Below are 72,089 nucleotides of genomic sequence, written 5' to 3'. Positions count from 1 at the left end.
AATCATTTTCATTATTTTTCCTATTTCACGCAACTTTTCACTGTCATAATCCTTCTCTATCCAAAAGATTGTGCACTAACATACAAAGAAGCAAATTAATTATGAAAACATAGAAAAGCAACAAGTAAACTCAGAAGCGTGAAGAACAATAATTTGAACATTTAAATTGGATTAATTTTATTCCATAGTTCATATGAATTTTTTATATCATGCTTCATCTTAAGTATTTGAAATTAAAGTATTTGGTATACCTATTATTGAAATTTATATCAAGAAAATTCCTTTTGTAATTCTTCTATTTTGACCCTCTTTTAATGTGCACTAGCTCATCTTCAGTATGATTAAAATCTGGTCAAATGCAAGGCATAATCTGCGATTTGATAAATGGGTAATTAAAAGTCACCAAGGCAATTTATTATGAATTTCTACATCAAAGTTTCTTCCTACCACATTGAAATTAAGGAAATTTCTCTACCATAAACAAAAGGTATAATTTTTCATCAAATCCTTTTATAGGTCCTCCATATTAGCATATTTGTTTGTGTTCTAACTAAGCTTCACTAACATTAAAAACACACAAATACCACCAACTTTCCTAAAAAAATTTCTTTTAAGTTCCTCAGCCAAAAGCAAACACATACCATTGCACAATGCAATTTAATGAACTTGACTCTCTCTAGACCTAGAATGGAACATAAGGATCAAGGATTCCACCATAGATAAACTAAGAAAAGCCACTTAAAAATTATTAAAAACAGTGCAATGAGACTTTGTTAGAATTTAGCCAAAGGTTTATGCAATTTTTGAATGCTAACTAATTCGTTTGAGATATGTAATTTTAGAGGGTTTTGTTATTTGAATTGTATTTCATAGATTCAGGTCAATTTAAAATTTTGTGAACCTTTACAATTGCAGGTTATAAATGAATGAAATAAGTTACAATTTCATATTTGTTTCAATATTCTAGCCAAACTCTGGATTTAGATTAACTATAGCTCACAAAATTACTGCATTCCCAAAGGCTAACTCTTTAAAATATCTTTCTCGTCATCCTCTATGCAACAACCACCCTATTTATGGAAAAATCCCTTCTCAATGAAGGATCTCAAGTAAGGTGAATATATGTATGTCTTATTTTAAGGATGTATAACTTATTTTAATGATTAACACTTATGTGTGTTAGAAATCTTTTAGTTTATTTTTTAGTTAAATTTGTACAAAATTTAAGAAGGCTTTGTTACAAAATTTAAGAGAATTTTGTTAGAATTTTAAATTTGATTGATCAATTCCCTCACAATCTTCATGTATAAAACTTTTTTACTAATTTAGTTAAACCCATTTAAATATTAAAAAAAAAATAACAAAAATCATTGTCTAACCTAAAAGTAGTTGTACCAAATTCCAACCCAAAACTACATAAATAGAAAATCCAGTGCTTTGTGTGACATTTTTCTGAGAGCTACAGACATGTTGAAGAGCATGAAATGATCATAAAGATGGAGAGAATGGTATAGTGTTGTCCCTATAGGTAATACATAGAATAATATGTTCATAATTAATGGTCTTATGTATTTTGAAACGTTTGTTTATGATGTTGAACTGTGAATACTTACTCATTAAAATTTTGCCTTTGTTTATTTAATTTGTTTTGTAATTTTGTTCTTTGTTGTAAATCTATTTCCCAATGGCTACCAATGCCCGTGCAGATAATTGAATTTCAGTATGGATTTATTTTCGTCCAGAGCAAAAAGAAATGGTAGAAGAGGCTATCTTTTAATGTTTCTCGTTTTAAATCAAATAAACAAAATAGAAATTAAAAAGATGTCCAATGGGGAGAAATACCTATGAACCTATGATCATTAGAATTTGCAATTCTGAATCCTGACCAAGGTCGAGCTACATAATGAAAAAATGGCTCTTTTGTAGTTTTCCGACTCTCTTTTTCAGTTCTTTTGTTAAATGGGATGAAAAAACTGGTACGCCTACTAGACCTGCCTTCTTTCACTCATCCTCAAATTTGATAAAGACATCATCTCCTAGCTATATTATGGTCCCTCTATCAAATGGACTTATGGCCGAGGAATTAAACTCAATCTAATACCATGGAACTTCTTTCCTACCCATGTTTACTACCTTGGATACCCAGACCAACCTCACCTAGATTAATCACTAAGATCGTGATCACTCAAGGCAAGGAAAGGAAAAGGATCTCAAGGCCTTCTTGGTAGGGAAAAACATATCAGTGTGGCGGCCCGCCATTATGACTGCTAGACACCCTTACATTTTATTTATTCCTTCAACAACCTCATGCCGCCTTCTTAGTAGCGTACTCTATACTTTAGCATCTGAGTCAGGTTGTCAGGTTGTGAGAGAACAAGGCAGACCCCTACTACTGTCTGGCGCCCTTTTCTAATTTAAATTTTTAGAAATGTCTAATATCCCTTTACAGGGAATTTTAAAATATTATTAATTTTTTTTTTTTTATGTGTAAAAATCCTTGTTCAATTTTGAACACTGATACCAACACTCTATACCTAATATCTGTTTTAGCATTTTCCATTGATACCACAATATCCAATTAGGTGCAGTTTACAACTTGGGCTTTGGGTAAAGGATTGCCGCATGCTATTTGAGTAAACTTAAATTGAACAACTTAGGTGCAATTTACAACTTGGCCATCGGGTAAAGGATTACCGCATGTTATTTGAGTAAATTTAAACTGAACAAAAATGGTCCAAAACAAATCAATAACTTTACCTGCTAATAAACCAATCATAAAATATTCATAATCATAACTTCAACGATCTTTGCGTTGCCCTTTTTTAAATGGTTTAAAAAAATAGTGTAGAGTTTTTTGTATTGGTGGGAGATGATCAATGAAATAGCAAAAACAAAGCCACATAGTTAGTGTTCCATGGTGCTTAGTTTAATTATTAAATAGATTTTTTATTAAAACTAAAAATAAGTTTATGGAAATAATTGACACTAGTTTTCCCATACAATTAATTAATTAAAAACATTTATTAACTAATTAAACATATATTGTAAATTCTATGTAATTTGAGGTATTTTGTTATTTATAACTCTGCACTGTGAGAGTGGAAAATCGAATCTTATAGAACCTTTTCTTTTATGTCTAGTTCAAAAAATTTCACTACATGTAAAGATTGTGAATCAATAGAGTTTTACCCAATAATTTAATTGCATAATTAAGAAACTAATTTGTTAATTAAAATTAGTGTAATTATAAAAATAATAAATTAAAAAATAAAAAGAAATTTTTATTCACAGTTAATTGTTTTAAATAGAACAATTTCATTATTATTTTACAATATTTTTATTTTTATTATTTTAAAATATATCATTTACGTATTTAATTTAATGTTTATCTTGGAGATGTCATTGAACATAATAAAGCATGGACCATGAATGCATCTGACTCTTGACATCTATATCTGTATTTATATTTTTTTAAACTAATAGTTTTAAGTTACATTAGATAGAGATTAAACGACATTTTTAATCTCATATAATTAGAAATTGCACCTACTTTTCTCATCTAACTAGAAATTGTACATGTTTTTGTTATGCCTATGCAACCATTATCCATATGATAAGCACGATGTTTTTTCTATGTAACTATTATCCCTCTGATAAGCACGTTTTTCTAGACAAAATATATACACGTTGGGCTATTCCATTCAGGCGAGCTTGGAATTTGTATTATGTTTAAAATTTTATGTTTGTTGGAATTTCTGATAATTCCAAACAAAAACTGAACAGAGAATGATGCTCTGTTTTTAACACAGGAACAAAAATTTGTTTTTGGGAAGACAGAGTTTTCACACACATAAAAGCTTTGCATTCATTTACAAGACTGATTGTTACAAAAAAAATTCTTCCTCACACAGAGGGATTCTACCAAGAGAACTGCTTCAGATGCAATAAAAAAAATTTACTTTGTCTCTACAATAGAGATCAATACTCTGTTTCTTCTCACACACACTTAATCAATTTCAGGATCAAAAAATTATGAGCACACTATCATTGCACTGCTATGCATTTACAAAGAAAAATACTCTATGATTCTACTTGCAAATTTTCTTACACTGCTGTGTAAAAAATATCTTTACATTCACACTGCTATGTGTGTAATTTTCTTTTACACCTATTTTGCGCTACTGCATATTGCATTACATAGTCAATGAACAACATATGATATTACATGTTAGTTGTGCCGTAACAAAACTCCTGTAAAAAATAATAAAATTAAAATCTTTTACCTACATTTACTGAGCACAGTAAATATTCATTAATTACATCTCATGGCGGTAAATTAATTTCTCATACAGCCTTGTCAATCATATGGAGGTCCTTCCGAAAACAACAAAAAAATGTGTCGCCGTTGCCATAACCGTTGATCTGCCCCAAATTAATCGGACGGCTGACAGTCAATCCCGCGCGGACCTTTCTGCTGAACTTTACGTGCCAGGGAATGGTGGTTTTTGCAAGGACTCCTCAGACACGTGTCCATCATTGTACATGCTCGTTGCCCCCTCAAAAAATACCACTATTGCGTGAAAGCGGTGATGGGAAGGAACTGGCGGTTTTGCTGCACGGCAGTTGAAAGTACAATTTCAACACTCCCCTTTAATTTCAATTGCTGGGTTATTAGTCATACCTAGACATTTCCTCAAAAACTCAAAACTTTTCTGCCCCAATGGCTTGGTCAGAATGTCTGCAACTTGATCCTGAGTTCTGCAGTGTTTTAAAACATTTTCTCCATTGTTTACCAATTCCCTGATGTAATGAAACTTTGTGTCAATGTGTTCCGTTCTCTTATGAAACACAACATTCTTGGATAATGCAATAGCTGAACTATTGTCACAAAAAATCACAGTTCCTTTTACTTTCTCTTGGTATAAACTCCGTAACATCCTTCTCATCCAAATTGCTTGACATGTTGCTGCTGTAGCTGCCACATATTCTACTTCTGTTGTAGACAATGCTACAATAGGTTGTTTTTTAGAAGCCCATGAAATGACTCCTTAACCCATGTGGAAAACATAACCGGATGTGCTTTTCCGATCATCTACACTTCCAACCCAATCACTATCAGTGTATCCAATTAAATCTGAACATTCTAAAATAGTATATAAAATGCCAAACCTTTTAGTACCTTTAACATACCTCAGAATCCTTTTTGCTCCCTGCCAATGTGCTTCTTTTGGCCTCTCCATGAATCTGGAAATTAAACTAACAACATACATTATATCTGGCCTAGTTGCAATCAAATACATGAGGCTACTAACTATGCTCTTGTACAAACTAGGATCAAAATCCTTGATGTTGTCCTCTTTGTTGAGTTTTAATCCCATCACTATGGGAGTGATTGCTACTTTGCTCTCCTGCATATTAAATCTTTCCAACACTTCATTAACATATTTCACCTGTGAGATAAAGATTCCATTTCCATTTTGTTCTACTTCTATTCCTAAGAAGTATCTCAACAAACCCATGTCAGTCATTTCAAATTCTTCTTTCATGACTGTTTTGAAATTTTCAATAAGATAATCATCATTACCTGTGAAAATAACATCATCAACATATAACAAAACAATTAGTAATTTACTATCCTTTTCTTTGATGTAGAGAGTGGGTTCTCCCTCACACTTTTCAAATCCATTTTCCAGTAGATAGGAATTTATCCTACTGTACCACGCTCTTGGTGCTTGCGTCAGCCCATAAAGAGCTTTCTTCAATCTACACACTTCGTTCTCTTGGCCTTTCTTTTCATAGCCTAGAGGTTGTTCAATGTAAACCTCTTTCATTAACACTCCATTTAGGAATGCTGACTTCAAGTCCATTTGGTAAACTTTCCACTTGTTTTGTGCTGCTATGGACAACACTGCTCTCACGATTTCCATTCTAGCAACCGGTACAAAAGTTTCCTCATAGTCTCTGCCATACTGCTGCTTATATCTTTTGACAACCAGTCTTGCCTTGTGTCTTTCTATTTTTCCTTCAGAATTACTCTTGGTCTTGTAGACCCATTTAACTCCAATGACTTCTTTTCCTTTTGGTAGTTCAACTAAATCCCATGTCTTGTTTCTTTCTATAGCATTGATTTCCTCATCCATAGCTTCTATTCATTTCCTATCCTTAATTGCTTCTTCGAAATGAATAGGGTCATCAACATGACAATATAAAGAAAACAAAGAGTTCATACCTTCATTTGCTGCCTCTTGTTCATAAATGTCACTTAAATTTCTAAACTTCTTACCTCTTTCATTTGGTGTACAAGTGCTTGAAGAAGCACTTGAATTTCCTCCTTGTGGTGTGCTTGGAGAAGCACTTTCATTTCTCCTCAAGGGTGTCTTTTGCTACCGTTGTGTTGTTTCTACTATTTGGGGATGTACTTCAACCATCTCCTCATCACCTTCATCATGTGACAAAGAGTTTTTAACATTCATTGTTTTCTCTATGCTTCCATCCCAAGCTTCCTCCTCAATGAATTGAACATCTCTACTCAGAATAAGCTTCTTGGTGGATGGGTTATACAACCTGTAATCTTTGGATTCCTCACTGTATCCAATGAAAATACATTTCTCCCCTTTGTTGTCCAACTTATTCCTTAGTTGATCTGGAATGTGTGCATAAGCCACACATCCAAAAACTTTCATGTGGGTGACTCCTTGCTTTGTCCCACTCCATGCTTCTTCTGACACTCTGTTCATGACTGCTTTTGTAGGGCATCTATTCAAAATGTACACTGCACAATGTACAGCTTCAGCCCAATAATCATTTGGCAAATGCTTTGCCTTTAACATACTCCTCGCCATATCCACGATTGTCCTATTCTTCCTTTCGGCAACTCCATTTTGTTGCGGAGTGTACCTAGTGGTAAATTGCTTATGAATTCCATTTTCTCTACAAAAACGTAGAAATTCCTTGGAGATATATTCACCTCCTCTATCAGTTCTTAGAACTTTGATATGCAGCCCACTTTGGTTTTCTACAAGTACTTTGAAATTGCAAAATCTTTCAAACACTTCACTTTTGTTCTTAAGGAAATAAACCCAAGTTTTTCTAGTTAAATCATCAATAAATGTTAGTATATAGTGGTTGCCTGCAAGTGATGGAGTTTGCATCGGTCCACATAAATCTGAGTGGACAATATCTAAGGGTGCTTTTGCCCTTATCATTTTCCCAGATGGAAAATTTTTTCTGTGTTGTTTCCCCAAGATACAACCTTCACAAAGGTTGTTTGGTTTCTCTATCAATGGTAATCCTCTTACCATTCCTTTTCTATTCAACAAGTTAAGACCTCCAAAGTTGAGATGTCCAAATCTCAAGTCCCACAACCAATTTTCATCCTTTGGTTCGCTTTGGAAAGCCTCTTGTGTCACTGCTGCTATTTCTTCTCCATTTTTTAAATCTGCTTTCATTCTAAGAGGGAACATCCTGTTCCTTGTCATCTTCACTTCAGCAATACATTGTTTGCTGGGTGTTTTATCCATGATGGTGCATACATCATCCACAAAGAAAACATTGTATGCCTTTTGAGTAAGTTGTCAAATACTTAAGAGGTTATATTTTATTCCACAAACATAATAAACATCTGCTATGGTTTTCTTTTCACCTTTCTTTGTTAAGACATTTACTTCTCCTTTTCCCATAACAGAAACTTTATTATCGGTCCCTAGTGTGACTTGTGACTTCACACTCTGATCTAACATAGAAAACAGGGCTATGTTTCTTGTCATATAGTTACTGCAACCGGAGTCTAGAAACCATATATCTTCACTCTTTTCTTCAGCCATATTACAAGCTAAAAACAAATTATCTTGGCTAATATTTTCTCTAGTGAAATTTGAACTAGTTCTATTACTCATATCATGTTGCTTCTTCCTACATTCATTTGCATAATGCTCATATTTTTTACAATAGTGACATTGGACATTGGATTTATCATACCTTTGTCTTTGAGCATGATGTTGTCCACTTTCTTGGCTACTGTTTTGGCCTTGGTTTTGATTTGGATTGCTGCATCTTCTTTGAGCATTTGTTGGACTGTTTCTTCCACCTCTGTTTTGGCTTCTGCCTCTTCCTCTCTTAATTCCTCTATGTTGACCTCTTCCTTTTCCAAAGAACATCTGGGTCTTAAAGGCATGCTCTAGAGATGAATTTTCATTTCTACTCAATCTTTGCTCATGTGTTATCAGTGATTCATGTAGTTCATCAAGTGAGAAGTTTGTGAGATCCTTTGTCTCTTCTATGGTGGTGACAATCACATCGAACCTTGAGGGTAGGATCATCAATAGTTTCTCCATAATCCTCCTTTCTTCAAGAATCTCTCCATGAGACCTTATCTGTGTGACGAAACCAATTACATGTGTGAAGAATGAGTTAATATTATCTAACTCCATGCAGAGAGTCTCAAAATATCTCCTCAGCAACTGTAGTTTTGTTGTCTTCACTTTCTCCATGCCTTGATAGGCTATCTTGAGAGTTTCCCATGCTTCTTTGGATCTCTTGGCTGCTACTATCCTTGGAAACACATTCTCATGCATAACTTGATACAAAAAGTAGAGGGCTTTAGAATCCTTCTTCTTATTGCTCTTCAATAGATCTTTCTCTGCCTGAGTCAAATTATTAAACTCATTTTCATCTGCTGGTTCTTCAAAACCATCCTCAACAAATTCCCATAAGTCTTGGGAAGCAAGCAAAGCTTTCATAATTCTTGCCCAATAGTAATAGTTTTTTCCATTAAATTGTGGGAGCTGAGTATCACAAATACGCATGCTGGTGCTAGCTTCAGCCATACCTTCTCTTAACTATGCTTCAAAATACTTGACTGTGTATTTAAAATCACTGACTGTATTCAACAATAACACAAAAACTAACTTGAGAAATACCTTGGATTCTTTCTTGACTGAGTCTTCACTCTACTGGAGAAGTTGCTGCAACAAGAAATCCTTCCTTCAGCTTCTTTGACACCTTCAAAGAGCCTGGAAAAGCTCTGATACCATGTTGGGAATTTATGATAATTCCAAACAAAAACTGAACAGAGAATGATGCTCTGTTTTTAACATAGGAACAAAAATTTGTTTATGGGAAGATAGAATTTTCACACACATAAAAACTTTGCATTCAGTTACAAGACTGACTGTTACAAAATAAATTCTTCCTCACACAGAGGGATTCTACCAAGAGAACTGCTTCAGATGCAGTAAAAAAAAAATTACTCTATCTTTGCAACAGAGAGTAATACTCTGTTTCTTCTCACACACACTTAATCAGTTCAGGATCAAAAAATGATGAGCACACTATCCTTGCACTGTTGTGCATTTACAAAGAAAATACTCTGTGATTCTGCTTGCAAATTTTCTTACACTACTGTGTAAAAAAATCTTTACATTCACACTGCTATGTGTGTAATTTTCTTTTACACCTATTTCGCGCTACTGCATATTGCATTACATAGTCAACGAACAACATATGATATTACATGTTACTTGTGCCGTAACAAAACTCCCATAAAAAATAATAAAATTAAAATCTTTTACCTACATTTATTGAGCACAGTAAATATTCATTAATTACACCTCATGGCGGTAAATTAATTTCTCATACGGCCTTGTCAATCATATGGAGGTCCTTTCGAAAACAACAAAAAAATGTGCCGCCGCTGCCATAACCATTGATCTGCCCCAAATTAATCGGATGGCTGACGGTCAATCCCGCATGGACCTTTCTGCTAAATTTTATGCGCCGGGGAATGGTGGTTTTGGCAAGGACTGCTCAGAAACATGTCGATCGTTTTACATGCTCGTTGCCCCCTCGAAAGATACCACAGTTGCATGAAAGCGGTGCGGGGAAGGAACTTACGGTTTTGCTGCACAGTTGTTGAAAGTACCATTTCAACAATTTTTCAATAGTGATACAATGATAATAAATCTCTTCACCAATAAAATTTGATTAAAATATTACTTTTCAATAACACAATTATGTTAAAAAAATTAACATATTTGTCATATTTATCATTAGATATGATTCCTTTTGTTATTATTTGTCATATTTTTCATTAGATATGATTACTTTTGTTATTATTGCCTTACACAGAAATAAAGTGGAAATCCTTGGTGTATTTAAGTGCATCTTTCGAAGGAAACAAATGGTTTTTATGCTAATGGCATTTAGGAATTCTATGAAATTTTCAATTTTTATATACAAATTATCTCCCTAAGAAATCTTAGTCATAAATAACAATGAAATTACTTTACTTTTGCCTCACTAATTTTATAGAAGTCCTTGTAGATTGTGACTAAGTGCTACAAGGACCCAGCTGATGGAAGTGGGCATCGATGAAGGAGAAGGCTAATTCATGAGAACAAAACTATGCCCATACAGTTATTCAATTGTGCTTTAGATATTATATCTTAGCATAAATTCAATGCAATGGAAAACTATAACACCCTTTACTTAAGATTGGACATTGAAGGAATAGTATATTGATGCAATCTGTAAAAACAATTGGATTAGACCCGAGATCAATTATTGCAAGGGAAAATGCTATAGTAAATAAGGTGTAAATCCTTGAAGGTTATTATCAAAACTGAAACAAACTGAAACATTATTGCCTATTGTCTAAATTTTGGAAGCTTATTACTAACACTGAAACATTATTGTGTATAGTCTAAATTTTGGAAGGTTATTACTAACACGGAAAAATTAATGTCTATTGTCTAACTCCTTGCCTCAAAACATTAGCAGATTTAACAACTTCATTATTTCTCATTTATTCATAAATTGTTCCATAAGCCTATGCTTATTGATAGATTTGCTATGGCATATTTAACAACTTTATCATTTACCTCATTCATTCCTACACTACTCCATAAGAAAATGCATATCAATAAATATGTTGTAGCACCGATTCAAGTTTAGTGCCATTATTTTAATGTCAAAACCTTTTATATGTACAATGAATATTGCATGTGTTAAGGGTTGTGACCTTGATACTCATGGATGCCTCGTTTCCCATTTTCATAGCATGGGCTCCTTCGGGCCCTGCAAGTAACATATTATCATGCCGACGATGTCCAGATTTTATGTACTCCACAGACTTCTGGTTCGCCAGTTCGATAAGGAGTTTCGTTATATAAGGACCTGTTGGGAATTTTTCTGGTAAAATTCCAAAAACAAAATCACAGAACAGAGAACAATGCTATGTTTTCTCCACAGGATCTTAGCACAGGGAAGCTTTAAAATTTCTTAGCAGACAAAGATTTACACACATGAAAACGAACTTTGCATTCACCAATAAAATAACTGTTGTTACAGACTTCTTCCTCTCTCAGAGGGATTACACAGGAACATTTGAGTTCAACCCAAAAAATACTCTGTCCCTCCTTTTAAAAGAATTTACATTGCATTAAAAAAAACTTATGTCTCTGCGAAAGAGATCAACGCACTGCTGTGTGGAAATTTCACATCAATTTTTCTCACGCTATTGCGTTCTATTTTTACTTCGCACTGCTGTGCATTACAATTCATTGTCAATACAAAAAAAAACATTACATATATATGACAACACAAATTTACATCCGTTTTCACTTGCCATCCTGCTGTAAAATAAAAACAATAAAATTAAATGGTTTTACCAACCTTTTCTTGTGCCCATACTCCCGCTGAAATAAAATTAAAATCTTTACCAAAACTTACCAACCCACAGTAAACTACATTTACTGTTTTACTGACAAAACTGGCAGTAAAGAAACTTTTACTTCATGTCAAATTCATTTGTTGTTGCCTTGTACTTCAACCATTGACTTTAATTAGATCGCATCCCCGAATCACAAACTCCGGAAGGAAAAATGGAACCTTATTATGTTGGTGCGATTTGCGATTTGCGATCGAATCGCATCGCAGAATCGCAATTGGCAGTCATCGAAGCAAAACCTTAAAACACATATAGTGCGATATGCGATTTGCGATTAAGTCGCATCGCACCATTGCAATCGCAGAAAAACATAGGTTGTAACTAAAGGCAATCAGGCTGAGGATGCGATTTGCGATCTGCGATCTCATCACATCGCAAAGGTAAGGAAAAACAGTTTGCTGCAGTTGAAATTATATTTCAACACTCCCCTTTAATTTCATTTTCTAGGTTATCAATCATACCCAGACACTTCCTTAAAAACTCAAAACTTCTCTGGTCTAATGGCTTGGTCAGAATATCTGCAACCTGTTCCTGAGTCTTGCAATGCTGTAAAACGATTTCTCCATTTTTCACCAATTCTTTGATGTAATGGAACCTTGTATCAATGTGTTTCGTTCGCTTGTGAAATACATAATTCTTGGACAACACAATAGCAGAACTATTGTCTCAGAAAATCACTGTTGTTGTTGCCTGCTCTTGGCATATACTTTTTAACAGTCTCCTCATCCAAACCGCTTGACATGCTGCTATTGTAGCTGCCACGTATTTTGCTTCTGCTATAGACAATGCCACGATTGGCTGTTTCTTGGAAGCCCATGAAATTGCTCCTGAACCCATGTGAAAAACGTAACCGGATGTGCTTTTCCGATCATCCACACTTTTAGCCCAATCACTATCAGTGTATCCAACCAAATTTGAACATTCTGAGATTGTATATAAAATGCCAAACCTTTTAGTACCTTTAACATACCTCAGAATTCTTTTTGCTGCCTGCCAATGTGCTTCCTTTGGCCTCTCCATGAATCTGGAAATTAAACTAACAACAAACATTATGTCAAGCCCAGTTCTAGTCAAATACATTAGGCTGCCAACTATGCTCTTGTACAAACTAGGATCAAAGTCCTTGCTGCTGTCCTCTTTGCTGAGTTTTAATCCCATTATTGTGGGAGTGATTGTTGCCTTGCACTCTTGCATATGGAATCTTTCCAACACTTCATTTACATATTTTGCTTGTGAGATGAAAATTTCATTTTCATTTTGATCTACTTCTATTCCTAAGAAGTATCTCAGCAAACCCATGTCAGTCATCTCAAATTCTTCTTTCATGACTGATTTGAAGTTTTCAATGAGGTAGTCATCATTACCTATAAAAATCACATCATCAACATACAAGACAACAATCAAAATATTACCATCCTTTTCTTTGATGTAGACAGTGGGTTCTCCCTCACATTTGTCAAATTCATTTTCCAATAGATAGGAATCTATTCTACTGTACCATGCTCTTGGCGCTTGCTTCAGCCCATAAAGAGCTTTCTTCAATCTGCAAACTTTGTGTTCTTGGCCTTTCTTCTCATAGCCTAGAGGCTGTTCAATGTAAACCTCCTCCTTTAATACTCCATTTAGGAATGCTGACTTCACATCCATTTGGTAAACCTTCCACTTGTTTTGTGCTGCTATGGACAGCACTGCTCTCACGGTTTCCATTCTTGCAACTGGTGCGAAAGTCTCCTCATAATCTCTCTCATATTGCTGCTTGTATCCCTTGACAACCAGCCTTGCCTTGTGTCTTTCAATTTTTCCTTCAGCATTGCACTTGGTCTTATAGACCCATTTAACTCCAATAATTTCTTTACCTTTTGGTAGCTCAACCAAATCCCATGTCTTGTTTCTTTCTATAGCTTTCATCTCCTCATCCATAGCTTCTATCCATCTCTTATCTTTAATAGCATCTTCGAAATGAATAGGGTCATCAACATGACAATATAATGCAAACAAAGAATTCATTCCTTCATTATAAATGTCACTCAAGTTTCTGAACTTCTTACCTCTTTCACTTTGTGTGCAAGTGCTTGAAGATGCACTTGAATTTCCTCCTTGTGGTGTGCTTGGAGAAGCACTCTCATTTCTCCTAAAAGGTGTTCCTTGATGTCCTTGTGTTGGCACTACTGCTTGGGGATGTATTTCTACCATTTCCTCATCATCTTCATCATGAGACAAACAGTTTTTAACATTAACTGTTTTCTCTATGCTTCCATCCCAAGCCTCCTCCTCAATATATTGAACATCTCTGCTCACAAAAAACATCTTGGTAGATGGGATATACAACCTGTAAGCTTTGGATTCCTCATTGTATCCAATGAAGATACATTTCTCCCCTTTGCTGTCCAACTTCCTCCTTAGCTGATCAGGAATGTGTGCATAGGCCACACATCCAAAAATTTTCATGTGGGTGACTCCTTGCTTTCTCCCACTCCATGCTTCTTCCGGCACTTTGTTCATCACAGCTTTTGTAGGACACCTATTCAAGATATATACTGCACAGTTTACGGCTTCAGCCCAATAATCATTTGGCAAATGCTTTGCCTTCAACATGCTCCTCGCCATATCCATAATGGTCCTTTTCTTCCTTTTAGCAACTCCATTTTGCTGTGGGGTGTACCTCGCTGTAAATTGCTTGTGAATTCCATTTTCTTTACAAAAACATAAAAATTCTTTGGAGATATACTCACCTCCTCTGTCAGTTCTCAAGAATTTAATACACAGCCCACTTTGATTCTCCACAAGTGCTTTGAAATTTCGAAATTTTTCAAACACTTCACTTTTTTTCTTCAAGAAATAAGCCCAAGTCTTCCTGGTGAAATCATCAATGAATGTTAGAAAATATTGGTTGCCTGCTAAAAATGGGGTTTGCATTGGTCCACATAAATCTGAGTGGACAATCTCTAAGGGTGCTTTTGCCCTTATGCTTTTCCCTGATGGAAAAATTTCTCTATGTTGTTTCCCCAAGATGCAACCTTCACAAAGGCTGTCTAGTTTCTCTATTAATGGTAATCCTCTTACCATCCCTTTTCTGCTCAACAGGTTAAGACCTCCAAAGTTGAGATGTCCAAATCTCAAGTGCCACAACCAATTTTCATCCTTTGGCACACTTTGGAAAGCCTCGTGGGTAACTGCTGCAATTTCTTCTTTGTTTTTCAAATTTTCTCTTATTCTAAGAGGGAACATCATGTTCCTCGTCATCCTTACTTCAGCAATACATATTTTTCTGGGTGCAATATCCATGATGGTGCATACATCATTCTCAAAGAAAACATTGTAACCTTTTTGGACAAGCTGTCCAATACTCAAAAGGTTACATCTCATTCCAGGAACATAATAGACATCTGCTATGGTTTTCCTTTCACCTTGCTTTGTAAATATTTTAACTTCTCCTTTACCCATAACAGAAATTTTGCTATTAGTCCCAAGTGTGACTTGTGACTTCACACTTTGATCAAAAGAAGAAAACAAAGCTATGTTTCCTGTCATATGGTTGCTGCAACCGAAGTCTAGAAACCATATATCTTCACTATTTGTTTCAGCCATGTTACAAGCTAACAACACATTATCTTGGCTGACATTTTCTCTAGTAATATTTGCATTAGATCTATTATTCACATCATGCTGCTTCTTCCTACATTCACTGGCATAATGCCCATATTTTTTACAGTAATAACATTGGACATTGGATTTTTCATAACTTTGTCCTTGAGCATGATGTTGTCCACTTTGTTGGCTACTGCCTTAACCTTGGTTCTGATTTGTATCGCTGCCTCTTCCTTGAGCATTTGCTGGACTGTTTCTTCCACCTCTGTTTTGGCTTCTGCCTCTTCCTCTCTTGTTTCCTCTACATTGAGCTCTTCCTCTTCCAAAGGACATCTGGGTCTTGAAGGCTTGCTCTAGAGATGAGTTTTCATTTCTACTCAACCTCTGCTCATGTGTTATCAGTGATGCATGAAGTTCATCAACTGAAAAGTTTGAGAGATCCTTTGTCTCTTCCATGGTGGTGACAATCACACGGAACCTTAAAGGTAGGACTCTCAATATTTTCTCCACAATCCTCCTTTCTTCAAGAGTCTCTCCATGATTCCTTATCTGTGTGACCAGACCAATTACATGTGTGAAGAATGATTCAATGTTGTCTGACTCTTTCATGCACAGGTTCTCAAAATCTTTCCTCAGCAACTGTAGTTTTGCTGTCTTCACTCTCTCCATGCCTTGATAGGCTGTTTTAAGAGTTTTCCATGCATCTTTGGATGTCTTAGCTGCTGCTAACCTTGAAAACATGCTTCCATGCACTGCTTGATACAAGAAGAAGAGGGCTTTTGAGTCCTTCTTCTTGTATCTCTTTAACATATCCTTCTCTCCCTGAGTTAATTCATTAAACTCATTCTCATATGCTGGTTGTTCAAAACCATCCTCAACTATTTCCCATAAGTCTTGGGAAGCAAACAAGGCTTTCATTGTTATTACTCAATAGTCATAGTTTTTGCCATCAAATAATGGGAGTTGCATACCCATGCTATTGCTGGTGCTGGTGCCAGCCATTCTTGCACTTTCAACTTGGATTCTTTTGGTGAGTCTTCACGCTGCTGGAGAAGCTGCTTCAGCAAGAAACCTGTCTTCAGCTTCTTTGACACCTTCAAAGAGCCTAGACTAGCTCTGATACCACTGTTGGGAATTTTTCTGGTAAAATTCCAAAAATAAAATCACATAACAGAGAACAATGCTCTGTTTTCTCCACAGGATCTTAGCACAGGGAAGCTTTAAAATTTATGAGTAGACAAATATTTACACACATGAAAACGAACTTTGCATTCATCAATAAAATAACTGCTATTATAGACTTCTTCCTCTCTCAGAGGGATTACACAGGAACATTTGAGTTCAACACAAAAATTACTCTGTCCCTCCTTTTAAAAGGATTTACACTGCATTACAAAAAAAAATTCTGTCTCTGCGAAAGAGATCAACACACTGTTGTGTGGAAATTTCACATCAATTTTTCTCACGCTGCTGTGTTCTATTTTTTCTTCACACTGTTGTGCATTACAATTCATTGTCAATACAAAAAAAAAACATTACATATATATGAAAACAAAAACTTACATCCGTTTTCACTTGCCATCCTGCTGTAAAATAAAAAACAATAAAATTAAATGGTTTTACCAACCTTTTCTTGTGCCCATACTCCCACTGAAATAAAATTAAAATCTTTACCAAAACTTACCAACCCACAGTAAATTACATTTACTGTTTTACTGACAAAACTGGCGGTAAAGAAACTTTTACTTCACGTCAAATTCATTTGCTGCTGGCCTGTACTTCAACCATTGACTTCAATTAGATCGCATCGCAGAATCACAAACTCCGGAAGGAAAAATGGAACATTATTACGTTGGTGCGATTTGCGATTGGATCGCATCGCAGAATCGCAATCGGCAGTCATCGAAGCAGAACCTTAAAACACATATAGTGTGATATGCGATTTTGCGATTAAGTCACATCACACCATCGCAATCGCAGAAAAACACAGGTTGTAACTAAAGGCAATCAGGCTGAGGATGCGATTTGCGATCTGCGATCTCTTTGCGATGCAAAGGTAAGGAAAAACGGTTTGCTGCAGTTGAAATTATATTTCAACAGGACCGTGCCTTTGAGGTCCTTGGGCGTAACATATCATGTTGATGATTTCTAGATTTTATGTACTCCACAAAACCTCTGGTTCGCTAGTTCGGTAAGGAGTTTCATTCTACAAGGACCATGCCTTTGAGGTCCTTGGGCTTAACATATCACGTCGACGATGTCCAGCTTCTATGTACTCCACAAAACCTCTAGTTCGCCAGTTCGGTAAGGAGTTTCATTCTACAAGGACCGTGCCTTTGAGGTCCTTGGGCTTAAGAGCCAACTCAAAGTCCCCATTTGGAAGCAGACCTGCAAGAAAACAAAAACAGAGAAATGTCAGGCTTCAGCCATGGATGAAATGAACACGTATAGAGCTTTACAAAGCTAATCAAATTTATGGAAAAAACGTGACAAAGCCCCATAGTTGAAAAAGAAACTGCAGCCGACATAAAAAGTGGCAAATTGAAACCCCTAAGCTCCACATTTTTGAGTCTAGCTAGACAGTTTGGCTACGGGTAAACAAACTGAGCACTCACAATCTTACAGTGCCCGATCTTCTGATCGAGTTTTATTTATACATGAAGATTCAAAATAAGACATGGAGTCGAAGTCTACTGGGATACCTCAGTAAACTATCTGAGCACTTGGTCTTACAATGCTCTTTCTGAAAGTATTATCTATACATGAAAATTCAGAATAAGACAGGAAATCGTAGTCCATGGGGATACTTGTTCTCCATGACTATAGATCGATATGTCTAGCACGTGGCGCCAGGGGATGACATGTGCCATATTTGAATCTGTATCACTAACACTCTTATTCATTTTAATTTGAAATACCAATGACAGCAAAGCAGATAAGTGTTTTTCCAACATTTTCAAGGTACACAAGCCTGGCTCAGTGAGTCGCTGAAGGCCCGATCTCCATGTAAGTTGCATTGTAAATGCGTGGGCTTCCTACGTTGCAGCCACTGAGAAATGGGTTGCAGAACACAAATTTCAAGCAACCGTGTAGTTCAGGGGTGCTAAGTCGGTCACCTTAAGGGCCAGGCCACACCATATTCTCCGGGATAGTACATCTGTACCCATAGAACCAGACTTGACTAAAATGTCTCTTAGCCATTTAATAAGTTATTAGTCGAATTATGACCTTCTATCAATATTGCTAGACTTTGCCTTCAACAGGACCTGCCCACTGTGCCCAGTGCCCTCTGATCAGTATAGTTCTCGCCGCTATTTAGAGGCCATTTCGTGAAAGCATTTATTCCGAAAAACGAAGAGACCAGAAACCAAAAAGGAATTCTTCACAAGAGTCCATTTTCCTAACCCTCCCCATACACAGGTTGCCTGTATATGTGTTCTTCTTAAATTTTTATGCATTCCATAGATATAACATGGATCGAATTCTCATTATTGGTCCAGGTCGTGATGAGAAGTTTGACATTGAAAATTTGGAATAAGGCACAATAAAATATCAATTACGACTGCATCGACATGGAGGCCAGTTTAGTGTCTGGATGGAAGACGAATGACTACACCTGAGCACAAATTTCAAATCTATCAGGCGGACAACTGAGAAATGTGGACACTATTTCTCCAGCTTACAAGCCAACTGATGACTAAAGGTACATCACTATGTTTACACAATAGGAGAAAATAACACAAAGCCAATGAATCCCCAGATAAATGGAACAAAATATTTAGAAAAAGCAAGTTTAATTGTTTGCCTAATGTTTCCATTAGAAATAAAACTTTAATTTTTTGTCAACTAAGGAACTAATGGGCAGTCAATGTAATATCCAATACTTGGCAGGGATAATAAAGCAATATTGCCATTTTCATGAATCTCCAAACTCTCCTGTAAATAAACAGTCTCCTCACACCATAAATACTCGCTAAAGTGGTTGAGATAAATGTTTTTTAATCTCGGCGTTGAAAATGACCGGAAGACAGATCAAGATGGGCACATTGCTCACAGTTTTGTGGCTGCTGGCAGTCTCGTTCCTCCTAAATGCAGTGGCAGCTAACGATGCCGTTGCCATTGGTCCTCCTTGTACTTACGTGAAGAGTTCTGCTAAGTGTCTCAACGAGGCCATCGGGGCGTACTGCGCTCCACATTCACATGGATAGCGAGTCTGCAGTGTTCGGAAGTCTTTGAGGGGTTTCTAAGAGTGGTGGTATGTTGTTTCTGCAACCTCGTTTATGGTAATAACAAATTATCCATCTGTGATTAGTTGTTATTTGAGGGTAAAATAGCATGTCGAGATATGTCAAAAGAAAAAAAAAAAAAAAAATAGACAATGCCTAGTTCCACCCATTTAAAAAAAAAACATTTTCTCTATTTTAGATGTAAATTTTTTATTATTTTATTTATGTAAATGTAATGATCGTTTATATTTAAATTAAAATTTTTATATAAATTTTAAATTTTATGTTTTATATTATTTATACAATTAAAGTTTATCATTGGTTTTATGGACTATATATTGATATGGGAGTAACAAAGGGCGACAACTTTACCGTGAGAAGATATTTTTAGTGTATTTGAGTTCATTTTAAATTTGTTTTTGGTTAATAATTTTTTTTTACTGTAAGAAAATTTATCATAACTCAGTTGTTATAGTAGCAATGGTGGAAGTTATAAGGCTTAACAGAAAATGTAACCTGACTTATCATTGTTATTCAACGAAAGTCATTACCCGCTAGTGGTTCTTAAGGGGGTAGGATTTCAGTCTGGCCAAATACTTATGGGTCTTGGGCCATTAATTTGTTTCTTTATGCCAAAAGAAGACAAATACTTACCCAAACAAAAACAATTTTACTTATTTGTCTATGATTATTGTTATGATTATTATTAATATTAATATAATTGGTATTATTAATTATTTCTATTTTTTATTTTTATATATATATAAAATTTGTATAAAATTTATATTATTATAAAGATTTAAAGACTACATTTTCAAAATAAATTCCTATTAAAAAATAATGTATTCACAATGGAAAACAAATTATTCGTCTTTATGTTTTTATATTTAACATAATTTACTTAAATAAAAAAATGCTAAATCAACCCTCGATCGGGGTGAGAGACTGTGAAAAGACATGGGAAAGGATCATGAAGGGGAAAGGTTGGCAAGGATGGCCACCAATCATTCCCATAATACAACAGGACGCGGGGGCAGCATGCAGGCAGGATAGAATCTCGAGGAATAGAGGTGACAGGGGAGTGGGGGAAGAGGTAGCAGGAATCGACGACGAAAGAATGATGGGATGCTGGATAGGTGGGAGATGGCTAATAAGGGTGGCGAAGGGAGTAAGTGAGAGCATTATGCATCGAAGGAAGGAGAAAGCAGGAGCGCAGCACGAACTAATTTCTTCTGAGGCGGAGCAAAGGTCTGGGTATGTTTTCGCAAAGCCAAATCTTGTATTTTTTTTAATCTTAGGTAGTATGATGGAAGAGGGGGGCGAGCTAGGAGTAGCAGAGAGAGGGAGAAGTATGCAAGAGTTGGAAAAATCCCTTGTAGCTCGCAGTAAGGAGGCGGAGGGTGGCAAGATGAAAAATTCAGAGGAAGGGTCTAGCATGGGAAGGAACCGTGAAGACCAGTGTAAATACCTGCTAGGACTCTGCTCAGGGGCAGCCTGAAGAGGATAAACAAGAAATCTGGGAGGTAGAGAAGACTACAGAGAGTACTCACTTGTCAGGGCCAAGGGGAGGAAAGCCTGGGAGTAGATAGACCATCGGGAGAACTTGGAGCGGGGAGGACAAAATTTGGAAGAAGGGAACAAAATCAATTGCAGAGAATCTAACCTTTGATGTTGGCCATGACAAACAGGCGGTTGTAAGGAGCAAAATGGCGTGCCCTGGATGAGGAAGAGGGCGTGGTGGAAGAGGCCGGCCTAACCAGCCCGGTCGTAATAACCCAGCGACCTCAACACCTGCTCCTCAGAGACGCAGTCAGAAAACTATGAGGAAAACTGTTCAAGAGGCTGAAAGGGCATACAGAGAAGGCACTGATGAGGATATTCGCAAGCTCATTCAGGAACTGGAAGAAAATGTAATGGAAGAAGATTCGGAGCTTGAAATGGAAGAATGGGGGGACCTCATTCCAGACCCAGGAAACACCAGGGGACGAATGACGTTATACAAACAGGCCTTGCATGTTTACTGGGTGCTGAAGCGCTTACTCGCCAAGGCGCTGGAGCAAGTTGCAGGAGAAATGGTAGAGCTGGCCCAGGGTATGCCTAATATGAAGAAGGAAATGAAGAACCTTCAAATCACAATGATTATGCAGGATAGTAAGCTGGACAAAATCCAGCAATAGCTGAAGCAGCTTACTCCAGCAAAAAGGGAAGCGGCAGCAACTCCTGAGATTGTGGAAGATTGAAAATTTAGTTCTTGCAGTTGTTTATCATGTTTTTTTTCTAAAGATAGTATCTCATTTTCTTGTTAGCTTTCATGACTGTTAGACATACGCTTAGCGTTTTTTGTTGTGAAGCTCATTTAGCATGGATTGATAGACTTATTCATTTTTGCTACTGGATGGCTTATAATAATTTGAGGTAGCCAACAGACTCGGTTTCCCATCTGGGCAGGTTGAGGCCACCATAACGATGTATATGGCGTAACATGGTTTTATGTGAATAGAAAATGAAATGTACTACCGTAGCTTACAAAAAAAAAAATGGTAAATCAATATAAACAAAAATTCAAACACTTTAAAAAAAGTTTTAAATTAAATAATCTTAATGCTCCCTACCAAGTCTTCAAATTCAATAAAAAATATATATTTAACATTAATCAAAGAAATCTATAGACTATTACATACTGTGTTTATCACGAATAAGAAGGAAATACTCTAAAGTGCAAATCTTTCCATAGACTATTATTAAAGTGCAATATATTTTTTTTAATCTATATTGATCACCTTGAAAGAGACTCAATCACAAAGATTAGAATATATAAGCCTTTTATAATGAATATTGTTAACAATATTTTTTTCTTAATCATTAACCATATTTATTTAATAATAGACTTTAAACATTGCCAAACAAATTTTAGATAATTATATAATTTATATTTGAAATACTATGTTAATATTTTAAATATTATATACTTTAAAAAAATAATAAATATTATAAATATTAAAATATATAATTAAATTTAAATTTTTTATATAACATGAAAACAATTATTATTTATAAAATATATTTTTAATATTATATATATATATATATATATATATATATATATATAATGTTATATATATATATATATATATATATATATTAATTATTGTTATTATTATATTTCTTATTTTCACTTTTACTTATCAAAAAAGATAAAAAAGCCAAAAATATGTTTTCATACTTTCCACGTTCATATTTTGCAACATGAATAACAAACAAATTATGTAATAGCAAGTGAATACCTTTTTCCAATGCTTTTCCTATTTGCTTTCACTTTTTTTTATCACCACAAAGTACCAAAGGTAACTATGAAGTTAACAACCAAATCTTCCCACAATATTATGGATATTGATAAAAATATCTTATACTAAACAAATTACTTTACTTCAACTTGTCTTTGCTTTCGGCACAAACTTTTCAAATAATATTATGGATATTGATAAAAATATCTTATACTAAACAAATTACTTTACTTCAACTTGTCTTTGCTTTCGGCATAAAATTTTCAAATAGATTTGAACAAGGAAAATCTAGTTTTAATTTTGCTTTTTTATCCTCACCAACTACGAAAGAGAAAAACATGCGATCCTTGACCAAAAATCTTGACACTAATATAGAATCTAGGGAGAGATGATGTGTACCACTAACCCTAGAAGATGCTACCACGAATGTCACATCGCTAAGAAGCCATTTTACATATGTCATTCCTTGAAAGAAATTGTTATGCATGTGGCATTAATTAAGGTGTTGTTTAAATGTTACAAATGTGTTTGGAGAATAGTTTTTTAAATGGGAATTTGGTTAAAAAAATTAAAATATCATGATGTTAAATTATTTAAATAATTTTTTTATGATGAAAAAATAGTTTTTTATAATGGAAATAGATTTAGTATTAATGTTATTAAAAAAATTTAAGGTAGTTAAAATTTTGAAATTTAACCACTATAATTTAAATTTTAAAAATATATTGCTAAATTTTATCATAATTTTACAAAATTTCTATTATTTTCTTAACTAATTTATAAATATTTTTAGATTACGTATTTTTAAATCCACTTTTAAACCACGCTTCTCATATTTAGGCCCAGGGTATAAAATATGCTTTAAAAAATTAAAAAATTATTCATTTAGCATGGGGCAGTACTTTGAAAAAGAACTCTTTAAACAATGAAATTTATATTCACGAGTCATGAGGTTTCCAAATTATGTTCAAAACGTTGGTTACATGAAGGATCATTGTGATAAGCATAAATCTTTTCAGAAAGCATAATGATGGCAAAACAAAAGATAGTGGTCCTTATCCATTATTAGGGTAATATATTATTCATGTGTAAAATATTAGTATATGCTACCTTATTCTCCAGTGTCTTTCTTATATAAAACTAATAACGTGTTTACTTTTGGAGAAACAAAGTTTATTGCAGTGAAATAAATAATCATAATAAAATGTTTGATTAATTGGATAAGGTTTGTATATCAATTTTAATTTTGAATTTGTTTTTATCAGAGATTTTAATTAAATAAATTAAAAGTATAGGTTTTAGCAGTTTTTAATTAAATAAATTAAAAGTTTAATTAAAAATTATATTTAAAATATTAATATATAATGAATAATTTAAATAAATTTATATTTTTAAGAATCTATTTAAAATTATGACAACAATAGAAAAATAAACAAGTGCGATGTAGTATTTAGTATTTGAGTCTTGGCTTAAATATAGGGAAATTGGAGTTTGGTGAAAGGTGAAACTGAAATGAAACTATATAACTTTAATTATTGATAGGTAGTTTAGTTTAAATATAGGGAAATTGGAGTTTGGATTGTTGAAAGGTGAAACTGTAATGAAACTATATAACTTTAATTAGTGATAGGTTTAAGTTTGAGAATCATTTTTTAGCAGCTATTATTAAGAAAATAAATTATAGTTACAAATTACAATTATAGATGTCATATAAAAATATAAGACAGTTTGAAAGTAAAAGCAATCAAACTTTATAATTCTTCATTGTTCATGTAAATTGTGATGAAAATTGATTGAAAAATTGATTTACCTAATATCAAATGCATCATAGTTCAAGGCAATTACAGATGTAGTAACAAAATAAAGCTAAGGAGGACAAAAGGTCACTTTAGTAACCTTGCCCACATTTCAAACTACAAAGAAAAATTTATCAAAGCCAAGTAGAATCTCTATAATCAAGACAATGGTTGAAAATGAAATGAAGGTGTGAATTAACTTAGTTAATCTAGTAAACCAAAAAATGTTGAAAATGGTTTGGTGGATCAATTAAAACATACATACGAGAGACAAATACTGACGATGAATCTGCCTTATATGTTTTACAAGTACCAAAATAAATTTGAATTTGAACTATGAAATTACAAATGACACAAAATAGTTCAGATGTCATGTACACAGAGACTTCTGTAGATTTTGTAGAGATCCAAAAACAAGTTATACTATTGTGTCATTACTTGAAGTGCTATCTCATCAAGTTCATACAGAATGTACAAATTATTATATTATGGATTGTGAGTATATTTAACCACAAAGTTAGTGCAAAGTGATTACAAATTTGTAAATGTGGAACTTATAAAATCCTGAGAAATATTAAACTTATCAAATCCTGATAACTATTAGAGCTGCTAAAACCTTCAACCAGGAAGCCTAAATAAGAGGTATGTTACCAATTTAACCTTAATTATTCCAGCAAGAAATATGACTAGGAATTAGAGTGAATCTTCAAATCTGTTTTAGTGGATGCAATAACTCAAATCAAAGAGGCATTCAAAGAATATTATGTAGGAACTGAGGCCTTTATATAGTAAACATTCGCCATCATGAATAATTCATTGAAAATGCCCAAATATTCTAAGACTTGATTTGATTTTAGATGTAATGAAGTCTGGCTTAAGCATGATATTTCCAATCTTATACCCTCAACTATCAATATTTTTAATGGATCGTTTGAATAATTTTAATATGAAAAATATGTTGCCATGGAATATTGATGTAATATACTAAGATAGACTCTTAAGAGCATCATTCAAAGCATGAATCATCACCTATACCACTTGAGAAGTTGCAACATTAAGCGAAAGATTGAAGTTATTTTTGCAATGATTTAATGTATACAAGATGTAATCTTCTTTCAGAATTTAACCAACAACAACCACACTAAAACATCTACATAATTAAATTAGCTTCAGATCTCGTTTAAGCATTAATAAATTGTTCTTCTGTTATCAAAACCCAAGTGCATATAAGAATAACATATTAAAACAATTAAAGCAGAGCACACATTTACCAAAAATCTGATATAATTAGTGCCTAGGGTCATGACACCCAGAGTGAAATCCACGACTATGAATGGTCCATAATGTAATGCCACCCTTTGTTACATTAGTCAAATTTGAAAAATAAGCAACCTAGATCAATGATGTGGCAATAAATTCTAGATTGTTGGATATAAGACAAGATTCTAGATAGACAACCTCAGCAAAATGAAAAATTGCAGAGCAGCATTTTGAGTATAAATGAAAATAAAAAACCATCTTAATAGCATACAGGTGCAAGAGGACCTGCAATAACAAGGCATGGTGATATATTTGTGGTAGGTTATCATGGCAAAGAAGAGTAAACCCAAGTGGGCGCCTGTGGCTGCTTCTTATATATGCCGTGTAGAATGAAATGAATGAGAATCACAAGGACAAGAACAAGGGAGGAGTAAGGCAGATTCACTCCAAGATGGAATTTAATTGAATTGATTGCGCTAATGTGCTATGAGAGGAAACCTACAAATTTAGACACGAAGACACCTTGTGAATAAATTTGAAATCTTAGAGCTTGTGAAGGCACCCGTCCCATCGGCATTGGCATGTCTTGCCATAAGAAATCTACCCAAATGAACCTTGAAAGTTGGCAATCCTGCCAATTAAAACAACTGGGTGTCTAATAATATACTCAATAAATCATGTACTAAACGGACAACATTTCTATTTAGGAATTCGAAGAGTATCTCGATGCTAACAAGATATGGATGGCAATTTGTGATACACAACTATACTAAATTAAATATAAATTGCATCTAGAAAAGTCAAATTGTATGGTGCTGATGACAAATTGAGATACACGACTATATTAAATTAAATATAAATTGCATCTAGAAAATTCCGGTGCCGAGATAGCTTTTACTTTTTTCACTAAATTTTTGAATCTACCCAATAAGAATGGTGATTTGGAAATTACATATGTTTTAGGTAAATGATTCAAGTTATAGAAACCTATTCAAATGTTGGTAAAGATGTTATCCAGCGCAGGCCAAATAAATCCATAATCTTCAGAGATAGGATAATATTTAAAGAAAATTTGGAAAATTTCCTATATGTCTCTACCAGTAACTATGGAAACTTGTTGCAGGATATCCCCACAATCAAGGAAGCTACATCTTACAAAAAAATCTTAAAGGACTTTGCCTCGGCTTCAGGTATGGAAGTCAGTCTCTCCAAATCAATTTTTTTTTCTTTAACACTAACATTGCTATTCAAAGGAACCTCTCCAGAATTCTGGGCTTCCAAAGGGAGGTCCTCCCTTCAAAGTATTTGGGAATCCCCCTTACAGATAAACCAATGCACAAAAGTATCTGGGAACTAGTGCTCAACAAGATGCAAGACAACATCAAAATATGGACCTTTAGAGCGTTGAACCTTGCTGGAAGATTGATTCTGACGAAGGTAGTTCTTCAATCTATCCCCATTTTCTTCTTATTAGCCCTGCCAGCCCCCAAAGGAGTCTTACAGCAATTCAGGAACATTCAGAGAGACTTTCTCTGGGGCAAGGAGGAAACCAGAAAGAAATGGGCCCTGGTTTCTTAGGATAAAATCTGTTAACCGAAAAGTCATGGAGGTCTAGGCTTAGATGATCAAGAGATTCTATGTGATGTTTTAGGAGCCAAACTCTGGTGGAGATGGGTTAAAGAACCAGGGGCGCATTGGGCCAAAACCTGGAAAGAAAAATATGCAAGCTCCTGGCAAACGAGTGATCTTATCAGAATGTCAGGAAACATAAAAGGCTCTCACATATGGAATAAAGCTTGGGATAACAGGAGCCTTGTACAAAACAACAGCTTCTGGGAAATCAGAGTAGGAGAACAAGCTCTCTTCTAAGAAGATAAATGGCAACAAGAACCAATGTTGTTAAGGGAGGACATTATGAGCATCAAGCAGGAAACTGACTTCCATGGATTAAAAAAAAGTTAGGGATTTTTGGAATCTTCCTCATGACACTGAGAAATGGAGAAGCTGGAGGAAAATAGAATGCAGAGGGGACGGCCCCATAAAAGAAAAAACAGAAGAACTCATGAAAATTTTAGAACAGAGGAAGATCTTGGTTACAGAGGGGCAGGATCAGTTAAGATGGTGACAAAACAACGAAGGCATATTTAATATCAAAGAAGCAAAAAGAATTACCCCAGAACCCTGCGTTTTGGCTAAGTCCTGGCATAAAATTTGGAGCCACCAAGGATGGATGAAGATCAAACTGTTTATGTGGTTAGTTCATCACAAGAAAATATTAACTTGGGAGAACATTCAGAAGAGAGGGGTGATCGGGCCTTCTAGATGCCAATTATGTGAGGCTCAAGAGGAGACAATGGAGCATATTCTCAACAACTACACCTATACCACCTGGTTATGGGATTCTTTCAACATCATTTTTCAACAGACAGATAGAGACAAAGGAAGCATCATTAACACCCTGAACAAGTGGAGAAAAAACTTTTCAGAGAATGAGATCCTTAATTTAGCCTGGAACTTGACACCAAGCTTCATTATCTAGAATGTTTGGAAGGAAAGGAATAAGAGAATTTTCAAGGATGGAAAAACTACTCCTCTTGGCCTGATGGAATTGATCTTAAAGCAGATTAAGGAGACTGTTTCCACCACTGTGCACAGTTATCCCTCGAATCCTCCCACTACGCTTGAATTGAAAACTCTCAAGCAGCTGGGAATGCATGAGATCATCCTCAAGGGTCTTAGAAAACAAGAGAGAGTGTTGGAAGGGGAAAAGGAGTACTGGCATCCTCCACCAAAGGGTTTTCTGAAATGCAACATTGATGGGGCTTCAAAAAGCAACCCGGGGACTGCAGGTTATGGAGGGGTGTTAAGAGATGAAGAAGGAAAAATAATGTTCATTTTCCACTGTCATTTAGGTAAAGCCACCAACAACATGGCTGAATTAATGGCTTTGGAACTATGTCTGGAGCTTCTTAAACTCAATCACAGCTCAAATGTTTGTTGGAAATAATACTGAGAGGGGGGTGAATTAGTATTATCTAGCAATTTATTAAATCTTCCTTATTTGATCTTTGAATTATTTTTGCATGTCAGTACCATAAAATAATGAGCATGAACAAAGAAAACAGATAGTCACACCAAAGAACACAAGATGTAAGGTGGAAACCCAATGTGGGTGAAAACCACCTGCTGCAATATGTCTCTATCTTCTTTCAAATTAGAAACTCCTTTTACAATGATTTTGTACTGGTGCAGTCCTTTACCAGTACACAGGCTGCAACCTGCAGAGAGCTACAACTCTCTCTCGTTTTCCAGTCTTCTCCTGGAAGGGAGCTACAACCCCCTACTTCTTTTCATAAAGCATCAAATGATCATCAAGTACATAACAGTTACGGTCCACTACAGTTATCAGATCAGTAATAACAGAACTAACCCAGAACACCTTATCAACAGAGAAATTCAATCAACAGAACATCTTAAGACAGAGACGCAGTTTTCCCTTCTGTGTCCTGCGACCAGACGCAGTTAACCTTCTGCTCCCCTGCGTCCACGCGCAGAGATCCTTCTGTTGTGCTGCGTGCCCACGCACTGTTACTTGAACTGCACTGCGTCCTGTTGCTGCAGGGACGCACCCAGAAACACTATCGCACCGCGTACTTTGTTGAAGAGATGCACTCAGAAATGCTATCGCGCCGCGTCCTTTTGCTCCAGGGACGCACCTGAACCTTCGTCGCTCTGCATCCCCACGCAGATCTCCTGTTACTGCGCTGCATCCTAGACGCACCTGAACCCTTCTGCGCCTGCGTCCTGGCGCACCTGAACCCTTCTGCGCCTGCGTCCCGGCACACCTGAACCCTTACTGCACCTGCGTACCTCCGGGCATAGATGATTTCAAGACTTCAAGAGTAACCCAAACAGTCAGATCTACAGATCTGATCATGCGCTAAAGAGATCTCAGTCTTTCAGAAAATTCACCTTTTAGATCTAGACCAGAATTAGCCTCATAAGATATTCAACCAAAGACATACCCAAACCAAATGATCTCCTTTGCTTTATATAGGCAAGCTCCTCCTCAAATCATGGAACAATACCACGAGCCGACACCATAGTAACACAATATCGTCGTCTAGATACCAAGAGTAAAACACAAGAAACCCCCACGTGTGCTTTTATCTGTCTTAAAATGTGTGCACTGGGTGGACGCACCTCCTGAACGGCTGGCCTGCGTCTCTGGACGCAACTTCTGCATGGTGTACCTGCGGGTACGCATCGTTTGAACTGATTTCCTGCGTCCTTCCTTATTTTCAATAAAAAGAGAGCCTTGCCATGGGAGTTGCCATCAAGTACAACATCTGTAACATATATAGCCATTCCTGAAACATAATGCCAACAATCTCCCCCTTTGGACTTGATGGCAACCTCACAAACTTTGCTTCATTCTCCCCCTTTGACATCAAGGGCAAAGGGCATGCTCCCCCTAAGATCATGTTCCCCCTGAACCAGCTCTGCAACAAAGAACCATAATCCTCAATGAAAGAGATAGAGACATATTGCAGCTATTTCCAAGATCTCCTTCTGACCATCCTCCATAATGCCAACAATGCATTATGTGCTCCCCCTGAACCTGTACCATCAATCAGAAAAGGTTCAACAATAAGATGATGCATCAACAACCCCCAGCTTTTGCCTGAGGTATTCAAAAGTGTCCCTGGGCAATGGTTTGGTGAGAATATCAGCAACTTGTTCCTTAGAAGGAACATACTCCAACTTGACCTTTTCTTCAAGCACTTGTTCCCGGAGAAAATGATACTTGATTGGTATGTGCTTGGTTTTTGAATGCATAACCGGATTCTTTGAGATGTTGATTGCACTTGTGTTATCACATAAGATGGGGATAGGTGGTGTACAAGTGATTTGAAAATCCTGCAAAGTCTGCATCATCCAAAGGAGTTGGGTGCAACAAGATGCAGCAGCAACATATTCCGCTTCAGCTGTAGACAAGGAAATCGAACTTTGTTTCTTGCTGAACCAAGATACCAGTCTGGAACCCATAAAGAATGCACCACCACTTGTGCTTTTCCTGTCATCCACGCTTCCGGCCCAATCTGCATCTGTATAAGCATGAAGTGTAAGATCTGTATCTCTAGGATACCATAAGCCATAATTTTGAGTCCCTTGAAGATATTTGAAAATTCTCTTCACTGCCTGTAGATGAGTCTCCTTCGGATTTGTCTGAAATCTTCCAACTATTCCAACTGCATGCATGATATCCGGTCGGGTACCTGTCAAATAAAGTAAACTTCCAATCATAGATCTATAGGTTGGTTGATGTACTGCTGCAGATTCATCATTTGCACTGAGGCTACATCCTGTGACCATGGGTGTACATACTGGTTTTGCATCTTCCATACCATATTTCTTCAAAATCTGTTTGAGATACTTGGTTTGAGATAAAAAGATTCCTCCTTATTTTTGTTGGATTTGCAAACCAAGAAAATATGTCAGTTCTCCTAGTAAAGACATTTCAAATTCTTTCTGCATGACCGAGGCAAAGCTTTGACTCATAACTTCTTCATTGCTCCCAAAAATAATGTCATCTACATACACAACAAGTATTAGCAATTTGTCATTTTCAACTTTTATATAAAGATTGCTATCTGCTGATCCTTTTGAAAAACCTTGTTGATGAAGATATTTGTCCAAACGGTAGTACCAAGCCCTTGGAGCTTGTTTGAGACCATAAAGAGCCTTTTTCAATCTGCATACAAGATTTGGATCATTTCCAAGAATGAACCCATCTGGCTGTTCAATGTACACTTCTTCTTCCAATTATCCATTCAGAAAGGCTGATTTCACGTCCATTTGAAATACTTTGAAGTTTTGAAAACTTGAGAGAGCAAGGAACATTCGGATGGCCTCAAGTCTTGCAACAGGAGCAAAGGTTTCTTCAAAGTCTATTCCTTCTTGCTGCGCATACCCTTTACAAACAAGTCTGGCTTTGTTTCTAATTACTTCTCCATTTTCATTCAATTTATTTTTGAAGACCCATTTTGTTCCGATTACATTCTTATCCTTTGGTCTAGGAACCAGCTCCCAAGTGTTGTTCTTTTCGATTTGCTTAAGTTTTTCATCCATTGCTTTCACCCAACATTCATCTTTGCATGCTTCTTTCACATTTTGTGGTTCAGTAGAGGAGAGTAATGCCAAATAGCTTGAGGCTTCTGCAATTGTTCTTCTTGTTTGTACACCTGCTTCTTTCTGCCCTACAATCTGAGATTCTGGATGATTCTTCTGAACATATCTGGATGGGGTTTTCTCTTCTATTCTTGTCTGCTCCTCTGGTTCTTCTTGAGGTTCTGCTTGAGGTTCTTCTTCTTCATCATTCTGTCTTTGAGGGTAGCCTTCATCTTCTTCTATGTCTTCATGATGTACTTGCCTAGGAATGTATCCCTTCTCATCAACCACTACATCAATACTGTCAACAATTCTGCCAAGTCTTTTATTGTACCACTTGTATGCTTTTCTATATGGAGAGTAACCAAGAAGAATGCCTTCATCTGCCCTGGGTTCAAGTTTGCCAAGCTGCTCATCAGTATTCTTGATATAGCATTTGCTCCCAAAGATTTTGAAGTGCTTTACCGAAGGAGTCCTACCACTCCAAAGCTCATGAGGAGTTTGAGTGCTGTTCACTCGGACATTTGTTTTGTTGAGAATAATAACCATAGCATGTGCAGCTTCACCCCAGAAAGTTGCGGGAGTTCCTGATTCATCAAGCATAGCACGAGCCATTTGTTGGATTGTTCTGTTCATTCTTTCCACAACTCCATTTTGCTGAGGAGTTCTAGCTGTAGAGAATTCTCTCCTTATCCCATGTTCATCACAGAAATCGAAAAATTCATTTGAAGTAAATTCCCCACCTCTGTCGGATCTAAGGCACTTGATTTTGTGACCTGATTCATTTTCAACCAAGGCTTTGAAGGATTTGAATTTTTCGAATGCTTCATCTTTGTGCTTCATAAGTCCTAACCAGACAAACCTGGAGAAATCGTCAATGAATAATATCAAGTATTCTTCTCCTCGAGGTGTCCTTTTTCTGAAGGGACTGCATGTATCTGTATGTACTAGCTCAAGAGGCATGCTAGCTGATCCTTCTTTCTCTGGAAAGTTAGTTCTGTTTTGTTTTCCAAACTGACATGATTTGCATATGGTGTTGTCAGGAATTTTAATATCTGGAAGATCGCGAACTGCCTGATATTTGCATGCTTTCCTTATTTGTGAGAAGCTTAGATGTCCCAACCTTCGATGCCATAACCATTGCTCTTCATCCTTGCTTAGATAGCATTGTTGTTGTCCTTCTTCAAATATGTACAGATTATTTGGAGTTCTTTTGCCTTTGAGCACTATTTTACCTGTATCAAGATCACGAACAAGACATCCATTCGATCTGAATATAACCTCGGTTCTTTGATCACACATCTGACTGACACTTAGAAGATTATGCTTCAATCCATCAACATACAAAACATTTCCAGCCTTGACCTTTTCTTTTAACTGAGCAATGCCTTTTCCTTTTATAGTCGCAGGAGTATCATTTCCAAAAGAGACTTTCTTTCCCTTTTCTAGAGCAGAATAAGATTCAAGTTTTTCTTTATCACCTGTCATATGCTTCGAACATCCACTGTCAATGTACCATAGATTTTCCTGTCCCTCTGCATAAAATGCTATCCCACATCTTTCTGTTTGAGGTTCCTTTATTCTCCATGTTTTGGTGCTTCAGGCTTGTTCCTTTTTCTGCTGGAACCTGCTCCTACATTCAGAGTCTTCATGACCAAATTTATTGCAAATAGAACATTCAACTTCATTTTCAAGAACCGAAAAGTTGTTATAGGTCCTTTTTGTAATTCCTGTCATACTTCTTCGTTTTTGAGCTTCCCTAGTCATGATTGTTTTATATGCAACACATTGAGCTGCTTTGTGACCAAAGTTATGGCGAGAAAAGCATTGTCCATTGAAGAAACTTCTGCGGTTATCAAATCTACCGGCCAAATGATTGTCATCCATTCTTGAATCAAATTGAGAAGATTTTACCTGTGGCTGGTTGTAGCTTTTGTTCACCCTTAAGATGGATTGCCCCTGATAGTTTCTATTTGTAATTCGTCCCTGCTTTACCTGATGATATTCATTTTGCTTTTGCTCATTTCTTCTTGCTGCATCAAGATAACTTTTTGAGGTGGATGCTTGAGAAGTTTCTCCATTATAGCCCAGACCTGTCTTGTTTAGAGGAGATCGTTGCACATTGATAATCTCATCCAAAGTTTCAGATCCTTTGACAAAATTGAGATTAATAGCTTTTGTTTTCTTAATCTCTTTTCTAAGACCAACAATTTCACCTTCTAATTTTTCAAGATGTTTTTCCTTTTCATCAATTTGAAATTGTAGAGTATCAATGATCATGTTCTTTTCTTCTATACATCTCTTGAGTCTAGTAATTTCATCATAAAGGTTATCCACATCTACAGCATCCATATAATCATCATCTTCAAATGCCATTAACAACTTATATTCATTACCTTGTTCATCTTCATCACTGTTTGATAGACCATCACTATCTTCATGAGTGTAGTAGCTTTTCTTATTTGCGTTCTGTTTCTTGTTCCATCTAGCAGGTTCCTTTCCTTTATCCTTATAAGGGCATTTTGCAGCATAATGACCTACTCTTCCACAAGCAAAGCATTTAAAAGGTAACTTACCTCTGAACCTTCCAGAACCCCTTTGAAGATTTCTGACAAAATTTGATTCTTCTTCCTCTTCTTCTGGGACGTGGCTTGCTTCATAATAATCTCCTTTGCCTGATGCCTTGAAAGCAGCTTCTCTTCTGTCTGAAGGACCTCCCTTTCTCATTTCATAAGCAGTTAGAATTCCATGTAGCTGAGACATAGTAAGAATTCGTAGATTTTCCTTTTCTTCTATAGCAGATACTTTAGATTCAAACTTGGGAGACAAAGATCTTAGAACCTTTTCAACCACTATAGCCTCTCTTATTTCTTCACCCAATTTTTTCATACAATTAACAATCTCATCTACCCGAAGAAAATAGTTAGCCACACTTTCATCATTATACATCTTGAGAGTCTCATACTGAATCCTGAGAGTTTGAAGTTTAGCACGCTTTACCTGTTCATCTCCTTCATAGCTTGTGACAATTTTGTCCCATATTTCTTTTGCGGATTTGTAGTGCATTACCTTCATGAATTCTGTTTGGGATATACATCCTAACAGAGTACTGACTGCTTTTGCATTTGTTTCATACTTCTTTTTCTCAGCTGGATCTTTAGGAGTAGCTGAAGGAAAAGCATAGCCTATTTCTACAATGTCCCAAACTTCTGTACCAAGAGATTGAAGATATGCAGTAACTCTTACCTTCCAATAATTGAAGTTTGTCCCATCAAAAACCAGTGGCCTGATTGATGCTTCTCTCTCGTAGTTGCTCATGATGAACGATCTACCTTCAAGCGATCAAGCTTCTCTGAAGGACCTGCTCTGATACCAATTGTTGGAAATAATACTGAGAGGGGGGTGAATCAGTATTATCTAGCAATTTATTAAATCTTCCTTATTTGATCTTTGAATTATTTTTGCATGTCAGTACCATAAAATAATGAGCATGAACAAAGAAAACAGATAGTCACACCAAAGAACACAAGATGTAAGGTGGAAACCCAATGTGGGTGAAAACCACCTGCTGCAATATGTCTCTATCTTCTTTCAAATTAGAAACTCCTTTTACAATGATTTTGTACTGGTGTAGTCCTTTACCAGTACGTAGGCTACAACCTGCAGAGAGCTACAACTCTCTCTCGTTTGCCAGTCTTCTCCTGGAAGGGAGCTACAACCCCCTACTTCTTTTCATAAAGCATCAAATGATCATCAAGTACATAACAGTTACGGTCCACTACAGTTATCAGATCAGTAATAACAGAACTAACCCAGAACACCTTATCAACAGAGAAATTCAATCAACAGAACATCTTAAGACAGAGACGCAGTTTTCCCTTCTGTGTCCTGCGACCAGACGCAGTTAACCTTCTGCTCCCCTGCGTCCACGCGCAGAGATCCTTCTGCTGTACTGCGTGCCCACGCACTGTTACTTGAACTGCACTGCGTCCTGTTGCTGCAGGGACGCACCCAGAAACACTATCGCGCCGCGTACTTTGCTGCAGAGACGCACTCAGAAATGCTATCGCGCCGCGTCCTTTTGCTCCAGGGACGCACCTGAACCTTCGTCGCTCTGCGTCCCCACGCAGATCTCCTGTTACTGCGCTGCGTCCCGGACGCACCTGAACCCTTCTGCGCCTGTGTCCCGGCGCACCTGAACCCTTCTGTGCCTGCGTCCTGGCGCACCTGAACCCTTACTGCTCCTGCGTACCTTCGGGCATAGATGATTTCAAGACTTCAAGAGTAACCCAAACAGTCAGATCTACAGATCTGATCATGCGCCAAAGAGATCTCAGTCTTTCAGAAGATTCGCCTTTTTAGATCTAGACCAGAATTAGCCTCATAAGATATTCAACCAAAGACATACCTAAACCAAATGATCTCCTTTGCTTTATATAGGCAAGCTCCTCCTCAAATCATGGAACAATACCACGAGCCGACACCATAATAACACAATACCGTCAGCCAGATACCAAGAGTAAAACACAAGAAACCCCCACGTGTGCTTTTATCTGTCTTAAAATGTGTGCACTGGGTGGACGCACCTCCTGAACGGCTGGCCTGCGTCTCTGGACGCGGCTTCTGCATGGTGTACCTGTGGGTACGCATCGTTTGAACTGATTTCCTGCGTCCTTCTTTATTTTCAATAAAAAGAGAGCCTTGCCATGGGAGTTGCCATCAAGTACAACATCTGTAACATATATAGCCATTCCTGAAACATAATGCCAACAATGTTCTCATCAAAGCAGACTCCGAGATTTCTATAAATTTAGTTAGGAAAATCAGCTTTGGAACAACGCCTGAAAAGGTCTCAAAACAATGGAGACTTATACAGGTGTACCAGAGAATCCAAAAAATTCTCCAGAGTCTTCGAACGGTTAGCTTTAATCATGTTCGGAGGAAGGCCAATAAACTTGCAGATCTTCTGGCCAACCTAGGAGTGATTAATCCAGACTGCAGGATTGAAATGAATTGGCAGGAAATGCCTCCAAGTAGGCTAAAAGCTCTCTGCGATGCTCAAGCTGCAGAGGACAAGGAAATTTTTGATTTATTGGGCACGAGAGGCAGGCTTTGATTAAAGCTCTATTATGTCTGTTCTTTCTCTTTTCGATGGTTGGCTCTTTGAAACAGGGCTTACTCTGCTTGGTGATAACTTCCTTTGGGGTAAGGGAACTTATCTCCTTCGTGTCAGGAATGGCGACACTAGGTTTCATTTACAATTTCAGAATGTCCCGGCAGTGAGCTCCGTTATCAGTTTCAGCAGTTCGATAGGCGGGAGTGATCCCCCAAAGGAAATTCCTCGGCACTTCTCTTTCGGTTCGGAAAACCAGGCGTTAAGCGGTTTTCCTTTGATCACTAGACTCATTAATGGTAAGTGGTTTTGGCTCGTTGAGAGTGATTCCACTCGGCTCTCGACACGTGGCAGGGGGGGTTGCCTTACCACCCTTCATCGCGCCTTAAAAACCTTGCATCTTGGCTCTCTGATATCTCTCCGCGCCGTCCTTTTTTGCGGGGGCAATCGACGGTTAGATCTAGTCGGGCTAGTTTATGGGGACGCGAGTTTGTTCAATCTTTGAGAGTTTTTGTTGGGAGGTTTGGCGGACTTTGACTTTGGGTCAACTTGTAATCGTGGGGACAATTTGATCGGTTAGCTCGTCCCTTAGTTTGTTTAAGTGGGTCACATCCTTGATTGTAGGATCTCCTTGGTTTCGTAGGCCTTGAGTTTTTCAGGCCTTTTGTACTTATTGTAACTTTACTTTTGGGTTTTTGAAATAGAAGGAAAGTCTCTTGCTTTAGCAAAAAAAACTATGTAAACTTGTTGCCTTTGCTACAAGCGTAACTAGTCTTGCTTCGTTTGTTGCCTTTCCAGAAATATTTATAATAAGAAAAAAAAATTATATTAATTTCATTTATATGAAAATCCAAATTATTTTATTTTATATTGATATGGATTTTATATATTATGTTTTAATAGAAAATTAAAATTAACAATTTTCAAATAAAGTTTATTAGATCACGAGTCATTTATAAAATTATTATTAATATTGACTTTTTTATAGGTTTTTTCATAAAAGTTAAATAAAAAATTATAAAAAATCATAGATTTTCTTATTTCCCCTTAACTTCTAAAAAATCATAAAGTTAAACAAAATAAAAAAATCAATTATAAAGTTAAATAAATAAATAAATAATTATAAAATAAATAAAATGGGATAAAAATTAAAAAAAAATAGTAACTGATAAATTAAGAAGTTACTAAAAAGCTCATAATAAGACCTCAACCAATGAGTTTATAAATAAATATATTTAAATACTAATTAAAATTGAATTCTTAAAGTTAAACTACTGATAAATGACAAATTTTGTTGGTCACAGACAAACTAGTAGATAGTCAAAAACAAAGCTAACCATGCTTGCACTTATAATAATAATACTACTATATTTATGTGTAAAATGTTACTATTATTTAATCTACTAATCTACAAAATATCATTATTATTTAACTTGGTATGATGTCTATGTGTGAGATATTATTATAGTAGTACCCCATATATATGTCAATTATTATTATAGCTACACTTTTTATTATTAGACACTTTACCACTTTAGTAATAGTGGTTGTTTTAAATTTTTATAAAATATTATGTCAATAATTTGGAAAAAACTATTTCTCTTTGTTGGTTTTGGAATGGTTTAAAGAAAAAATTATTAATGTATAATGTTTAAAAATGTAATATTAACTTGATAATTTTGATGAATTGATGTTATAATTGCAATTATTATTATTTAATTTTTTTAATAAAAATATTATATGTCTATATTTTGGTTATTAATTTATCTATATTATAATTCAATTAGGGGAAAAATAAAAAAATAATATTTATCATAAAGTATATAAATTTTGGTGAACAACACTAATTTGTAAAATGTAAATTATATAATATTTGGTAAAAAAATTTATAAAATATTTGGTGTTTATAAAATTTTGGTAATTTTTAAGTTAAAATAATTTTATCCTATAAATTTTGGGTGAATAATTTTTAGAAAAAAAAATGAAAATTCGAAAATCATTGTTTTTGAGCAGGCATGGAAAATTAGCATATTTGTAAAATTTAACCCCTCATATTTTCTCTATTTATATTCATCTCAAAAGTATAGGACATACATGTATTCAGGTTTACTTGTTACAGTAGATGTTAATAGAACAACATTTTCTTGTAGATGAAAAAATAATTAATATGAAATTATAATGAGTATGATGTTTAAGATTACTCTTATAAACCTAACATATAAACCTACTTAACCTAGCTTGACCTAGCGGAATAATAAAACAATATTTTCTTGTAGATGAAAAAATAATTAATATGAAATTATAATGAGTATGATGTTTAAGGTTAATCTTATAAACCTAACATATAAACCTACCTAACCTACCCCGACCTACCCACATAACCTATTCTTTCATAATGAAACCAAGAATTATAAAATATGATTAGTGTTCCCATAATGCTAACATAAGTTTGAAAGTTAGTGTTTGCTTCTTTCCTTATTCAATGTGCAATAAGGCTTTACTGGTTTGTTCATTCAAGGTTGTTGAAACCTCAAATTGTCCTCAAATTTTGACATATTTTCTCTTCTTTCTATCTATTCCATACTTGTTTTCAACATCTTTATAGGCTATAAGATCATTTAGGTCATCCTCAACTATAAAATAAGGTATCAAACATTTGTAGCTCATAATCTAGATTTTCCTTATGAAAATGACTAAAATATTGCTATGGCTACCTACATGTGCAGTTTCTGTAGCTAATGATAATTTATGCAACTCAATCCATGGTTAGATAGGTTCTAGAAACTTTGAACAACAACAAAAGACATGGATAGATGCCAAATGTCGAAGATAAGGAAATCCACCTATCAAGGTTATTCAAAATATCATAAAGCTCAAGGATTTGATTGGTCAAAGTACAAGTCAACTCTAATCTATTTGTGTGCAAGGTTTTGAGGAAAATAATTTCAACAACACGAGAGAATAGAAAAGCGTGGCATAAGCGTGGCATCAATTGACCAAACACCTAATTTCAAATTGTTGATGTGTAGGTGAAGATATTTCTTAGGATTTGCTATGTACAAATCAAATAATGAGAAAATCAACATCTATTTCAATTTAAACACCTAGTTGTCACTTAGTGAACTTGCCTTTCGACATTTATTTCTTTGGTTGTTAATGATTAGGAACATTATAAATATTGCCTCGAATTGGAAGATGTGGCCAATCAAGAATTCTAAGTTTGTACTTGCGGAGATCCAAGACTCTATTTTTAGTTAATACAATACTTTGTTCCAGACTTGAGTTACAAATTTGTTGGTCCCTAGTTTAATTTGAGCTTGTATTTACCTTGTACTCAATAGGAGGCCCCCCTAAAGAGTCGTAAGATAGTTTAGTTATTCAATTTTATTCCTTTTTAGGAGTCGTTTCCATTTGATCTGCAAATGTTTTGTGTTTTGTTAATGTTCTTCTTTTAATCTTAGTCATTTAATATTGGTTATTTTGCATAGGTTGAGCACTCATAATCAAAATAGAAAAAAAACAAATATATTTCCTTCCTTAGTTTTTTGTCCTACAATTTATTCTTAGTCTTAGATTTAAGTTAATGTTTAGATTATCTCTAATCATAGCAAATGCACATTAGTAATTTGTAAGATTTGTAGTCTAGACTTGAATCACTGGTTTCAAGTTCATTTCAATTTCGTTTTCTAGTTTGATTTCTTCAATATCTTTGTAGAATAGAGTTAATTCCAAAAGCACTCATAATAGTTTCATTTCCAAAAAGGAGTAGAATAGATTTATTTCAAGTCAAGTAAAATAGATTTTTGATTTGGTTTCAATTCTATCAATTAAAATAGTCCTTCAATTTAGTTTAGTAGCATAATCTTTTCATTTTGCGAGACATAATGGATTTAAAAATTTTGTTCTTAGACTAAATTTTGAGTTCATTGCGTTTTGATTTAAACAAGTCTTATAGAAAGAACATGTGTATATATTTGATGAAGGGAAAATCTTGAATAAATCATATTTACAACTTGTGTTTGGATTTGATAGACTAGAATTTAATTTCTCGATAAAAAGTAAACATCCTAGCATATATAGTGCACATACACTTCACAAGTACATGAACCTTAGTTTGACAATTTAATAACACAATTTAATTATCAATTAAATTACTCAACAAAGTTACAATAGGATTGTTAGTTGGTTTGTTCCCTTTAGTTCCCTCTTTCTATCATAAATCTCAATAATTTAGTGCAAAAAAATGGTACTATTGATGATCTCACTAGAGAAATGGGATTTGCCATAATGGTTACAACTACAAGTAATACATCTGATTAGAATATTTGCAAAAATTTGACAAGCACTCATTAGCTGAAAATATGTTAGCATGTGAAGCTACCATGAATGGATTTCCACTAGATTCTTATTACATAGAATGACCTCCTTTGCTAGGTCCCTATAATACTAGTGTAACTCCCATATTGTTATTTTTGTGTCCTATGTAGCCCAAATATTGTTACTGTTATGCCCTTATATTATTATTATTATGCAGGCCCTAATTATATTATGACCCTTTATACTCCTATATATACAAAGGAGGTCTTCTCATTTGTATCATCTAAGACTTTTTCATTTATGTGATGTAAAGGAGGTTGTCCCCTCAAAGAAGCTTATATTCAAGTCATTTATCTATATTTTCTTATTTTTTGTGATTTGGTTACATAACATTTGGTATCAGATCTATGAATTTTAGGGTTTCGTTGCTTAAAAGAGGTCATATTGGAATTTTCTCTATACTTTTTTTTTCTATGAGGCTTCATAAGCTCAAATTTAGACCACGTGGAACTGAAATATTGAAGAACTTTGTGTAAAAATTACAAATATTGAATCACTATATTTTTAGAGATATGGTCCCAAGAAGTTAGGGTTTCTGCATGCTTCATAATTCAATTTCAAACAAGTGACCTAGGGAAAATCATCATAACTTTCTCTTCAAGCATCAGATTTGAATTTCATAAAACATGATTCAAAATGTATAGATTTTAGTTTCACTGCATCAATTGCAGGGTCGAAGGTTGAAGCAGTGACACGTGGAATCCCGTACATGTTTTCTCTACTCAACCAGCCCATAATCAGGTCATCATGGGAGATTTGGACTAAATTTATCTTGAAGAATCCTATAATGGCCTGATGTATGGCATTGGAAAGAAGACTCAAACTTCTACCATAGGACAAAATTTCAGACCTTGGGAGGTTGAAATTATAGAGATATAATAGTTTCAGGATCAAGCTCTAAAAAGGAGGGAAAAAATGTGTGTATTCTTTTAAATATGCATAACTTTGGTTTGAAAAATCAGTAAAAAATTATTCAAAGGGTATAGTAAAGCACAAATATCATTATTTGGTTCCAATATGCGTCACAACAAGAAAATTGATACTCCCAGTAAGCAACCAAAAATTATCTACTATGATGCATGAAGAAGAGGAAGAAATGCAACATGATATATCAAAATTATGTGACTAAGTGCAAGAACTTTTTCTCTAGTAAAGAGTAACCAAAAATGAAATGGGAGCTAGGATGGATGGTTTGAAGAATGGTTTAAAAGTAGACATGAAAGGTTTGAAGAATGGATTAAAATCATACATGGAAGCTAAGATGGACGTTTTGAATATTGATTTAAAAGCAGACATGGAAGGTTTGAAGGAAGGTTTGCCAAAGTTACTACAAGAAATGCTTCCTAGTGGTAACAAGGTACTCCATGAAAATCAAGATGAGGAAAAAAGGAATATGAAATATGATTTTAGAGACTCTAACGTTGCGTTTAAGAACAACCACATTCCAAAGATTGACATGAGCAAGTTTGATGACAAGGATCTAGTAACATGGATACTACAGATGGAGAAATTCTTTGATCTACTTGATATGCAACACACACAAAAGGTACACATTGCAACTTTATATCTAAAACCCAATTAGTTTGTGTGGTAAAGATGGCTTTTTTCTTGTAAATCACTTGTAACCTGGTCAATTTTTATAGAGGAATTGATAACACATTATGAGGATACAAGGAGAAACACCTTCTTTAGCCAATTAATAAATATCAAAGAAAAGGGCTCAATGATAGAGCACATTAAGGAATTACAAAGATTGCATATCAAGGTTATTGATATTCCCGAGGAGCATATGATTGATGTATTCATAGAGACTTTAAAGGATAATATCCAACATGAGGTTCACCTTTGGGAACCTAAGTCATTAGAGAATGCATTTAGCGTGGCAAGAAAAGTTGAAACTATATTTATGGAAACAAGGAGGTCTACAACTCATAATTATAAATATGGAAGTGTTGTTGCTCATAGCCTTCCACAACCTACAAGACTACAAAAACCGAAGGAAAAAAGAGAGAAAAGGATTTGTTACAGTTGTGACAAAAAATACACTAAAGGTCATAAATGTGTTGAGAAGAAATTATTTTAGATAGATTGTGAATAGGAGGAAGAAAAGGAAAAAGAAGCATCAAAGGGAGTAGATATACACCTATAACCAACACCAGGGGTTGAAGAAGAAAAAATGAATTTGACCATATATTGTAATGCATTGGCAGGAATTACCACTTAAAATATTAATAGAGAAGGATATATCGAGAAGAAAAAGGTAATTGTAATTATTGATTTCGGTAGTACCCATAATTTTATTCATTGTAAGATAGCCAAGGATTTGAACTACTTTCTATACCCAACACTAGAGTGTCAAGTGATGGTTGCAGATGGTGGAACTATAAATTGCTTAGGGAAATGCCATAATATTAATCTAACCATGGGGAAATATTTATTGAATAGTACAATGATTTCCACTACAATGGGTGGTGCTGATGTTGTATTAGGAGTTAGATTCTTACACTCTTTGGGGATGATAGATTTTAATTTTCAATAACTTTTTTTGAATTTTTTTTGCAAAGGAAGGGAAATCGAATTAAGGGGTATCAATGGGAAACATGGTAAGATAATCAACTCTAATGACATGGAAAAAAATTGATGAAGGAAAAATGAGGTGTAATTGCATAATTATGCTCACTATATGCTTACACATCTAAGTCTCCAATTTCTCTATATATCTCCAAAGATTCCTTGACCATCATTTCAAGGTATTTGAGACTCCCAAGGGTCACCCACCTATTCATGGTCATGATCATTCTATTCACTTGATTCCAGGAAGTTTTCCTCAAAACATCGGACCTTACAGATATCCCTATGCCTAGAAGTGTGAAATTGAACACATGGTTGTAAAAATGCTAGAGGTTGGTATAATTCAACCTAGCCAAAGTTCTTTCTCTACTCTAGTAGTATTGGTACACAAGAAGGATGGATCATGGTGTATGTTTCTGAATTATAGGGAACTTAAGAAGCTCACTATTAAAGATAAATTTCCCATTCATGTCATCGATGAGTTGTTGGATGAATTACATGGAGAAATTTACTTCACCAAGATGGATCTTTATTCAAGATATCAACAAATTAGAATGAAGAGTAAAGACATTCTGAAAACAACATTTAGAACCAATGAAGATCATTATGAATTTTTTGTCATGACTTTTTTCCTTACTAATGCACCTTACACATTTCAAGGTTTGATGAATTCCATTTTTGAACCCTTCCTTAGAAAATTTGTGTTAGTATTTTTTGATGATATACTGATCTACAACAAGTCTTGGAAGTATCATATTCAACATGTTGACAGCGTGCTCAAACTATTATAGGAGAAAAAATTGTATGAAAAACCTGCAAATGTTTTGTTATGGTAAAGGAGGTGGAATATTTGGGTCATATTGTATCTCACAAGGGTGCTAAGGTAGACCCTAAAAAAATTAAATCCATGAAGGAATGGACTATCACCACAAATTTAATGAATCTTCGAGGATTTCTTGGGTTGACAAGGTATTATCACAAGTTTGTTAAGAATTATGGGAAAATAGAAGAAACTCTAACAAAATTATTGAAGAAAGATGCATTTTCTTGGGATACAGAAGCAACTAATTTCGTTAAACATATTAAAGCGGAAATGTGTCAAGCTCTAGTCTTACCTACACCAGGCTTGAAAAAAACCTTTATTATGGAATGTGATGCCTCCAAAAATGGAATATGTGTTGTTTTAATGCAAGAAGGAAACAATTTACACAAACCCATTCATGAGAAGGAAATGTTGGAAATTATACATGCACTAAAGCAATAGAGTCCTTACCTAATTGGAAGACAATTCAAGGTAAAAACAAATCATGATAATCTTACATAATTCTTGGAACAAAGATTAACTTCAGAAGAGCAACAAAAATGGGTCACAAATATGTTGGGTTATGAATTTGAAATCATCTACAAGAAAGGGAAGAAATTTTTTTTTGCAAATGCACTTTCAAGAAAATATTAGGATTTGGAGGCATTAATTTGTGCCATTTCTATTATCCAACATGATTGGATAAATGAAGTTGTTCTCACTCATTGCAAAATATGTTTTCAACTATGAAAAAAGTGTTAAAGAGAAGTGAAGTTTGAAGCCACCTTCCTGGGCCATAGAATCTCTCAAAGATTAATCAGACCCCCTCCTTTGAATAGTTCTTGGAATAAGCTTTCCAACGGTATATGTAAGTCCAAAAATTGACATCTGGATCGGAAGTTAGAGCAAATTTAAATTGGCCTTAGAAAGCTTAGAAAGAAATGAGAAAAAGACAAGGTAAAGGCTCATCGCAATAGCAAATTGGCAGTTTTATCTGGAGTAGCATCTGGAAATGAAATGAGATCAGTAATCAACTGATCGTTGATATCGCAAATCAGTTATCGGTGGGACCAAAGTAGAGTGCAAATCGCAATCGGTGGTCAGATAGCCCATGGCACATAGCGCATCGACAATTCACAAGGCAGAGCACTGATATCACATATCGGTGATCGCAGGCAGAAAGGGGTGCACATAAACACTGAGTCCTGACCACCTTCGAATGCTGATATCATCGGAATCACCGAAGATTGGGATTTTATTGTTAAAGCGCCAAGCAGGCCGAAAAATGATAAATAAAGAAAATCAAAGAAAAACCAAGGGCGAATGAGCCCTTTTCTCTCTCCTCTAGGGGGCCACATGGCAGACTACCATTGGCCCTTATAAATGACATGGCAGTTGACATCATCATGACGTGGTAGTATGGAGTTGACATGGCAGTACATAGGACACTTCTTAAGCAGATTAGGCATTTTCAAGGTCCTAAGGGGGCAATTCTAGGTTACATGTGTCACCACTCATGGGGTGACACGTGGGAATGCACAAGTCAAGGCCCTCCTCCACCGTAGTCCCTCCAAGTTTGCTATTGCGATATGCAGGAGATCCTCCCAAATGTGATATTTTATGTATTATAGTCCATGAGGATCTCGCATCGGGCAGTCTGCCTTCGCTTTGAGATGAGGTGAAGGGGTCTCCCCCTCTCCCGTGTTGCCTTTCCGATATGTGGGATATCATCTCGGATGTGATATTTTATGTATATATTTTTTAAGTATCTCACGGCCAGGCAGTCAACCTGTGCTATGAAAAAAGGTGAAGGGGTCTCTCCCTCCCCCGTGTTGCGATTGCGATAGCTTTGGTGGGCACAGTCCCGCAACATCAATGATCTCAGGTGTCAAGGGGTGTTATCGAAGGCAAGCATTGTAAATTGTTGGTGTGATGGATTTCGTGTATTAAAAGAAAAATGCCCTCAAATAAGCTTTTAAAGGCTCTAGCACCTTTAAGCTAAGCACCTATTTCAAGCCCACGGTCATATGAAAGACATTACAAAAAGGGCCCAAAGTAAAGGGGCTAAAGATGATTTGAAGGTCCCACCCTACAAACACTGATTTAAGAGGAAAGGCCTCGATTACAGCAAGGCCTCAAGAGCACGGTACAGGGCATTGAAGGTGTATGGGTTGGCAACTGAGACTTTAAACAAAAGTATAGGGTAGTGGTTGAGTGATATGGGTTGGTCTTGTTGAAGCCCCGCAATAAGAAACCCAGTATAGAAATACCCTCAGAAATGAATTCAATTGTTTTGTTGTACGTCTTCTGAGAGTAAGTGAAAGTATGGGGACTCAGGAAGATTAATGGCTCAGCATGGGGCTCCACTCAGATACACAACAAAGGATTGCCAGGACAACCTCCACTACTACTCTGTAAAGGGAAACTATAGTCGATCACTATCAGCTTTAGAGAGTGGGGAAGTCGGGTAATTAAGGAAAAAATAACAGGGACCATATGAGAAGCTAGAGGGATGCACGATGATAGAGACGTGGCTGGCCAGAGGTTTTCAAGGAAAAGCAAAATGGATCTATTCCTCCATCATCCTCTAGTTTTTCCTTTTCTTATTATTTCTATAATTTCCGTTTATTTTGAGGAAGAGATGAAATCCTGATTATAACCTTTTTGGGCAGCAGGAGCTATCACAGGCCGAGGAAGCTAGTACATCAAACATCTAGCCTTTGGTTGAGATATTTTGTAACTGTAAATGAAGCTTTCCCCTATTCTTATAAATAGGGAGGAGAAAGACTTATGTTGGCTTCCAAAATTCTGCACCTATGGGTCAGGATTTCTGTGATTCCACTTTTGGTTCTATTTGCTTGCTCACGGGGAGATTGGAATGATATATTGTTGAATGTTATGGACTGGTTATTTGGACTCTCCTAGTATTAATGAAACAATCCTGGTGATTCCAAGCATGATCAATATGGAGTATGTTTTCCCTTCTATAATCTCATTTCATTTGTGTTTTCCCTTCTCTGGAATAGTGTAATGAAGCTGCTGGTTTCTCTCTGATTCATGGATTTATCTAGGCTGCTAAATAGAGAACAATACCCACATTATATTATAGATTTACTTGTGTTATTCAATAGCCTACAATCCCTATAGTAATTGTAGATTTATTGGTGTTATTGGATAAACCTACAGTACTAGTGTGAACCCAGATTTACTCATTCTGTTTGGCACTAATGACACCTATGTTATATCTGGTTTGAAACCTTAATTAGAACACCATTGTTTCTACCATTTCACCCCCTTCCTCTTAAATATTTATGCGGGAACATTGTTGCTGAGGAATATGTTTGTTTACAGCCCTATGCATCTATTTCCCTCCTTCCTCTCCTCCTCTCCACCATCATTACTACTTCAATATTAAGATGTATCATTGTTGTGTGTCAGCCACGAGAGCAAGAAATTTCTCTTTGAGGTTTCCCCGATAAACCCCTCCACATTTGGATCCATGTATTGGCTTGAGTCTACCTTAATGAAGGCCTATTGAATCAAGCCCCTTGTATTACCTTTTTATTACGTGACAACTAGAGTGCTGCAAAAACCCCTCACATATAATCTTCCATGCACTCCTCTATTTAAGATGGCCTAGGCACTGTTCTACAATCAACCGAGAGGCTCTGTCTAGGAGGCTTTCTATATCTCCTGAAGCACTCATGCTGCTGGTGGTGCTATAAAAAGCCACACCATATTTCTGGTGTCACTGTCGGGGAACATATTTTTCCCCTGGGATACGACAGAATTTCACATTTCCTGTATTTAGTGAGCAAGGGAAGTGTCGATTGAAGATCTCTCACCTTGGAAACTCCACTATTTCAATTTTATGGTAAATATCCTGGAGAATCCACTATCCATAGCTCTATTTTATCATCCTGGATTTCAAGCAGTCCCATACTAACTTTGATGCTACAACAACCGAAAACTTCCCTTACTTTGAAAATGAAATCACTCATATAGGTGTTAACGGGAAAAGTGTCTATTCAGAATGACCCTATCCCACTAAGGCATGACAGTGACCTTAGAAACAAACAGAGAAAACTACCTTTGTATTCTCCTTTATGAACTATAAACAAAGAGAAATAGGATGAACCAACCTGTGCCTTGCGCTAGTCCTTTGATCCAATCTCTCTCCTCTTTGACAGCTTCCAGCTACCTGTTCCTTTACTTGCCCAGCTTCACCAAGTAACTGCAAGATCACAGAAGAAGGAAACTATACAAAGACATGGGTTCATACTCATAAAAAGCTTAGGATCAGATTTAAGCTAAACATACAAATTTAACAAACATCAATGATACAGAAGCATGTAGGAGAAACTCAAATAGTTTTATTGATATAACAAGAAGATCCAGGAGGAGTTACAACCAATGATTCCTGATCCAGCATCAACCTCCCAGCAAAGAAGCCCCTTCTTCACCTCCAACAAAGCATAAATCACCCAATACTCTGATATCTATCTCAAAACCAACAACAATTCTCTGCAATGTACAATATTCCAGCCTCCGGATCTCTTGGATGAGGGATCCATATATAGATGTATGCAAAGAGGATGAGTCATCTCATGAATTGATTAATGGCTTCTCTCTGTCAGTTCTTGCTTCCACTTAGAGACTGAGAGCCTCTTACTCATCCCTGGTCGAATTCAGTGAGGCAAGTGTCATTGGAGAAGATTCTGGAAGCTTCCATTGTCTCTCCACCTTGTGGAATGACTCTGCCACTTGTCATTTCCCGCTCAACGCACCCTGGTAGTGCATTTAGGTGCGTTGCAATGCACCTAGCTAGTGTATTTGGGTGCTTTGCAATGCAACTAGCTAGTGGAGCAGCTGAAATGATCCTGATTTGACTAGTTATGAGCAGTTTCTGGTGGAGAACTTCTGGGAGAAGCTGTAATTTGTTGACCTTGTTCCTTTAGGAGTTAGAACAACACTTTTAAGGACTTAGGAGCCCTTGGTATATGGACATTTCATGCTCAGAGTTGTAAGGCACAAAAATGTCTATAACAGTTGCCCCCTAAAGTATGAGGTCATTTATCGGGTGAAATGCTTTATTAGGAGGATCCGAAGTTCTTTCAATGCTGGGAGGAGACCTGTAATAAGATACAATATAATACATTATCTTCATACTGCTTTCATGATCTAGCTGAGGTGAACATTCCCATGCTCAGCTTTATAAATTCATTTTCATGTACATAGGACAGACAATCGTCTGATGGTAGACTGATGATTCCTATGGAGTCATCATCCTTTTGGTAGGATGATTATCTGTGCTGCAATGCTGTACATTTCAATGTCTTTATTTTCCTGAATATATATCACATCCCGAATGGATGAAACTAGATCTGGGGTCTTCAATCTCGTTCGATCTTTACTCGAAGTACAAGTCGATCCATGTGAGGAATGTTTTGAAGTCGAACATGGAAAGACATCGCTTGATTACCAGTCAATGATGTAAACTGTTAACAATCGCGAGAGGAATCACCGATAATGATAATGACCCTCAAGGTACTGCAGTACAATTCACGTGGTGTGAATAAAGGACTTGGTGTCGAACACCACGCAAAATCTTTCGGTCGAAGGTCATTGATGTATACCTGTCGCCGGAAGTGAGAAACTTGCCATTGAGGCATGCAAGCTTCAAAGTACTGAATGGGGTGTTCCTAGATCAACTTCTTGGATAATGAGTTGATGTCGACAAGAAGCGATTCGTCAAAGGAGGGCCTTAATGAATCCCACATCAATGACACAGAACAAAGCAAATGATTTTGATGGAGGTGAAAACGATCTGATGATATATGGTTCAGGGTGGCGGTCATGAAGGAATGAAGTATAATGTATGGTAGTGGATGGGACACAGGTGACTTCTCTGGATGACTTCTCTTGAACATGTCGGCGACACTTACGTGATGGATTGGTAGCATTTACCCCAAATGTGGATGGTATGGCGTGACCATGGTGATGTGACCGGTGAATGAAACAACCCAACCCGACTCAGGCATGGAGTGGAAGTGTCATGTTCAAGAGCGACTTGCTACCAATAAAGATTCTTTGAGTTTTCTTCCCAATTTCTCCCCAGTCATTGCTGACCAGTACCTCTTTATTTTTTTCAAGCTTGAGGAGGATAACATATGCTTGTTCTATAATTTGCCCTTCGGGAAAACCCATCGCTATGTTTTAACGAGCCTAGCGATAGTGAAACTCGTTCTCATCTAAAGACAAGTTTGTCGCTATTAATATTTTTAACGAGTCTAACGACAAAGATAACTCATTCCTTTTCATTGTTAGAGAGTCTGAAAAGGTACGTAAAGGTAACTCCGGTATTCCTTTTTCGTCATCTAATCCCTTAAGTCCGAAAAAGTATAAAACAATACAGAAGGGATGAAGTTTCGATAGTTTTAACGAGCCGAAAAAAACAAGCGCTCGATCTTTTTGTGCAATAATCCCTCAGGTCCAAAAAGATTAAAATCTAGAGGAGGGATAGCACTTCCGGTCGCTTTAACGAGCTGGAAGTCCAAAACTCGACAATCTTTTCATATTTTACGAGTCAGTTGAAAAGAGCTTAAAGAAGACTCATCTTTTGAGGAACGAGTGATAAAATGGGTAGCAGCTGATTCCAGGTAAGGTTTGGAATTTTCCAATCACGGCAGTGTCACAAGGATGGCTAGTGAAATCACTCTTCGCAGCTGTTCCTGAAAAATGGGTAAACAATCAAATGGAGGTGAATGATTGGCCAATGGAAAAGTGGAGGTGACAGTGCAAACACTACCAAGGCTTTAATGGCTAAAATGTTTCATTCATGGTGGTTATTTACCGGAGGGATAGTTCATTTTTTAACGAGCTTAAACGCGGGTGGAAACATTTGCTCATGTCTTATGTTTATTTTTTAACGAGCTTGAACTATGTGCTAAAACTGCTCGATTAATCCAGTCATATGATAAGAATGTCTCATATAAAAACGACATCTTTTAGATTTTTGCCCCACATCCTTTCTTTATGCAAGTTTGGTGACGACTAATCCTACGAGTTTAAAGGGTTAGCCTACGGGTTTAAAGGGAGGACGTAAAAATTTTAAAAAATAAATAGTCGCCCTTCGCTTGCACTCCAAAAGGTTTGCATGCCCCCAGGTATAAAATAGAGTTTCAAAGTTACCTCTACTTTAGTCCGCCAAAACATTTGTTTTACCGAGAGAGGCCTACCTCTTACAGGTTACCCAAAGATTGCTCTATTCACACAGCAAACAAAAAACTTCTTCAACGATGTCTACCGAGATAAACAAGGGTGAGCGACGACGTCCGCCAACTCACATAACTTTGACAAGAGAATCTTATTCTAGAATAACCCCTCTTCCACCGACGGACGGGGTACAGACTAGTCATATTCTCCTGCGGAAACCTACTCTATACCCGAAGTTTTCCTGCCGAAGCAGACCAGGATGCATGCCCCCTGGGTTTCAGTCATATCCCCCCGAATTACTCGCGCTCATCGGGAGGACGGACTGGGGATTGAGACATTTCTTGCGTGAAGAGACCATTTAGGGACAGTACATGACTATTTGCTATGCGTGATCCAAGAAATGAAAGCTGGTCCACGAGCTTGACCACTCTTCCTTCGTGCGGAAAACACATTACTCTAAAGAGTGAGGAGACGATGGCTCCCATGCAATAAATATAGTCTCGTCCAAGGAGTAGGTTATAATCCAAGGGTCCTTGAACGACCATGACGTTCATGCGAACTGTCTTCCCTCTCAATGTTATGGGCACATCGGGAAGGATCCCTAAAGGTCGATTGGTTCCTTTATCAAAGCCTGTCAGATTTCTCATCTCAGGCAAAAGCGATGGCGATCCAAGCGCTTTCCAAGCAATAGAGGAAAGGATACTCACAGAAGCCCCCTCATCTATGATGGTACCAGCCATGACCATTCTATATATTTGAACGATAATTCGGAATGGTATGCTTGTTGGCAAACGGGGTCTGCCAAGTTGATTCTAGTCGAAGGAGACAACTAGGTTTCTTGGAGGTGGGACCGAGTAGACGGCCAGGTATGGCTCTGACGAACTTCCTTCCTGCGGTAAAGGAATGGGTGGATTGCCCCCATGTTCGTCGGAGTCCGTGTTGATGAAGAGAATTTGGATGGTGTCATCTTTGTTCTCTTCAGTGACTGTATCATCTGAAGATAAAACCTCTGAAGGCAAGACCGGGTCAACTGCCGCCTCGACCTTTTGACTTTCATCTGGTATGGATTCAGTTGGTTTATCCTCAATGATAGACGCTTCAGCCGACCACTTGAGTGGGCGAGCTAGATTCTCAACTAGTGACGGACTCGGCAAGAGTTTTTTATATCCAGGAGGAAGTCGTAACGGTGACAACAGACGATCATCCAAAACTCTTCTAGCTTCGTCTAAGAAGGGACAACGGTGGAGGGCATGGTTGCCTTCGCACAGTTTACAAGGAAATCTAGCTTTCCCTTTTTGTCCTGGGGCTTCACTTTCACTAGTTGACGGTGTGCTTTCAACATGATCTCCAGAGGTTGATGACACCTGATTGTGCAAACGAGGAGACCAGTCCCTTAGTATCCGGGGGATGCAAGGACAATCTCTGTGAAAGTGGTCTCCTTCGCAAATGACACATGGCCATTTAGGCCTGGTCGGTGCTGTGTGTGGATTTTCGTTAGACAACACTCGTTTTCCCCCATTAGCCTTTGGCTCCTTCTTCTTCTTCTCTTTCTTCCTCTTTTCCTTCTTCTCCTTAGGAACTTGGCGTTTAGCTTTACCAGTTCCATCAAGTGAAGAGGAAGGAGGAGAGGAAAAGTTATAGGAAGTAGAAGGCTGGTGGGTAACTCTGGACTCGTCTAATTGTTGATTCGATTGTTCAGGAATGGTGGTGTTCTGAACGACATTGGTTGAGAAGAGCCATACTGGCAAGCCAACTGTCAGTCCTGGAAGCGACAATGTGGCCATATGGGGTGCACCAACATCTCCCCAAGAGGAGAAGGGACTAGGATTTCCACCAAGGGGAATTCCTTGGCTAGTAAGCTCCATTTTCTCAACCCAAAGATCAACGTAGGAAAAGGGTATGAATATTCCGCTTAAAATAAATTTTAACATGCTTTGACGCAACTTTTTTTTCATTTTTTAAGAGTCGAGAAAAAACAAAAGATGACTCTAGTCTCCTTCGATTTTTAATGAGCCTGAAGTGACAAGTTCTCAGATGGACCTTTTCCGTTAAGGAGTCTGAAAAAGGAATGAAAGGGACTGCTCTGGAGGTCTAGGTAGAGGGAGTACCAAACCAATCGCAAAACTGCAGAATACTTTTTACGGTACGGCAGTCAATCTTCCTGAATGCTGTGTTCGGTGCATTGCGATCAGTAGGGCGGCCGACACGGCTTCCTATGGATAAAGGTTTTATGCCTATAGGGGTCTCCCAATATATACTCGACGGTACGTGGGAGCACAAGTCCGTACTGGCACTTATCGTCTCAAAGTGGAGGAATCACCCAACCATCAGTGAGGACAACAGTTACCAGGCTTTACGACGTCGGAATACGTCTCTAGCCTAGACCTCTAAATGTTGTGCGTTAAGTTACAAAGCGTTGTTAAGTTCATTGAATTTATTTTAGGTTGATCTTTCTTATGAAGTTTGCCTTTTGGGATCACCACGAGATGTATATGTAATTCCTAAAATGCAATCTAAAGATGATAAACAACCTTTTATCTCTTTTCAGCAATGAAAATCCTAGCTACAAGGGAAAAGAAAGACACAATCTTTTCGCAAAGAGCAAAGAGCACACTGTAAATGCACTTTTCCTAAATCAAGCCAAACAGACTGTCAATATGCAAATGCACATGCATGTGTTTTGTTTTTCACTTTCTTAATGTTGATGCCTAAAAAGAAAGTTGTTGTACAAATATGAATTCGCTTTCAAGTGAAAAACACAAACAGGCTTCTTTTCGCAATCAAAAGGTAGAGACGATTACGACACTTTATGATTTTGAAATAAACACTCGTTTCGACACTAGAAAGTCACAAATTCAAACCAAAGTCAAAATAAAAGCATAATCGACTGTCAACAGCAAATAAACTTTCTCCTATGATCAAAATCGACACTTGCGACAGATCTAAATCAAAGGACGACAGTATGACTATTCTACTTTTGCAATGGAAAACTGTAAATGACGTAACAAACACACAAAAACATCTACAGTTTCTTTTATACAACTGAGGTGGAATATCAGCAAAGAAAAGGGGTTTTTAGACAGACACATACACTGATCACAGGCTGCAAAAATCAGAGGCAAAACTGGAAAAAATGAGCAAAGAACCTCAGCTGCACAGGGCTAGGCTGATCAACGCACCTGGTACACAGAGAAACTAGATTGCAACGTAGGTTGCCCTCTTGGGAACTGTGCTGAAATGTAGGAACTCTTCACATTACCTACGCTGGGGCAGAAACGAGAATTCTATCCGAATTCTGGGTCACGGTTTGCAGTTTAATCTATGGTTTTTGGCCGAGTAAAAGCAATCAGTAATGCACAATCAGAGGGTAGATTTAATGAAGGTTTAAGAGCTATCAAAAAGGGCAATCAGATCATTTGTGAATCAGCTTGTTCAAATCATAAACAGATCCAGTGAATGGATTGAAGCAGCAGATGTCTACTTTTCATTTGTTAATGGCAAATGCAGTTCGATTCGCTACTTCTAAGTTTATGAAACAAACAATAAGAGAAACACAAACAAACCAACTAGACGATCGTTCCCAGCGGAGTCGCCATTTTGTTAACGGAAAAAGTGTCTATTCAGAATAACCCTATCCCACTAAGGCGTGACAGTGACCTTAGAAACAAACAGAGAAAACTACCTTTGTATTCTCCTTTATGAACCATAGACAAAGATAAATAGGATGAACCAACCTGTGCCTTGCACTAGTCCTTTGATCCAATCTCTCTCCTCTTTGACAGCTTCCAGCTACCTGCTCCTTTACTTGCCCAGCTTCACCAAGTACCTGCAAGATCACAGAAGAAGGAAACTATACAAAGACATGGGTTCATACTCATAAAAAGCTTAGGATCAGATTTAAGCTAAACATACAAATGTAACAAACATCAATGATTAGAAGCATGTAGGAGAAACTCAAATAGTTTTATTGATATAACAAGAAGATCCAGGAGGAGTTACAACTGATGATTCCTGATCCAGCATCAACCTCCCAACAGAGAAGCCCCTTCTTCACCTCCAGCATAAATCACAGCAATTCTATGCAATGTACAATATTCCAGCCTCTGGATCTCTTGGATGAGGGATCCATATATAGATGTATGCAAGGAGGATGAGTTAGCTCATGAATTGATTAGTGGCTTCTCTCTGTCAGTTCTTGCTTCCACTTGGAGACTAAGAGCCTCTTACTCATCCCTGGTCGAATTCAGTGAGGCAAGTGTCATTGGAGAAGATTCTAGAAGCTTCCATTGTCTCTCCACCTCGTGGAATGACTCTGCCACTTGTCATTTCCCACTCAACGCACCCTGGTAGTGCATTTAGGTGCATTGCAACGCACCTAGCTAGTGTATTTGGGTGCTTTGCAACGCAGCTAGCTAGTGGAGCAGCTGAAATGATCCTGATTTGACTAGTTATGAGCAGTTTCTGGTGGAGAACTTCTGGGAGAAGCTGTAATTTGTTGACCTTGTTCCTTTAGGAGTTAGAACAACACTTTTAAGGACTTAGGAGCCCTTGGTTTATGGACATTTCATGCTCAGAGCTGTAAGGCACAAAAATGTCTATAACAATAGGGAGGTTTTCGAGATGGCCCTTCCTTCATTCTGGCCAACCAATTTGCTCCATTGGATTTCTCTTCTATTGATGGTTATCCAAATCATGTCCCTGTGTTTCATGAGTGGAATATCTATTTTCCTAGATTCAGTGGGAACATAGAGAGAAGGCCTGACTAGCACCTCAAATATTTTCATGAATGCATGGAGAAACAAGGTATTTTTCTTGAAGATGTACAAATGAAGTTGTTCAAGTGGTATTTAGGTGACGATGCTAAAGTTTGGTATAAAATGATACCTCATGGCACCATATCTTCCTTGAAATGTTTTCATACAAAATTCCATCAATATTTCAAAAAAATTTATCCACCGAATGCTCTATTTGAAGATTGTTGCACACATTTTAATGGTGAAATCTTTCTCAAGGTTGATGACCCTACTGAAGATGTTTATGGAGCTCTTCTCCAAGAAAACATCCACCCTCATCAAGAAGAATCACCTAATGAGCAAGAAATAAAGGAAGGAAACATCATCAAGCTGCAAATAAAACCTCAAGGGTCTGATTCAGCCGAATTTAACGTTCCTCCTTCCTATCACAAACACTACTCTGGTAGAGAGTCAAGTGATGCAGAGCCACCACACTCCTAGTTATGGGAAGATGCACAAGCAGAGGAGGTCCACCAGGAGGCTAGTAAAGAGGCTCTAGTCCATGATGCACATCTTTCACCTCAAGAAAAAGATCAAGAACCTTCCTCGATTTACGGTTCATATGATTGAAAGGAGGATGAGCTGGTCGCTGAGGTTCAAAGGGAGTTGTTTACCAATGAGTGGGGAGAAAGATCTCAAAAACAAGTTTTCCAAGAAGTGCCCAAAGCTAAAAGACTACACAAGGTCTGTCACTGCCTGTGGTAGAAATAATCCTGCCATGAATTCTCAGTAGATTCTCCAATCTACCAATCTTATGGTTCAGACAATGAAGAATATATTGTAGATTTCCAAGAGGGTTGGCCCATTGAAAAATGGGTAGTAAAAGATTAGCAACAATTTTTTCTTGGAAAATATGAAGTTGAGAAGCTAAATAGTATTTGGGATTGCCCTGACCAAGGGGACAATGGACAACAGACTGTTTGTGAAAAAGAGGCAACTGCAAATTTTCTTGGTCAATTCCATGACCCTATGGCTGACTACATAACAATATTGTTAAGCCAGTAACAAAGGTTTTTTCAGCAGCATCTATGAGGTTCTTTGTTTAAAGACATTTCATAGTGCATGCTTGTTTTAATTTTTATTTTTCAACATCATGAAGGCACTAGCTCCAGCTCCAAAATGCTGACTTGGCTCCATTGGAGGGTTGAAATCACTTAGGTGAATTGAGCCATATGCATAAGCTGGAATGTATATAAATAAGCTCACTAGCTAAGGATTTACTTTCTAGTAGAGAGAATTTATTTTTTTGCAGTTTAGTTTGATGAGGAAAATACCCCTTGCCCATAAAGTTTCATGGATATTTCAAGGTTGTACAAGTTCATTATACTTTTGATTCCATGCCCAATGGTGAAGGATACTGGTCTGTAGGTTCTTAGCACCTTTTCGGCAAAGGCACTGTCCCTAGTTGGAGCTAATGTTGTCACTCACTGTAGAATATGTTCTCAAATGTCAAAAGAGTGTAAAAGAGAAGTAAATTTTAAAGCCACCTTCCCAAGCCACAAAAGCTCTCAAATCTTAACTAGACCCTATCCATTGCATAATGCTTAGAATAATATTTCCAATGCTATATGGAAGTCCAAAAATGGACTTCTAGATCAGAAGTTAGAGCAAATTTGAACTATCCTTATAAAGCCTAGAAAGCAAAGAGAAAAAACAAGGTAAAGGCTCATCGCAATCGCAAATCGACAGCTTTTTTGGGAGTAGAAGTAGGAAATCCATCGATATCAATGATCAACCAATTTCTATTATCGTAAATCAGCTATCGTTGGGACCAAGGCAAAGTGCAAATCATAGTAGGTGGTCGGATAGCCCGTGGCACATAGCGCATCGACGGTTCACAAGGCAGAGCATCGATATCACATATCAGCGATCGCAGGTGCAAAGGGGTACACAAAAACATAGGGTCTTGACCATCACCGAATGCTGATATCGCAGGAATCGTCGAAGATTAGGCCTTTAGTGTTAAAGCGCCGAGAAGGCCGAAAAATGATTAACAAATAAAATCAAAGGAAAAACAAGGGTAGATGAGCCCTTTTCTCTCTCCTCCAGGGCGCCACGTGGCAGACTACCATTGGCCCTTATAAATGACATGGTAGTTGACGTCATCATGACGTGGCAGTATGAAGCTGATATGGTGGTACAAAGGACACATGTCATGTAGATTCGGCATTTTTAAGGTCCTAAGGGGGCATTTTTGGGTGACACGTGTCACCATTCATGTGGTGACACATGGTAGTGATGACATCACCCATCGCAATCGCATATTGACAATCGCACAAGTCAAGGCCCTCCTCCACCATAGTCCCTCAAGGTTTGCAATTGCAATATGCGGGAGATCCTACTAGGTGCGATATTTTAAAGATTATGAGGATCGTGCATTCGGGAAGTTGGCCTACGCTATGAGATGAGGTGAAGGGGTCTCTCCCTCTCCCGTGTTATGATTTCGATATGCAGGAGATCCTCCATGATGCGATATTTTATGTATTATAGTTTATGAGGATCTCGCATCTGGGAAGTCGACTTACACTATGAAATGAGGTGAAGGGGTCTCTCCCTCTCCCATGTTTCAATTGCAATAGCTTTGGTGGGCCTAATTCCAGTAACATCGACGATCGCAGGCATCAAGGAGTGCTATCAAAGGAAAGCACTATAAATCATCGGTGTGTGAGATTTCGTGTATTAAAGGAAAAATGTGTCTGCACTGGCTTCTAAAGGCTCTAGCGCCTTCGGGATAAGCACTTGGTTCAAGACCCCGGTCGTATGAAGGAGATTACAAAAGGGGGCCGAAGTAAAGGGGCTAAAGCGGATTGGGAGGTCATGCCTTATAAACCTGATTTAAGAGGAAAATCCATGATTACAACAAGGTCCCAAGAGTACGGTACATGGCATTGAAGGCGTATGTATCAGTAGCTGAGACTTTAAACAGAAGTATGGGGCAATGGCTGAGTGATATGGGTTGGTCCTGTAGAAGCCCCGCAACAAGAAACCCATGATAGAAATACCCTTAGAAATGAATTCGATTGTTTTGTTGTATGTCTTCTGAGAGTAAATAAAAGTATGGGGACTCAGGAAGATTAATGGCTCAGCATGGGGCTCCACTAATATACACAACAAAGGACTTCCAGGACAACCTCCACTAATACTCTATAAATGGCAACTATAGTCGATCACTATCAGCTTTAGAAAGTGGGGAAGTCAGGTAGTTAAGGCGAAAGCAAGATGGACCATCTGAGCAGCTAGAGGGATGCATGATGACAGAGACATGGCTGACCAGAGGTTTTCAAAAGAACAAGAAAATGGACCTCTTCCTCCATTATCCTCCAGTTTTTCCTTTTCTTATTACTTCTATAATTTCTGTTTATTTCCAAGAATGGATCAAATCCCGATTATAATATTTTTGGGCAGTAGGAGCTATCACATGCTGAGGCATCTAGTACATCAAACAGCTGGCCTTTAGCTGAGATATTTTGTAGCTATAAACCATGCTCCCCCATCTTCTTATAAATATGGAGGAAAAACACTTATGTCGGGTTCCATATTTCTACGCCTACGGGTTAGGATTTTTGCGATTATATTTTTGGTTCTATTTGTTTTCTCATGGGGAGACTGGAGTGATATTGTGTTGAATGTTATGGACTGGTTATTTGGACCCTCCTATTATTAATGAAAGAATCCTAGTGATTTCAAGCATGATCAACATGGAGTATGTTTTCCCTTTTGTAATCTCATTTCATTTGTGTTTTCCCTTCTCTGAAATAGTGTAATGAAGCTACTGGTTTTTCTCTGATTCATGGATTTATCTAGGTTGCTAAATAGAGAACAGTACCCATGCTATATTACAGAATTACTTGTGTTATTCAATAGCATATAATACTTGTAATAATTTCAGATTTATTGGTGTTATTGGATTAACATAGAGTATCTATGTGAGCCTAGATTTACTCGTGTTGTTTGGTGCTAATGATACCTCTATTATATCTGGCATGGAACCTTAATTAGCACATCATTATTTCTACCATTTCAGCCCCTTCCTCTTACATATTCCCGCTAGAACATTGTTGATGAGGATTTTGTTTGTTTATAGCCCTACACATCTATTACCCTCCTTCCTCTTCTCCTCTCCACCATCACTATTACTTCAGTCTTAAGTTGTATCATTGTTGTGTGTCGGCCACCAGAGTAAGACATTTCTCTTTGAGGTTGCCCCACTATACCCCCCCACATTTGGATCCATGTATTTTCTTGAGTCTACCTTAATGAAGGCCTACTGAACCAAGCCCCTTTTATTACCTTTTTATTACGTGACAATTGGAGTGCTGTAAAAACCCCTCACATGTAATCTTCCATGCACTCATATATTTAAGATGTCATAGGCATTGGTCTACAAACAACCCAGAGGTTGTCTCTAAGAGGCTTTCTATATCTCTTAACATACTCGTGCTACTAGTGGTGCTAGAAAAAGCCACAACATCTTTCTGGCATCGTTTTCGGGGTATTGAAGGATTTTCCCCCTGGGATACGATAAGTTTTTACATTCCCTCTGTTAGGTGAGCAAGGGTAGTGTGGGTTGAAGATATCTCACCTTGGAAACTCCATTGTTACAATTTTATGGTAAACATCTCGACGACTCCGCTGTCCATATCTATATTTGATCATCCTAGATTTCAAGCAGCCCCATACTCACTCTGATGCTACAGCAGCTGAAAACTTTCCTGACTTTTGAAGATGAAATCACTCATATATGGAGGTTTTGGAGATGGCTCTTCCTACATTCCTGACCAACCAATTTGCCCCACTGGATTTCTCTTCTATTGTTTGTTATCCCAATCATGTCCTTGTGTTTTATGAGTGGAATATCTATTTGCCTAGATTTAGTGGGAACACAGAGAGAAGACCTCACTAGAACCTCAAATATTTTCATGAATGCTTGGAGCAACAAGATATTTTCTTGAAGATGTACAAATGAAGTTGTTCAAGTGGTCTTTAGATGAGGATGCTAGAGTTTGGTATAAAATGATACCTCATGGTAGCATATCTTCCTTGAAATGTTTTCATACATCATTCCATCAATACTTCAAAAACATTTATCCACTGAGTCCTCTATTTGAAGATTGTTGCAAACATTTTAATGATGAAAACATTCCCGAGGTTGATGACCCTATTAAAGATGTTTATGGAGCTCCGTTCCAAGAAATCAACTACCCGCATCAAGAAGAATCACCCAATGAGCAAGAAATATAGGAAGGAAACATCATCGAGCTGCAAATAAACTCGCAGGGGTCTAATTCAGCCTAATTTGATGTTCCTCCTTCCTATGACGAATACTACTTTGGTGGAGAGTCAAGTGATGTAGAGCCACCACACTACCAGTTATGGGAAGTTGCACAAGTAGAGGAGGCCCACCAGGAGGTCAGTAAAGAGGCTCTAGTCCACAATGCACATCTTTTGCCTGGAGAAAAAGATCAGGAACCTTCCCTGATTTACAATTCATATGATTTAAAGGAGGATGAGCTGGTCGTGGAGGTTTAAAGGGAGTTGTTTACCAACGAGTGGGGAGAAAGCTCTCAAAAACAAGTTTTCCAAGAAGAGCCCAAAGCTAAAAGACTATGCAGGGTTTGTCACTGGCTGTGGTAGAAAGATTCCCACCAAGAATTCTCAGTAGATTCTTCAATCTATGACTCTTACGGTTCAGACAATGAAGAATCTATTACAGATTTCCAAAAGGGTTGGGCCATTGAAAAATGGGTAGTAAAAGATCAGCAACACATTTTTCTTGGAAAATCTAAAGTTGAGAAGCTAAATAGTATTTGGTGCTGCCCTGACCAAGGGGACAATGGTCAATAGATAGTTTGTGAAAAAGTAGCTACAAATTTTCCTAGTCAATTCCATGACCTTGTGGCTGACTACATAACGACATTCTTAATATAGCAGAAAAGGTCGTTTTAGTAGCATGTATCAGGCTCTTTGTTTGAATACTTTTCGTGGTTCATGCTTGTTTTAATTTTTATTTTTCAGCAGCATGAAGGCACTAGGTCCAACACCCTAATGCTGCCCTGGCTCCATTGGAGGGTTGAACTCACTTAGGTGAATTGAGCCCTGTGCATAAGTCAAAAGGTATATAAATAAGCTCACTAGCTGAGCATTTACTTTCCAGTAGATAGAATTTATTTTTCTACAATTTAGTTTTATGAGGAAAATACTCCTTGCACATAAAGTTCCATTGAGATTTCATGGCTGTACAAGTTCATTATACTTCTGACTCCATGCCCAATGGTGAAAGATACTAGTTTGCAGGTTCTCAACACCTTTCCAGCAAGGCATTGTCCCTAGTTGGAGCCAATGTTGTCACTCACTGCAAAATATGTTTTCAACTGTGAAAAGAGTGTAAAAGAGCAGTGAATTTTGAAGTCACCTTCCCAAGCCATAGAACATCTCAAAGCTTAATCAGACCATCTCTATTTCATATTGCTTGGAATAAGATTTCCAACGGCATATGGAAGTCCAAAAATAGACTTCTAGACTAGACGTTAGAGAAAATTTAAACTGCCCTTAGAAAGCCCATAAAGCAAAGAGAAAAAGACATGGTAAAGGCTCATTGCAATCACAAATTAATGGTTTTTTCTAGAGTAGCAGCAGGAAATGCAATGAGATCAGTGATCAGCCGATATCGCAAATCAGCTATCAGCGGGATCAAGGTAGAGCACAAATCATAGTCAGAGGTAAGATAGCCCATGGAACATAGGGCATCAGTGGTTCACGAGGCAAAGCGCCGATATCACATATTGACAATCGTAGGCCCAAAGGGGTGCACATAAACACAGAGTCCTGACTACCACCGAATGCCGATATTGCGGGTATCACCAAAGATTGGGCCTTTAGTGTTAAATCTTCGAGAGGGCCAAAAAATGATTAACAAAGAAAATCAAAGAAGAAACCAGGGTGGATGAGCTCTTTTCTCTCTCCTCTAGGGGGCCACATGGCACACTACCATTTTCCCTTATAAATGACATGGTAGCTAATGTCATCATGATGTGACAGTCTGGAGATGATGTGGTGGTACAGAGGACATGTGTAAGCAGATTCGACATTTTTAGGGTCCTAAGGGGGCATTTCTGGGTGACACGTGTCACCACTCATGGGGTAACAGGTGGCAATGATGACATCACCCATCACAATCACATATTGGTGATCACACATGTTAAGGCTCTCCGCCACCATAGTCCCTCCAGGTTTGTGATTACGATATGCAGGAGATCCTCCCCGATGCGATATTTTATGTATTATAGCTTATGAGGATCTCACGTCTGGGCAGTCACTTGGACTATGAGATGAGGTGAAGGGGTATCTTCCTCTCCCGTGTTGCGATTTCGATATGCGAGAGATCCTCCCGGATGTGATATTTTATATATTATAGTTTATTAGGATCTCGAGTTCGAGCAATTGTTGGAAATAATATTGAGATAGGGGGGTTAATAAATATTTATAATTAAATATTTTTTCAATTCCTAATCAGATTTATATACAGTACTTCAGTGAAGTGAACTTGTGTGTGTACACTATTGTGATTAAAGAAACTAGTGTATACCTAGAGAACTTATGATTTAGTCAATTTATCTTGGGTTGATATTTAATTAGTGCATCAATATCTTAATATATAATAACTATGTGCAATAATAACATAATAAACCATCACACATAAGCAACACACATGAACACAAATTTTAAGGTGGAAACCCAATGCGGGAGAAAAACCACATGCTGCTGTCATCTCTATCTTCTTTTAATATAAAGAAAATGTGTTTACAATCTTGTATTGGTGCATAATCATGCCAGTACGTAGGCACCCACTTGAAGAAGGCTACAACCTTCTCTCATTTTCCATCTTCTACTGGAAGGGAGCTACAATCCCCTAGCTCATATACTAGTTGATATGTTTACTAGTACGTAGGGGACGGTCTACAGAAGGCTACAACCTTCTCTCCTCCTCCAGGGACCACGTTTCCTTAATTTTTAGACTGTATGCTCTTGGTACATAAAAATAAAATATGAAGGCCTTGTTTCATCAAATTTTCACACTGGACCTATCATAAACTTAAAAACTCAAACTACACTAACCAACAATCAGTTGATCTGAACAGTTAGATCATTGTCACTAGAACACTGTGCTGAACCTAGAAACCTACATCATCATTCAAAACCAGCTGCAACCTCAAGAATAATACATCATAATGTATATGCTACTTTAATAAACCCAACCTGCATGTATATGCTACCTCCTATAACAAAACCTATGTATACCTCCAAAACTATTGAATCATAAACACTTCTGAATCAAATCTGTACCAACCAGTAACATTCTACTGTCCATTGCAGAGATCTAGACAATTAGCAACAAAGATAACTCTTCTCACTTAATCAACCCATCAATCAAACACAAACTCCTTGTGCATTTAGTTTTACTTTTAGATCTAATAAGACTTCATTGATAAACAATAGTAAAACAACAACATTGATCAAATAGATTAGTCATTTCTGAGCAATAAGCTTTCCATTTTCATATGCTATTTGGAAGAGTCGAACCTGCATGTCTACACGCCTTGACCAAGGAGAACCAGTGTATAGACATGCAAATATTAACTTACAACTTCGCCGCTATTCAAAACTTTAGACATACCTAGATCATGATATTTAAGGAATAAAACATGCATAAGCAATAAGATTTAGCCTAATCAATATTAGATCATACAATGATAAGTCATTCAAGTCTCATGATCCTAATCCAACATTGTATCCAAGGTGCACAAAATATTTTAGATCACATCATAATCATAGCCCCTGCAACATAAAATATACTTCAGATAGAAGTATTCCTGAGAAACCCTTTCAATTGCACACTTGGCCCTTTGATCTTCTACTCCTTATATAGTTTTGGCCTTCCTCAATACCTCAGACCAAAAAAACACTTAGAGCCTGTGGTATTCTTGGATGGGATCAAGTAGTTGTTACTCCACTCAAAATTGTGGGCTAATACCATGGTATTGGCCCTTGGTATTCGTTACTCTTTAATTTTCTTGATTTTCCAACCCATACACACTTTTCCTCTTGGGAAAGTGCATGTATACGTATAGGCTCTTTTTATTCTGTGAACCTGCATGTATACAATGCTTTGTCAAGTTAAACCTACGTATACAGCTTAAACTATCTGAAAACATCCTTTTCCTTCAACTTCTTGATTCTGATCAATAGACCTTTGTTACAACTTCTTGTTCTTCTGTACAAATGCCCCATTACCTCTGAATTGACCTGTTACATTGAGAGTTTCCTTTTATCAAATTTGAGCAGACCTATGAGTGAGTTTCCATCAAGGACAACACCTGTATCATAATGCCAACAATCTCCCCCTTTGGACTTGATGGCAACCATATTGGTGTTGATTACTACAAGTTGTAGAAACTGTTAGAGATATCAGGAAACACCAAAATACTCTCCCCCTTTGACATCAAGGGCAAAGGGCAGACCAAGATATTCACCCCCTTTGAGATGCATTATGCTGTTCATGCTCCCCCTGAGTACATGTAGAGTTTGCAGAGATAATTTTCAAAAGAATACCATGACTCTATAACTCAACTATGTGAGTATGACCTCCCTAAGACCAATGATTCATACAGACATCAATCACCCAACCAAGAGGGGATACACCAAATTTGACTCATCCACCAAACCAAGTGGGATATACATACATGATTGAAATATAGCAATTATTACATCATCCTTCCAATGCAAAGTGGGGATACAAATTACATCATATGTCCAAGAGAACTCATTCAAAAATAGATTATGACAGAAGGAGACATATTACACCCTAGATCTCTACATGACCTATGAAATAATTGATATGAATAACTGAAACCATAGCTGAAATCAACAACCAAAATGCCAACACTGTAGAATGTTTGTGAAGGCTAATTCTTCCCCTGAAGCTATGCTACCTGTGCATTTTCAACAAACCGTTCATCAAGGCATCTTCATCAGTCAGATAAATCAATGAACAAGGCATATCAATAGAATGTAATCATCAATATTAGACTTAGCACCCATAATAGAGTCTGACCTACTATTTTTCTATCAGAAAAACATATATCCTCCTACAACCACAGAAACTCGGGTATATACGCGACTATCCTTCATGAAACCTTCGTATAGGAACCTTCCTCTAAAAAATTGGATTTAACAATAGGATGATGCAAAAACTACTCCCAAATTTTGTCTGAGATATTCAAATTTTTCTCTGGGAAGTGGTTTCGTGAATATATTGGAAACCTATGCTTTGGAGGGAACATACTCCAATTTAACCTTTTGTTCAAGCACTTGTTCTCGTATAAAATGGTACTTAATGGGTATGTGCTTGGTCTTGGAGTGCATCACCGAATTTTTTGAAATACTGATGGCACTTGTATTATCACATAGAACGGAGATGGGTGGAGTACATGTGATTTGAATGTCTTGCAATGTTTGCATCATCTAAAGTAGTTGTGTGCAGCAAGATGCAGCAGCCACATATTCTTCTTTAGTTGTTGATAAGGCAATCAAACTTTGTTTGTTGTTTAACCAAGACACTAATCATGATCCCATATAGAATGCACCTCCACTAGTGCTTTTTCAATCATCAACATTTCCTACCCAATCTGCATATGTATATGCATGAAGAGTAAGATCAGTATCTTTAGGATACCATAGACCAAAGTCTTGAGTTCCTTGAAGATATTTTAATATTCTTTTTACTGCTTGAAGATGTGATTTCTTTGGATTTTCTTGGAACCTTCCAACAATTCCTACTGCATGCATGATATCAGGTCTAGTACCTATTAAATAAAGAAAATTTGCAATCATAGATTTTTATGCTGGTTGGTTCATTGCAGTTGATTCATCGTTACAACTGGGACTGCATCTTATTACCATTGGAGTACATACAGGTTTATAATTTTCCATTCCATACTTCTTCAGAATCTGCTTGAGATATTTAGTTTGTGCAAGAAAAATACCATCTTTTGTTTGATGTACTTGTAGACGAAGAAAATAAGTAATTTCACCAAGTAAGGACATTTCAAATTCTTATTGCATAACCGAAGCAAAGTTTTGACTCATAGATTCTTCATTGCTACCAAAGATGATATCATAAACATAAACAACAATAATTAGCAGTTTATCATTTTCAATCTTTATATATAATTTGTTGTTTTGAGATCCTTTTGTGAAACCTTGTTGTTGTATATATTTGTTAAGACAATAATACCAGGCCCTTGGAGCTTGTGTCAGACCATATAGAGCCTTTTTGAGTTGCGTACAAGTTTTGCATCATTTCCTAGAATGAATCCTTCTGGTTGTTGAATATAAACTTCTTCTTCTAAATCTCCATTAAGAAAAGCTGATTTTACATCCATTTGATATGCGTTGAATTTTCAAAAACTTGAAAGGGAAAGAAACTTTCTTATGGCTTTAAGTCTGGGAACAGGTGAAAACGTTTCTTCAAAGTCTATACCTTCTTGTGAGCATACCCTTTACAAACAAGTATTGCTTTGTTTCTAATAACCTCTCCATTTTCATTTAACTTATTCTTAAATATCCATTTTGTTCCTCTAACATTTTTATCATGAGGTATAGGAACTAATTCCCAGGTATCATTCTTTTCAATTTGGTCAAGTTCTTCATCCATGGCCTGAACCCAACATTCATCTTTGCTAGCTTTATTTACATTATGTGGTTCTATGGAGGATTGTAATGCTAGATAACTTGAGGTTCATTTAAGAGTTCTTCTTGTCTGTACAACAGACTCTTTTTCTCCTAGAATTTGAGATTCTAGATGATTCTTCTAAACATACTTGTATGAAGTCTTTTCCCTATCTGTTGTATCTTCTTCTCATGCTTCATTGGTTTCTTCCTCTATATCATTTTGATTTGATATGGGAAATCATTCATCATCTTCCTCATTGTCATATTCCTTTTTTGATTTCATACGTTCCATATTTTTGCATGCTTCATCAATTACTACATCAATGCATTCAACAATTTCCAAAGTCTTTTCTTATAACATTTGTATCCTTTACTTCTAGATGAATAACCAAGAGGAATTCCTTTGTCTGCTCTCGGTTCAAACTGACCAAGTTTCTCATTAGTCTTTTTGATAAAACATTTTCTTCCAAAAACTCTAAAGTGTTTTATAGTAGGAGGCTTACCATACCAAAGTTCATATGGACTTTGATCACTATTTACTCGAACATTAGCTTTGTTGAGAATAGTCATGACAGTAAATGCAGCTTCACCCCAGAAGGTGGTGGGAGTTCTAGATTCGTCAAGCATAGCTCGAGCCATTTGTTGAACTGTTATTTTCATTCTTTCCACTAAGCCATTTTTTTGAGGAGTTATGGCAACAGAGGACTACCTTTTTATTCCATGTTGTTCACAAAAATAAAAAAAATCATTTGATATGAATACTCCCCCTCGATCAGATCTGAGACATTTGATTTTCTGATCTGATTCATTTTCAACTAAAGCTTTGAAGGCTTTAAAATTTTTAAATGCTTCATCTTTATGCTTTAGTAGACCTATCCAACACATTCTAGAAAAATTATCAATAAATAAAATAAAATATTCTTCTCCACGAGGTGACGTTTTCCTTGTTGGTCCACACAAATAAGTATGGATGAGTTCAAGACGCTTACTTGCTGATCCTTCTTTTTCACTTAAATGAACTCTAGTTGGCTTACCGACTTGACATGGTTTGCATATGGTATTTTATGGGATGCTGATATCTCGAAGATCACGGACCGCCTTCAGCCTGCATTCTTTTCTTATTTGAGAAAAGCTTAGATGCCCCAATCTTTTGTGCCATAACCAATTTTCCTCTGTTTTTCTTAGATAACATTGTTTTTTTTCCTCCTTTGAGTATGTATAAATTGTTTGGAGTTCTTGTACCTTTGATTACAGTCTTCCTTGTATCAAGCTCACGAACCACACATCCATTTGATTGAAATACAACTTCATTTCCTTGATCACACATTTGACTAACACTCAACAAGTTATGTTTTAAACCATCAACATACATGACATTTCTAGCTTTAACCTTTTCTTTCAAATAAACAGAACCTTTACCTTTAATGACAGCTAGTGTGTCATTTCCAAAGGAAACATTTTTTTCCTTTTCTCAAGCATTATATGAATGAAGTTTCACTTTATCACTTGTCATGTGTTTGGAGCATCTGTTGTCAATGTACCACTAGTTCTCTTGTCCTTCTACAAATAGAGCTATGCCACATCTTTTTGATTGAAATTCCTTCTTTCTCCATACCTTGGAATTCAATGATGTTTGCTCCTTTTGAAGTGTTGGTTGAAATTTTCTCCTGCATTCAAATTCTTCATGACCAAAGTTATTACAAAACGAACATTCAATTTCATCTTCAAGAGGAGAAAAGTTATTATAGAAACTTTTCTTGATTCCTTTTACACTCCTTTGATTTTGTGCTTCTCTAGTCATGATAGTTTTGTAAGCAACACATTAAGCAACCTTATGCCCAAAATTATGGCATGAAAAACATTGTACATTAAAGAAGTTTATGTGATCATAGAATCTTTTGGCATTGTTTACCTATTGGTTGATGCTTCTATTAATGTTCATCCTTGGAGTAAATTGAGCATGATTTACCTGATGAGTAACTTTAGGCTTTTGCTAACGATTGACATACTTTCACTGGTCTTTGTTGCATCAAGATAACTTTTGGTGGAGGTTGATGACTTTTTTGATTGGGATGATTATTCAGTATATCCAAGACCTGTCTTTATAAGAGGAGAACATTGAACTTTGATGATTTCATTTAAAGTTTCCGATCCTTTAGCAAATCTAAGATTAAGATATTTTATCTTCTCAAGTTCTTTTCTTAGACCCACAACATCACATTATAGTTTTTAAATGTGCTTTTCTCTTTCAGTTAGTTGATGTGTCAACATTTCTATGATCATATTATTTTCTTCTAAACAAATTTTGAGTTTTGTGATTTCTTCAAGAAAGTCTTCCTCTTCTAAGGAATCCAAAAAGTTATCATCATCATAATCCATGAGTAGTTTATAATCTTGTTCAGTTTCATCTTCATCACAATTAGATAATCCATCACTATCTTCATGGGTATAGTAACTTCTTCTATTAACAACCTGTTTTCTATTGTCTTTTGCATATTCCTTTCCTTTTTCATATTTATCTTTATGAGGACATTTGGCAGCATAATGGCCGACTCTACCACAAGCAAAGCATTTGAATGGTAGCTTACCTCTGAATCTTCCAAAACCCCATTGAATCTTCTTGACAAAGTTCACCTCATCTTCTTCTTCTGAAACATATCCTGATTCATTGTCCTCTTCCTTTTCTTTTCCCTTTGCTGAAGCTTTGAAAGCGACTTCTTTCATATTTGATGGACCTCCTTTCCTCATTTCAAAGGCAGTTAGAATTTCATGAAGTTGAACCATAATAATAGTTTGAAGATCCTACTTTTCTTCTATGGCAGATACTTTTGACTCAAATTTAGAAGACAAAGATCTCAAAATTTTCTATACTAAAGTAGCCTCCTTTATCTCTTCACCCAGATTCTTCATACAATTAAAAATCTCATCTACACATAAAAAGTAACTAGCAATGCTTTCATCACTATGCATCTTAAGAGTTTCATACTGAATTCTGAGAGTTTGAAGCTTAGCACATTTTACCTGGGAGTCTCCTTCGTAGCTCTTAATGATTTTGTCCCATATTTATTTGGGTGTCTTGAATTGCATGACTTTGAGGAATTCTGATTCTGACAGACTTCCAAATAAAGTACTAACTACTTTGGCATTGGTTTCATATAACTTCTTACCTGTTGTATCTATAGGTATTGTTGCTGGAAATTGATATCCTCCTTCCACAATCTCCCAAACATCGGCTCCAAGCGATTGAAGATAGGCTCTGGTTCTTATTTTCTAATATACCAAGTTGTTCCCATTGAAGATTGGTGGTCTAATAGATCCCATGCCTTCGTGATTATTCATCTTGAAAGATCTCCCTTCAAGCGATCTAGCTTCTTCTGAAGGACCTGCTCTAATACCAATTGTTGGAAATAATACTGAGAGAGGGTGGGTGAATTAGTA

This window comes from Pinus tabuliformis, chromosome 4_1, assembly GCF_031772625.1.
Source record: "Pinus tabuliformis cultivar Carrire ecotype Pingquan chromosome 4_1, CPIR1, whole genome shotgun sequence".
Lineage (NCBI taxonomy): Eukaryota > Viridiplantae > Streptophyta > Pinopsida > Pinales > Pinaceae > Pinus > Pinus tabuliformis.
This window is presented reverse-complemented; position numbering follows the sequence as displayed.